Source organism: Euprymna scolopes, chromosome 1 (genome assembly GCF_053919585.1).
Source record: "Euprymna scolopes isolate OS-2025 chromosome 1, ASM5391958v1, whole genome shotgun sequence".
NCBI classification, from domain to species: Eukaryota; Metazoa; Mollusca; class Cephalopoda; order Sepiida; family Sepiolidae; genus Euprymna; species Euprymna scolopes.
The window spans coordinates 56,240,246-56,312,334 of NC_136482.1; the positions used below are offsets into that span (position 1 = coordinate 56,240,246).

Below are 72,089 nucleotides of genomic sequence, written 5' to 3' on the forward strand. Positions count from 1 at the left end.
ATATTTTGGTTAAATTTTTAACATGGCTGCTAGATCCAAATTGCCAAGAAACTATGAAAAGGGACTGAAATTTACTGTTTTTTCATTTCTGAAGGACAAAGAAATTACATTCCATATGGATGAATGCGATAAAAAGAAAAAAATTCACACCATCTTCATACAGCAAAGTGAGGTTAGGAAATGTTTGAGATTAAAAAATTAAAATATAAAAAAAATGTGCGTTATTTCAACTGTTTATCTCTTTCTTATTAGTGCATTTTTTTTTCAGAACATATTTAAAAAAAATGAAATTATGGATATAAAAAATGATTTTGCATGTTATTTATATTATGTGCTGAAATGATAAATTATTACTTTGAAACTTATTATTTAATATGGGGAGTTTGTTGAAAATATTTCACCTAACAATTTAATAAAAGTGATATCATAAAACTTGAATTTATTGATAAAATAATTCTAAAAATACTGATATTGTATATCATATCATATATCAGTAAAATCATGCAACTATTTTTCTGGCAACCTTGGCACTTTCAGGTCAAGAATAAAGGTCAGACTCAGAAGTGTTTTAAAAAAAAAGGTGACATCTTTTAGATGAGAAGCATGCCATCATTGATACTTTGAGGTTCAGACTTTTTCCCATCAACGACTACTTGGACTACTATCGGATAGAAAAGATTTGGTGGTTGAGAAGACATTTCCTGATATTTTATAACTGAAAATCTTGTAAAGTTGACATTTATGACCAAACCTCATCAAATCCCTTTGATATGTCAAGAGCTATAGCTCTTGGCATCTCACCCACGTCAATAGATTCACTGATCGAATTCCCTTATAAACAATTTTTGTCGCAAAGAGAATGGCAATATTAGTAAAAAGAAAAATATAAGAAGAAAACTTCAAACTTTTAATTAACTTCTACAACAGATTTTTGTAATGTTTTAATATTTAATGTTTGAAATATTAGTAACTTTGTTTATACTAACATTTTTGGTTTGAATTTAATTTTTATTAACTTATCGTTCGTTTTCCAGTTTTGATTTTAAAAAATATTGTTGTTTGCTTTGATTTAAGAAAATATTGTTGTCCGCTTTGATTTAAAAACATTTATTGTGTGCTTTGATTTGGTTCATTTTAATTAAAAAAAATATTTATTGTTCATTTTAATTTAAAAAATATTTATTGTTCGCTTTGATTTAAAAATATTTATTGTTCGTTTTAATTTAAAAAATATTTATTGTTCATTTGATTTTAAAAATATTTATTGTTCATTTTGATTTAAAACTATTTATTGTTCATTTTAATTTAAAAAAATATTTATTGTCCATTTTGGCTTAAAAATATTTATTGTTCATTTTAATTTAAAAATATTTATTGTTCATTTATATTTTAAAATATTTATTGTTCATTTTAATTTAAAAAATATACAAGGTTCATTTTGATTTAAAAAATATTTATTGTTCATTTATATTTAAAAAATATTTATTGTTCATTTTAATTAAAAAAATATTTAATGTTCATTTTGATTTGAAAAATATTTATTGTTTATTTTCATTTAAAAATATTTATTGTTCATTTTAATTTAAAAATATTTATTGTTCATTTTAATTTTAAAAATATTTATTGTTCATTTTGATTTAAAAATATTTATTGTTCATTTTGATTTAAAAAATATTTATTGTTCATTTATATTTAAAAAATATTTATTGTTCATTTATATTTAAAAATATTTATTGTTCATTTTAATTTAAAAATATTTATCGTTCGTTTTAATTTAAAAAAAATCTTTAAATTTTAATATTTATTTATTGTTTTAATTTATATTTCATGTTTTGTAACATTTGATTGTTTTCTGCTTCAAACATACATAATCTCACATGCATCATTTTTATTTATTTATATTGAATAAAATTCAGTTTCATTACAAATCAAATTGTGTCCCTTCCCTTTCTTTTTAAATATATTTTATAAGTAAATAAAGAACGTCATTTTCAGTTGATAGGCCATCTCTTACAATGTCGGTGGCGTAGTAGACTTTTTCTTCTTTCTAGATCCTATGTGATATTACAGTCAGTACATCAGCTGTAGATCTCGCCGGATGGAAAACATATGTATGTTACCGTCAAAGAGAAAGAGAAAGAAAGAGAGAGAGAGAGAGAGAGAGAGAGAGAGAAAGAAAGAGAGAGAGAATGAATAGGGGCAAAAGAATAAGTGAGGAAGGAAGATTTATGTAGACCTTTGAAAAGCTACTACATGGCAATGCATATTCACATGCTACATGCATGCATATTCACCAAATGACAATGCGGCAGCCTTAGTATTTTACACCTGTTAATAGGACAGTCTCCTTGGGAGTAACTCCAAGGTTTGGATCCCTGGCTATCAGGTGGATAACGTCAACCTAAGAAAATGTTTCAACATCCTTAGTAGTGACATGACAACAAGGACAGAATGGAAAGATAAAGTCATCTCTAGCTACTACTCGCATAAAATTGCCGACAAAGTATACATGGCTTTATTCTCTTCACCTCTTTCAATATTTCCACAGCATACTGAGTATACAGCATTTTCATCCGTCTTTGTCAAAGACATCACTCAGTTGAAGATGAGGACTGAGAAACAAAATAGTTAAAGCAAGAGTATTTAAACTGCCAAAAAGCATCCACAATGCATTTCTACTCAACTTTATATAAGTAAAATAATAAAAATCGACAACTAATTATGTACTTAATATAAGTTCACATTTATTTTAAAGAAAAGTTTGGAGATAGGTAACCCTTTCACGTTTTCATGTGGCCTTAAGGAAAAATAGTTTTGAGAGCTAAATTTGCTTAGTTTAAGGACTCAGAGCAAAGAAGTTCGTCTTCGTACCTTTAATAAAAACAGTTTTTAACGGTTGGCGCCATTTTGAGTGACGTCATAGATTATGTGGTAGCTCTCTCTCTCTTTATCTCAAGTATTGATAAGTTAAGTGAGAATTAGTTGAAAATAAAATGGCTGCGACGCCAAAGGATGTTCTGTTGAAGAAGTTAAAAATTAATAAGAATAAAATACTTGTAGTACTAGAAGCGATAGAATCATCTCGTGAAGTGGGAGAGGACAAATATTCTTTATGTAAAAATCAGGTTGAAGAATACTTGTCGAACGCGGCATTGTTGGAAGAACAGTTAGTCGATATTTATTTAAATGATAATGTCGAAGAAGACATTGTGGAAACTTTCTCCAAGGATTGTGCCTTGTTTAGATTACAAGCTCTAGAGAAATTGGCTGGATTGAGACCTGCCAAAGTTGAAGAATCGGAGACTTGTTTGAAGAAGAGTGATAAAGTCAAGGGTGTAAATATTACCCCTTCTATCGTCTCTCCTAAATTCAATGATAGGGACTTAGAGACAGATAAGCTAGCCTTTTTAAATTTTCACCGGGAGTTCCTGAACTGTGTATCCAGTTTGGATAGTGACTCGTTGAGATTGGTCGTGTTGAAAAACCATCTCATGGGTTACGCCTTTCAGATTGTTAAACACTTATCGGTATCAGACGAAAATTACGAGATTGCATTAGAGTTGCTTTCCAACGAGTTCCTAGATGAGAGTTGTGTTGTGGACTCAATTTTATCGTCCTTGTTGAATACTGATCGTTTGTATAGTAATTTGGACGTGAAAAATTCTTGACTGACGTGAAGACGCAGGCATACGAATTGAAGAATTCCTTCAGTATTGATTTTCTGGAATGCGGTACCCCGGGAAATCGATTGTTAGGTCATATCGTATTCGGTAAATTACCCGTTACCTTTAGAACAGAATTAGTGCACAAAGTGAACAATAATTACCCTTCTCTGGAGCAGATTTTGGATAACTGTACTGATATTATTAGAACTCTTGAGCTCTGTAAATATGATCCTGGGAGTCGTAGACCAGACTTCTCTGTAAAAAGGTCTAATAACAAGTTTAAGCCTTCCTTACCAGATAAAAGACCCTCCACGTTGGAGAATTTCCACGTCAAGACATCTAAAGTCAAATATAGATGTTGTTTTTGTAAAAGTAATGATCACAAGGCTCATATGTGTAAATCCTATCCAACGTTTAAGGACAAGTTGAGAAGGTGTAACGAGTTAGTGATTTGTTCTAGATGCATCAGCCATCTCCATGGGGAAAAAGACTGTCCTTGCAATGGAAGGGAGTCTGAGCTGTGTTGGTCTTGCAATAGACCTGGGCACCGTAGCGTTATGTGTCCCATGGCGGTCAAGCCTACTGTTTCTTCTAACGCTTGTTGGATGACCAGTGGCTCGTCCTTATTACCTGTAGTTAACATTTCGGTTAATGTGGGTGGCAAGGATGTGTCCTTTAACTGTTTGGTAGATACCGGCAGTGAGAGATCTTACCTCTGCAAAGGACTTATAAGAAAGATTTCCATGTCCTCACCCATGAAAAGTCGCAGATTTCTTATAAAGACCTTTTTGGGTAATAAAGTAAGAGAAGATCTCCGTGTGAAATTTCAGGATGAATCAAGGCAAGTTTCATTCTTGTTGGATGAACACTTAGACCTGTCCTTTAAAATTGAAGGATTAGGCGGTGTGATATCTGACTTGAGAAAGGACTTGAGAAAGGACTTGAGAAAGGACGAGGTGAAATTGGCTGCTGATTTCTCGTGTATGAAAAACGACATGCTGCCAGTCCATGGTCTGATTGGTATTGATGTAATCAAGTTTTTGGGCCCCTTGCAGCTAACCCAATTTAAAGACGGATTTGCATTTAGTTCGTCTCAGGGAATGATTTTGTTTCGGACTTCAAATCCTGTTGTTCTGTGCGGGAGCAGGCTGGCTTGAATTACAATCGAGTCGTAGGGAAATTTTCGTCGTGTAATGTTACTCATGTATACTTTGTTTTGGAGCCTAAATCGAATCATTTGGATCCTTGGAGTTGTTTTGATGAAGCGGCAGTGGATAGGTCCATAGAGAATATGTTCAATCTCGAAACATTGGGTGTTACAGATGAGGTATGCAGTAGCTACGATAAAATAAAAATAGCAGATTTTCGTTCGTCTATTGAATATCGTGACGGAAGCTACTATGTAAGTTTACCTTGGAACCTAGATAAGTTGAACGAAGTTCCATCTAGTTATAATGTGGCATTAGCTGTCTTAGACAAAGTAGTAAATAAATTGTCTGACAAAAATCTGTACTCTGATTATTGCAAAGTATTTCTTGATCAGGAGAACGAAGGCATAATTGAGAGAATTCATGTGCCTCCTTCAGAATTTGCCAAGTATACCTGGATACCCCATCGTCCTGTCTACAAAACTGAATCACAGTGCACAACAAAAATAAGGCCTGTGTTCAATTGTTCGCTGAGAACGGGTGGTAAGCCGTCCCTCAATGATTGCGCCTATACGGGTGTGAACCTGTACACTGATATGCTGGAGCTTTTGTTCAAATTCCGAACCGATACGTTGGTTCTGTTAGCGGACATTAGAAAAGTGTTTTTGATGGTCAAATTGAAGAGCGAATTTGACAAGAATCGTTTCTGCTTCTTTTTGAAGTTAGAGGACGAGCTGGTCTGTTTCAGGTACAGCACTTTGATCTTTGGATTTGTGTCCAGCCCGTTCATTTTGTGTTATATAGTGAAGTATCATGTAGAAAAACATGCCGCAGGACCCTGCCGTGACATGCTGTTGAATAACTTCTATGTCGATAATCTGGTTAAAACACACCAGTCGCAGTCTGAATTGCTGAAGTTATATGTGGAAGCAGTAACTACCATGGAAAAGGGTGGCTTCGAATTGAAAACTTGTAGCAGTAACAGCGAAATAGTTTCGCAACGTATACAGTTGGACAACAATGGTTCCTCTCACGGAATGGTGTGTGAGAAAGTCTTGGGCTATATGTATGATCCGATGTTGGATGAAATGAAATTAAGTAGCGGAGGTGTTGAGAGAGTAGTCTCAACTAAAAGAGACATGTTGTCTGTGAATTCTTCGATCTTTGACCCATTGGGTCTTGTGTTGCCTATTACTATAAAGGGAAAAATCATGTTGAGCCAAGTATGGAAGTTAGGTATAGGCTGGGACCAAGCAATTCCTAATGATATATTATCTCTTTGGAATAGTTTTCAAAAGAGTCTTAAGGACATTCAAAACATTGGTTTTAATAGATGTTCGGTTCAAACTGATTTGCCGGTAATCTTGATCATGTTCTGTGATGCTTCGAACCGTGCTTACGGAATTGTCGAATATATGTACCAACGAGGAAGGGCTAACTTATTTTTTGCAAAAGCTAAAGTGGCTCCCTCTGTCAAGAGAAGCCTTCCTACGTTGGAATTGTTGGCTGTATTTTTGGGCATTAAACATGTAATTATTTTGGTTAAGATGTTCCCGAATTTGTTCAAGGAAATCATAGTGGCTGTCGACGCACAAGTAGTGTTGTCGTGGTTATTGTCGGAAACCATCAACACCAAGTGTCAGTTTACGAGAAACCGATTGAAAGATATCAAGTCTATGGTTAACGAACTGACAGATAAGGGTTTGGAAGTTATTACTCCCAACGCGTTCCTACATTCATATCCTGGAAGTGCTGTGTTTCTGAATTTTGATGAAGAGATGTCTTCTATTGAACCTCCTAGTAGGTCAGATTTAATCGATAGTTTAAAATATCGAGAATCCATTTTGAATAAGTTCAGGTCTATGTGGTATGAACAGTACTTGATGAGTTTGAGAGAGTTATTTAGTGATTTGTACCAGTCTAGTTTTGATAACAAGATAAAGGTGAATGATGTAGTGTTGATAAAAGGTTTTAAGTCTAGACCTCACTGGAGTTTGGGCAGGGTGATGAAACTGACCCAAGGTTCCGACGGATTGGTGAGATCTGCCTTGATTAAAAGAGGTGATACGTTGCAAGAGCATTCAATAAAACATTTATTCCCGTTGGAACTTTCTATAACTCATTCTTTCCAAGCCCCTGCTGCAGATCAAGGTGATGATTTGCCTGAAGGTGAAAATGTTGTGGAATCAGTTCGTGAGGATCAGTCTAGACCTGTTAGACATCAGAGATCAGTTAAAGAGAGAAATCCTGATTATCTCTGGTATTAGTTGGAATATGTCCACCTTTTTTCTTTTCTCTTTTTCTTTTTTTGTTCGGGAGAGTGTCAGAAATTTAATTTCTTCCTTCTTTTCGTCGTTATCTTTTATCTTTCCTCCCTTCTTTCCTTCTTTAACTTTACGTCTTTTTAACGAGCTGCTGCTGCTGCTGAAAGAATCACGCCACAATTGAGATACTTTTCCCGCAAAAATTCAACAAGCGAAAGTCAGTTTTGGACAGAGATTCCACGAGGGTAACATGCAAGTTACGAACTCTGGTCCTACTCAGACATTCAAGTCTTAAAAATAGTAAAGTTATTTCATTGTTCATAGGAATGAATAATGAGTTTCAGAAAGAGTCAAATCAAGTTGGTTGACTCGAAAAGAAAAGAAAGAATCTATTCTAAGAAGAATTGATCTATAAACTTGACGCACGAGATGCGATTAAATGTCGGCGTGTGGAAACCGAAATGTCTAACCAGTGAGAATTTCATCTGACAAGAAGGACGAACGGAGGTTTTACCAAACAACGTTGAGTTTTCAAATTCAAGGATTATTTTCAAAAAAACCGAAATGTCTAACCAGTGAGAATTTCATCTGACAAGAAGGACGAACGGAGGTTTTACCAAACAACGTTGAGTTTTCAAATTCAAGGATTATTTTCAAAAGAACTTTAAAGGATTCTGTCACTGAAGTGAGGACAGATCGATTTGGAGTGGCGTGAAGAAAATATATATGTAAAAAAAAGGACTCACACACATATATATAAAGATAAAAAAAGAAAGGTTAAAAAAAAACGAAATCATTGTTTTACGCAGTAAGTTCTCTTATTCTAATTTTCTTTTATTTCTGTACTCTCTCTCTAGTGTTAATTAAGCCTTTAGTGCTTGCCATAAGGACATTTTTTGGCAGTCGAATTGGTGAACATATAAACTGTATTTTCTCAATAATTGAACTTTGCAGCTTTGCTGCCTTCTTTCCCCAACCCTTATGCTTTCTTTTTCCCTCAATAAAATGTCAATATTTTTTTATTCTTAAAAGTATTTCCTTGTCTTTATTTTTTCATGTCCTGATTTTTCTAGGCTTATTAACATGAACCACGTGGGATAACCTTCACGGGACTCAGTGAATAAATTTCCCACAAATCATAATAATAAATTCTTAAATCTTACTCATTTCACTACCTCAGAAAATAAAATCGTGACACAAACATCGATTGGTGTTGATTTGGGCAATATACTGTTAAGAGTTATTTCCCTTGCACTGCAGTTTTAAACTGGTTTCTAATATTTCAATGACATAAGGAACTTTTCGTTTTCGTACAATCAGTGTTGCCTATTTAGCAATTTTTCCAGTAGATCTGGAGATTTTGTTTACAATTTAACGGAAAAAATTTTGATCTAGCGGCTAGCGTTTTTTTTCCCTAGAAAATCTGGAGATATTTTATACCCACACATCAGCAATTTAATATATATATATATATATATATATATATATATATATATATATATATATATATATATATATATATATATATATATATATATATAATGCGCTTGAAAATATTTTAAAACATAAACTACACTCATACAGGTAGCTGGACATTTGGATTTTATTGATTTTGGTAACAATGTTTTGTTGATTATTATTATTTTTTTTTTTTTTTACCATTTCTACAGTTTAAGAATAATTAACTTAACCATTCTTTAAACTCCCTATGAAATCGATTTTTCCAATTACTTTTTAATGGGAATGAGCCGTTCCACCCTCTATAGTTTAAAATAAGCACCCCATTAATTTAAAAGTCTTGGTAAACGTTTAGAAAAGTTAACAGTAAAAAATTGTAACCCCCCAAACCAATAAACAAATAAATAAATAAAACAAAAAACTTGTATCAAACGCATTAAAATTTGATTATCTAACGACCCGTATACTTTTAACGTGGAAAAATTAATACTAATTTTTTTTTCTAATTTCGAAATATGTTGTTCAAATTGGTTTTTACATATGAATAAAAAGCAAAACAAATGACAACTTATCGCAAAACGGGTGTGGAGGCTTAATTCCTGAAAATTTGTATATCAGAAATTTAGTTAGTAGCAGAAATTAGTATGTACGGATAACTATGCCCAAGGTTGAAAGTTTAAAATTACAGTCCAAGGGAAATAACTCTTAACAGTATAAAGTAACACCGACCGATTTTGTGCTATTGTTTTATTTTCTGATGCAGCGAAATAAGTCAGATTTAAGAATTTTTTTATAATAATAATAATAATAATAATAATAATAATAATAATAATAATACTTTGAGCCATTAAAAACGGGCAAAAGTTATAGTCCGTTAACTTAGAATGCGTGTTTTATCCCAACTTGATGGTTGAATATGGTATAATTTGTGCTCACTTTTGCAATAAACACTAATTAGTATTAATCCCTAACTCTGCATCAAATAGATACCATAATACTTAATTCACTGCACCTTATAATAAAATTTCAGCCAGATTGGCTGTGTAGTTTCTGAGAAAAACATGAATCGGCAAACAGACAAGGAAAACATTAGTTAACGCTGACAATTAAATGTAATACTGAACGTTGAAAACATTAGTGAAAATATATAAAAACAGAAATGTTGACTGTTTGAGAAAACAAGTATGTAGGTACAACACAGTCATTCGTTAAAGAGCAGAATAGTTAACACTCGAGGAATTGTAAATAATAACAAAACTGAAGAAATACCTTATACGAAACGGTATAAAAGATACATAATTGAATTTTACTGTGTTTGGACTAAACGCAGTAAAATTCAATTATGTATCTTTTATACATGCTGCAACTGTGTTTAATTACTTTTTGTTTAATTTCTTTTAACTCTCTTTATAGCAAACAACTGATTGATTTGAACTTAATCATGGGGGATTTCATTCTTAAAATTAAAAAAAAATAAAAAAAAAAATACTATGATGACCACTAATTTAAACTTAGGGTTAATGGCAGAAAAAGTCATTTGTTTACAAATTTTCAGGAAATAAGGCTTCATAGCTATTAAGCAATAAGTTGTCATTCTATTTAATTTTTATTAAGTACGACGGTAAAACCACTTTAAACAACATTTTAAAATAAAAATAAAAACAAAACTTAGTGGTATCACATTAAAAGTATACAGATAATTCAATTCTGTTGCTTTTGAAATAAGTGTTTTTTTTTTTTTAAACAATTTTCAACTGTTAACTCTTCTAAACGATTACCAAGTGAATAATCACTTTAAAATTTATCGGAATGCTTAGATCATATCTTAAACTATAGAGGTAGGAACCCCACCAACACCATCACCATAAAAATGTACTTGTAAAAAACAATTTTATAGCGAGTTTTAAGAATGGTTAACTGAAAAAAAAAAAAAAAAAAATGTCGAAAAACAAAACAAACAAACCATATAGTCAACAAATAATTATTACCAAAGGCAATAAATGATACTTTTCTAGCTAATTGAAAGAGTATAGTTTATGTTTTAAAGTATTTTTAAGCGTATTTCTTTCTTTTTTTTCTTTTTTTTAAATCTTAAATTGCGGGTGTGTGGGTGTCAAATATCCAGATTTTCTAGAAAAAACCCGCTAAATCAAAATTTTACCGGCTAAATTGCAAACGAAATCTTCAGATCTAGCGGAATAATAGCTAAATTAGCTACACTGATTGTAAACGTATAATCGCTTAGAACAAAATTAGAACAAAAACGAAAAGGTCTTTATGTCATTAAAAAATAAGAAAAAGTAGAACTTACAGTCCAAGGGAAATAACTCTTCACAATCCTGTATAATCCAAGGGAGTAGCAACACCAACCGATGCTTGTGCCATTGTTTTATTTTCTGAGGGAGGGAAATGATGCGAAATGAGTTTATTATTTCAGCCAGATTGGCCTTGTAGTTTTTGAGAAAAATTGAAATGGACAAACAAACAAACAGAAATATAATACAAATTATTTTTATATTTTCTCTTTAAAAATATTCTGTATCTACTACCAAAAAATACTTTCTACATTTCTTTTTTTAGGTTTAATATGATTCTTAAATTTTCTTGACATTTTTAAGTTCATAAGTACCTTGTATCTTTCAATGCATGTTTAAAACGAATTGTATATTGTGGGGGATTTATATGACCGTGTGTATACGGCACCAGAAAGAATATGTTGTGTTGTCGGGGATTCCGTATGACATGTATCTACCTCGTGTAATGTTTAGTGGTATAAAAATTATGACAACAGATACATTTTAACAACAGACATGTAACAATTCTCTGGTATAAAAATTATGACAACAGATATATTTTAACAACAGACATGTAACAATTCTCTGGTATAAAAATTATGACAACAGATACATTTTAACAACAGACATGTAACAGTTCTCTGGTATAAAAATTATGACAACAGATACATTTTAACAACAGACATGTAACAATTCTCTGGTATAAAAATTATGACAACAGATACATTTTAACAACAGACATGTAACAGATCTCTGGTATAAAAATTATGACAACAGATACATTTTAACAACAGACATGTAACAGTTCTCTGGTATAAAAATTATGACAACAGATACATTTTAACAACAGACATGTAACAATTCTCTGGTATAAAAATTATGACAACAGATACATTTTAACAACAGACATGTAACAGTTCTCTGGTATAAAAATTATGACAACAGATACATTTTAACAACAGACATGTAACAGTTCTCTGGTATAAAAATTATGACAACGGATACATTTTAACAACAGACATGTAACAATTCTCTGGTATAAACATTATGACAACAGATACATTTTAACAACAGACATGTAACAGTTCTCTGGTATAAAAATTATGACAACAGATACATTTTAACAACAGACATGTAACAGTTCTCTGGAGTTGTAACATGAGGTCCATAATAAAAGTATTATATTATCAATTCTGTTGGAAACTATTAAAATGGTCGATTGTTATGATGAAATTATAATAGTCGATCATTTTAATAGTTTCCGGTGTTTTCCAGTAGACTAACAACATAACAGAATTGATAATATAATACTTTCATTATTGGCATTTAATTTGTTAAAAAAAAATAAAGCTAATAAACAAAGCAGTATCACGGCATGAGAAATTTTCAATTTGACTTTACTAGTCATCATTTTTTAAAAAGTTGTTTAATTATTTTATACAGAACGAATATTACATATTTGTTTTGGCGTCTCCATGCCATTCGGTCCCCTCTTGCAATGTAAATTATACGTTCGGTGGTGTGTTAAACCAGAGCTCTACACAAGGATGCATAAAGAATCTGGGAACACAACTGAAAAAAAAAAAAAAAAGGGGTCAAGAATTTAGTAAACTTTGAGAAGAGAAAAAAAATCTACGCACACAAACAAAATAAGGGTTCAAAAGAAATATATGTATTGAATAAAAAAAAAAAAACGAAAAAAGAACAGTATTTACATGTTAAACTTTAAGGTAAGAAAAGAAAAAAAAATGAAAACACATAGTTTGCATGTTTTCATTTTTATGTGTCACATACGCATACATAAAACAATACATTATATGTAAACTGTATAGAAGAAAATAGCATACAAACGCACTTGATGAGAAAATGTATTTCAGCAATTAAGAAAACAGGTGATATGTTGTAATTGGCCATGAAAAATAGGTTTGTGAAAAAATTGTTGATTGTGTCAATTTTATGTTGAGAAAAAAAACATGTCTGCGTCGATTTAAGTAGGAAATAAGAAGCATGAGAAAAAGAAAGAAAAGATCTACTATTAACACACAGACAATATGAAAAAAAGTAAGAATAAAAGAAAAACACAGCCACAACAATTGAAATTTTTGCCAAATTGTTTTAATATTTGTTTTGGTAACCAATCAAATTAGTTCTGCTGCCAAAAACAAAACTTGAATCCTCTTTTTGCTTAACTTAAACAAAAAATGTTCTGAATTTTTTATGAAATCGTATTTTCCTTGTTGAAGTTTTCAGCTTTCATGTTTTTGAGTAAAAGAAAGGACAATTAAAATGGAAATTCTTGGCTTTATTGAGAACAAAAACAAACAAAAAAAAAAAGAAGAGAAACAAGGGATGTATCTTGCTAACAGAACAGAGATTGGTCTCGGTTTTGGAATTGAGTTTTGTGAAATTTTGTTTTGTGTTTTGACTTTTCATTAATGGACTTCGAACTAAAATACTCCTTGAGTAAATGTATTTGAAAATTGTGAATGTGATTTTCTGATGTATTAATGTTTGTATTTGTTTTGGAAAGCTGCACACTCTGTTATGATTTAATTTGTTGTTAAGAGTTATCCCCCTTGGGATTGACATTCATAATAAAAGCGCCCTCTGTTTCATTTTCCCGCTCGATCCTTTCAAGAGCGTACGTGTATTTTACAGTTAATAAAACCTTTCTAAAAGGCAATTCTTTACTTACTGATACTACTCACTTCAATTTTATTAACTGTAAAAAAAAAAAAAAAATGGATCGAATCTTACGTCCCGACAGATTCGAGGTGGAACCTACATGCCCTAATTCCGAAAAATCCTATAGGCATTGGAAATTAACCCTCCAGAATTATATCCGCTCACATAATAACGGATTAATCGAAAACACTTCAGATAATTTCTTTGCCTTGATCAATTGTATTTCAGCCTCTGTTTTCGATTTAATAAGCGATAAAACCGACTACGATAGTGCATTAAGAACATTGGACGCCGCTTATTTAAAACCTGAAAATATTGTTTATAATAGATATCGATTGATGACGACAAAGCAACAAACAACACAAAATATAGATGCCTTCATACTACAATTGGAAATGCTTGCCAAAACATGTAACTTCGAAGCGGTTTCTGCTGAAGAAAACAAAAATCAATACATTCGGGAAGCTTTCATCGGTGGAATTTCTTCTTCGTCCATCCGACATGACTGTTAGAAAAACCCATCCTGACTTTACAAGACACATATGCCACGGCCAGATCTCTTGAACAAGCAGAAAAGCATTCGATAAGCTACACAAATAACTTTACTGTAGCAGCTACAAATAATCCTTCGGGCTACAATCGTATAGCTGTGGCTAAAGAAAATATGCATCCAAAAGGGGTTTGTTTTTTCTGTGGAAAATCACGTCATCCTCGATATTTATGTCCTGCACGAAACGCCGAATGTAAAAAATGCAAAAAAAATGGTCATTGGGCTAAAGTGTGTAAATCTTCTATTTCTAACACTCATACTGCTGTTCTTTATGACGACTCTGACTACCCCTCACCTTCTCTATCCTGACTAGGAACTAACTCCAAAGATGTCACATTCACTCAATGCCAAATTAACGGGCACTTCGTGAACGCTATGGTGGACTCCGGCAGTGTAAAAACATTCATTAATGAAAATACTGCTAAAAAACTTAAACTCTTCACAATACCTAAAAACAAAACTATAGCTCTGGCTGCTTCCGATCAACATGCTAAAATAACTGGCGAAGCTGTCGTGGATTTAATACTGAAAGATAAAACCCATTCTGGAATAACAATTGAAATCATTGAAAACCTTTTCATTGATTCAATAATCGGAAAAGATATTTTAAAAAAATATAAAAAAGTAACACTTAAATTCGACGGTCCTAGAGACAAACTTATAATTGGAGCTATAAACACGAATAATTTTTTTCCTACCATAAACGTTCCACCCCCTCCTCTCTTTTCTAATCTTTCTCCTCATACTACTCCTATTGCGACAAAATCCCGACGTTACACTTTTGCCGCCAACAAATTCATAAAAGAAGAGACTGCTAGAATGTTGAAAGAAGGCATAATTGAACCTTCGATATCTCCGTGGCGAGCGCAAGTTCTTGTAACTTCGAATGAGAATCATAAGAAAAGAATGGTAGTCGACTACAGCGATACCATTAATAGATTCACGGAACTAGACGCTTACCCAATGCCTAATATCAATAAGATGGTAGACGACATCGCTCAATATAACATCTTCTCTACTCTCGACCTAAAATCTGCTTATCACCAAATACCTATACATCATGCTGATCGTAAATTCACTGCGTTTGAAGTAAGTGGCAAACTTTTTCAATTTACTCGTCTTCCTTTTGGCATCACCAATGGAGTAAGTGCTTTACAGAGGAGCATAGACTATATTATAGAAAAAGAAAATCTAACCGATACCTTTGTGTATGTTGATAACGTAACTATATGTGGAAAAAATCAAGAAGAACACGATTACAATCTTCAAAAATTCTACAAAATTGCTAAACAATATAACATCACTTTAAATGAAAATAAAAGCATAATTTCTTCTAGTTCTATTACTCTACTCGGCTACACCATAGAAAATAATCAAATAGCTCCCGATTATCAAAGACTAAAACCATTACTCGAAATGCCACCTCCGCTGAATCTTAAATCTCAAAAAAGAATAGTTGGAATGTTTTCCTATTACTGCAAATTCATTAAAAAATTTTCTGATAAAATTTTATTACTAAATCAAAACAAAGAATTTCCACTACCTCCATCTGTATTAAAATCTTTTCAAACATTGAAAAATGATCTAAAAGACGCCACTTTAATAACGGTAGATCCAAATAAAGAATTTGAAGTAGAAACGGACGCTAGTAACTATTGCATTGCTGCAACACTAAATCAAGAAGGTCGTCCTATTGCATTTTTTTCAAGAACTCTCAATACTAACGAAATTAAGCACCATGCAGTAGAAAAAGAGGCAGCCGCTATTGTAGAAGCTCTCCGTAAGTGGCGACATTTTCTACTCGGCAGGCACTTTAAAGTCATCACAGATCAGAAGAGCATCAGCTTCATATTCGACAATAAAAGAAAATCAAAAATTAAGAATGACAAAATATGTCGTTGGCGTATAGAATTATCCCAATACAATTTCACTATAGTTTATCGACCTGGACCTGAAAATATTGCTGCTGACACATTCTCTCGCATCTCTGCTCTTACTTACAATCTACAAGATCTTCGTGATTTACATAAACAATTATGTCATCCTGGTGTTTCAAGACTAAGCCATTTTATAAGAACGAGGAACCTCCCTTTTACTTTGGATCAAATTAAGAATATTACTGACTCTTGCTCATCCTGTCAATTACTGAAACCCAAATTCGCCAATACCAATGGAGGGACTCTCATTCAAGCCATATTACCTTTTCAACGATTAAATCTTGATTTTAAAGGCCCTCTACCTACTTCTATACATGGCAACAAATATCTACTTACTCTAATTGATGAGTATTCCCGTTTTCCTTTCGCTTTTCCTTGCAGAGATATGACAAGCAAAACCATTATCCACTGTCTAAACAAACTCTTTTCAATTTTTGGTTTGCCTGACATGATACATACTGACCGTGCTTCTGATTTCTTAGCAAGAGAAATAAAGGATTTTTTACACAAAAAAGGAATTGCTACTTCTAAAACAAGTAGATATCATCCTGAAGGTAATGGACAGATTGAAAAACTCAACGGTACCTTATGGAAGGCCATTCAAACAACATTACATTCTAATCAAATGAAACTACCTTATTGGGAAGACATACTACCGGACGCACTTCATTCAATTAGATCATTACTTTGTACTGCCACTAATATGACTCCCCATGATAGACTATTTAAATATAGTCGTAAATCTGCTTCCGGAATTTCAATTCCTTCTTGGGTTAAACCAGGCCCAATATATATTAGAAACCACACTAAAACAAGTAAACATGACCCTCCTGTAACGCCTGCCACCCTAATAGATGTCAACCCCCACTACGCTTATGTTCAACTACCTTCTGGTACTGAAACCACTGTCAACGTTCGAGACTTAGCTCCAAACTCATCAAATGAAGAAAACTCTAATAATAATCCTACTACTTCAGAGACTTTATTTGAACCTTCTACTAATGAAAACATTGGTCATGAGGAAGACAAAAATCAATCGTCTGATCTTGAAGAAAATCAGATTTCACTAAAAAATAATACTGAAAATCAGCATTCCTGCCAATCTGTGCGGAGGTCGTCCCGAGTTCGACAATTCCCTAGTAAATATAAGGATTTTGTGACTAAATACTGAAAAAACTGCAGTTTGGGTTCATATGTTATTTGTAAATAAAATGATTCTTATGTGATTGTAAAAAAAAAAAAAAAAAAAAAAAAAAAAAAAAATTTGTCTATAATTAATTACCCCTTACTTGAATACTTTAGGACGGGGAAAATGTTATGATTTAATTTGTTGTTAAGAGTTATCCCCCTTGGGATTGACATTCATAATAAAAGCGCCCTCTGTTTCATTTTCCCGCTCGATCCTTTCAAGAGCGTACGTGTATTTTACAGTTAATAAAACCTTTCTAAAAGGCAATTCTTTACTTACTGATACTACTCACTTCACACTCTTTCCTAAATAAATTTTTTAAAATGTTATCCTAGTAAAATAAAACAGATAATGAGTAAAGATTAAGAATTTAAATGAAAAAAAAAAAAAAAATTGAAGATTGAATAGAAATTTTCTGAACGTATGGTCAGCAAATAAGATTAGAATTTTAGAGATGTGTAGACAATACTGAATTTATTTAGGTGGTTATTAATTTTATTATTTTTGAGGAGTGATTTGTGAAAAAAATTTATTTTTCGTTTTTTATTTTCTTTGATCTCGAGTAGGATCGACGTGAAGCAAAAATTTGGTGCTTCATGAAGGGAAATTTGGAGTTTTCTGTGAGTTATGGGCCTAAGGGACGATTGCAATTCCCAACTCTGAAAAAATTTTTTTTCCAGCATAGCATAAGAAGGCGGACGTTCCCGTCCACCATGAGCAAGGCTAGTTGCGACAATCAACTTTAGGCTACACAAATGAATACTTTCCTAACATGGCATAAGGAGTGGAAGGATATAATGGTGAACGGATATATTATATTGCGAATCACTCGAGGGAGAAGTGAAAAAGAGGTGAATGAAGTAAAAAGGCTTTCCAAATGTAACATATAAAATGTGGAATATGGTCCCAAGTGAAAATATAGAGAACAAGGTATCTAATTAGATGAGAGATTTGGATAGACAATAGAGTGTATCTTGTGAGCTTACCAGTAGATATTGTAAACTGAGGTTTTCTCTTTGGTCCCCAAACATAGGGCATAAATTGATAGGGAAGTTAGAGTAGAATCAATATAGAAAATGCAAGGGCCTAGTTTTTAGTAGTACCCATGAGCAAGAAAGAATTAGAGGAATCAAAGGATGTAAAGTTATCGAGGTTTGATGAGAGGCGAAAGGTGCCTCTGTTTGACTATGACAGAAGGGTGGCTAGAAATGAACAGCCGACATCGATCATAGGAAGAGTAACCTACATCCAAAAGGAAAATGCCATTGGACTAGACAGGAGATTCTGTCTAGATGAAATAAGGCAATTGTCATTAGGTAAAGACTAACTACGGAAAAATTAATATGAAAGATTTCGACCTTTTTCTTAGCTGGAGGGTGTGGAAAATCTAAGGATCATGGCCTACAGGAAATAGAAATAAAATGTATGTCATACATTTTTGACAAAATAAAAGGGAAGGAGTGTTAATCTACCGGGAAACACCAGAAACTATTAAAATGGTCGATTATTATGATGAAATTATAATACTCGATTATTATTATCATTGTAATATTTGTAAAACTAGAATGTTATCTTAACAAAATAAAGATTTATAGAGAAAATCGTTTCTGTTAAGATGTTTAATAAATTAAGGAATGTAGAATAAAAACAATTTAAAATAGATTGATCTATGGAGTCTGACGACTCTTTACGTAGAAGTCATTTTAAAGTGACGTGGACTTGAGTTAGAGTTTGGGAAAAAGATATGATGATTTGATGAGTCAGAAATTTGTATTGAGAAAGGGCAGACACAGAAGGATCTGGAGTGAGAGAGTAGATTGAGCCGGAGGGTGATAGCTCCCAGTAAAGAGGATCATGATGTGTTAGTCTAGGATCAACGTCAGCTTTCCAATGGGGAAATATCAGAAATAAAAGTTGCAAAAAAGACAATCATTGATTGGTTGATTCGTTGGGATTGAACCTTGGTTGCAGCTGTTCTGACGATCTGTCAAACAAAGGAATGAACAGGTATGTTTCTCCAATTGGCTTGATGTTACAACCCCACAGAACTGTTGTCCCTTTTGTTAAAATATATCTGTTGTCATAATTTTTATACCATTAAACATTACATGAGTTAGACACATGTGCATAATAAATGCACCCGTCCATGTTATACGGAACCCTCGACAATGCAATACATTCTTTATAATGCCGTATATATACACAGTCATATAGATCCCCTACAATATAACAATTCGTTTCAAATATGCATTTAAAGATATAAGGTCTTTATGAACTTAGAAATATCAAGAAAATTTAAGAAGCATATTTAACCTAAAAAAATGGCACAAAGTATTTTACTGTGATAGAAACAATATTTTTAAAACACTAACAAAAAAAATATAATCTATATAAATTTCTGTTTGTCTGTCTGTCCGTCCATTCCAACTTTTCTCAGAAATATTGAAGCCAATCTGGCTGAAATTTTATGTGGACCTTTGTTATAATAAGATGCAGTGAACTAAGTATCATGGTATCTATTTGATGCAGAATTAAGGATTAATAATGATTTAGTGTTTATTGCAAAAATAAGCACACATTAAACCATATTCAACCATCAATTTGACATAAAGCAGTGAAAGCACTCGTTCTATACGAGTAAAAGTATTATTATTATTATTATTATAATAATAATAACAATAATAATATTATTATTACTACTACTACTACTACTACAGCAACAACAACAACAACAACAACAACAACAACAACAATCTAAAATCTGACTTCTTTCCCTACCTCAGAAAATACAACAACGGCACAAACATCGATTGGTGTTTACACTCCTTTGGACAATGTACAATACGTTTAAGAGTTATTTCCCTTGGACCGTAACTTTACACCCTTTCTTATTTTGCAATGACATAAGGACTTGTTTTTCGTTGTTCTAAGCGATTAGTGCTGCCAATTTAGCGGTTTCGTTTTACATTTAACTAGTAAATTTTGATCTTTCCTAGAAAATCTGCTAGAAAATCTGGAGATATCACCTAATTTGAATATTCTAACCTTAATGATTTGGTAAAATTTTACTTTAAGTCTCGTCTCACGTTCTTAAAGAAATAAATATTTTTTTTTTAGATTTCAGTGTGCTGAAAAAGAATATGAAAACCGTTTCCGTCGGAAATTTACCGTTTGCATGGTATGAACCCCGGAATGTTGGAAGTACGCGCGGATGTGATGTTGGGGCGCGCCCCAACATCACATCCCACCCCCCTGCTCGCTCGCGCCCCCAATGTACACAGTAAAATCTTCGGAAAATGTTAAATGGTGTTCTAATTGGTAAATGTCGGTGCGTTACTTTTTGAAAATTTGAAAATTCTATGTTCCAGGTAAAAAAAAAAAAAAAAAAAAAAAAAAAAGATAAATTACCCCCCCCCCGCCCCTTACTCCAACTTGGAGTGCTTTCCTTTTCTTGTTTTATTTCTTTTTCAGCTAATTTTAAATTTTCCACCCAAAAAGTGCTATAATATATTTTTGAAAATGAGAAAATTCTATGTCCTGGACCCCCCCCCCAACGTAGTTTGCTTGGTGAAGCCGTCGTTTATGCTACAGCGTGCATGCGCGTAGCATAAACGGAAGCTGCAAAATGGTGAAAAGTAGTTCGTGGGTTCAGGGGTAAATACCATGCAAACGGTAAATTTGCCCCAAGTTTGACTATCAGATTTGTTGTCAGCGACCTCAATTACCTTTAAAAAAACAAATTAGAGTGGTCGGTGTTATTCGTTGTCAGCGACCTCAATTACCTATAAAAAAAAGAAAAAACAAATTAAAGTGGTCGGTGTTCTGTAGTAGCGTATCTGGATATTTACCAAGAATTGTTTTGAAAAAAAAAAAAAAAAATCTTTCCGAGATTATTAATGCTATTCCAACTTAACCCCTCCCCCCTCCAAAAAAAAAACTGATTTGTCCGCCACAAAAAAGGGTCTTTCCGACATCCCCCTCCCCCGCAAAGTTGTTTTATTTTTCTTGTTTTTCATCTACTTTGAAATTTTCCGCCAAACATTACTATTGCTCTGTGAAAAGGCTGTCAGGTACGCGAGTGCGCGCGTGATTCCGCCATTGAAAAGCTCGCTTATGTTTCCGCGCACTTGCGTGTACTTCCAATATTCCGGGGTTCATACCATGCAAACGGTAAATTTCCGACGGAAATATGGTTTCCGTTCTGCTAGATCTACAGCATATGTCCTTACAGTTATATCGCATAGGATTAGCAAATCTCTCGACGTTGGCAATCTTTCTAGGGCAATTGCTCTTGACATATCTAAAGCCTTTGATAGGGTATGGCATAAAGGTTTACTTCATAAGATCGCTAGCTATGGTATAGCTGGAAAAGTCTTCTCAATTATTAAATCATTTCTTTCTGATAGGTTCATAAGAGTAGTAGTTGAGGGGCAAAAATCAGAAGCTCCCAGTATTAATGCCGGTGTCCCTCAGGGATCCATCCTGGGCCCAACTCTTTTCCTGATCTACATTAATGATCTTCCAAATCATATCTTTACATCATTTGTAGACATTTATGCTGACGACACTACCATTTATGGTACCACATCTAAGACAGTAAACGAGCAAGTACTCTCCAATTCTCTCTCCTCTGATCTTGAGCATGTAGTACAATGGGGAAAGGAGTGGCTGGTTACTTTTAATGCATCTAAAACCAAGCTTCTCTCTTTACATCATCAACATTTTAATCCACATTTGTCATCAATTGAAATGAATGGCTCTCGTCTTCAGGAGGCCTCAAGTTTTGACAGGCTTCTGGGCTTGACCATTACTCCTGATCTTAAATGGAACACGTATATCAAATCTGTTGCCAAGGCCGCTGGAAAAATGGTGGGATCTTTCTGTCGATCCAGTAGATATCTCACTGCTGATGCTATTCTCTATCTATATAAGAGCCAGGTACGTCCAAGGATGGAATACTGTTGCCACATCTGGGCAGGAGCTGCTAGAAAGGACTTGTCCTGCCTTGATAGAGTTCAAAATAGACTTCGTAGCCTCGTAGGAGATGTCCTTTTCTCCTCCTTACAACCTCTATCTCACAGAAGAGATGTTGCGAGTTTGTCTCTGATGTATCGTTATTTTCATGGAAAGTGTTCAACTGAGCTTCAATCTATGGTCCCCCCTCGCCAAACTTTCACAAGAAACACTCGTCTAGCTGTAAACACTATCAATAATTTCCCCCACTCTTTATCTGTGCCTAAACCTAAACATAGATTCCATGAACAAAGCTTCTTTCTTAGAACTGCACGCCTGTGGAATTGTCTTCCGTTTTCCTGCTTTCCGGCTGACTACAATATGGTTGTGTTCAAGTCTAAGGTAAATAAGTTCTTGATGAGCCGTTCCATATAAGTTATTAAATTTACCAAATTTTCATTACTAATGATTACTATATTGACCAACTTCTACTGTACACTCTTTAACCCTTATCCTTGAGTGGCCTCTGGGCCTTGATAATGTGGTGATGCCTTTGTAAAAAAAACAAAAAAAAAACGGTTTTCATATTCTTTTTCAGCACACTGGAATCTACAAAAAAAAACATTTTCTTCTATACGAACGTGAGACGGGCCTTAAAGTAAAATAATACCAATGATTTCACAAGAACTCTTACCGATCGGACTTTGCTTGTTCATGTTGTTATTTTGTTGAAAAATAAATGCAGCACATTTTAAACGAGAAGGAGATGTCATTGTGTTTTATTTCTTTTTTATTATTATTTTGTTTGGGGCAGAGGAATTTAATTTCTCTTAAATTTCTTTTCCTCTACAAAGTTAAGTCGAAAATTGAAAAATAAAAGCGAGAACAGTAAAAAAAAAAACTTATAGCAAACGCAGTCGAATTTAATTATCTACCATGCTAAAACTAATTTTTCCCCCTAATTTCAAAATAATAATAATGTTGTTCAATGTGGTTTTTGCATATGAATAAAAAAAAATAAACAAATGATAGCTTATCGCTTAATGGATGTGGAGGCTATATTGTAGCCTTGCTGTTGCCCTGGCTACTGCGCGAGTCTTTTCTAGTCTCACACAAAAACATGCGTTCACATTCCAAACTATATTACTTGTCATATACATACACGCACACAAACATACACGCCCACGTCCACACACGTACATATATTCACGTTCGTGTACATACACTCACATTCACGTGTATATACACACACATGCTAACACGCACAGATGGACGACGTTACTTCCCCTTTCAAAGGAAATCCACACATGCGCAAAAGACACCGGAAACACCTATAAAAGGAAGAGACAAGCTGTTTCCAGCCCTTTTTAGGACCAGCTTTCGAGCTGGACGGTCTACGGACCGACAGCGTGCCCTTTTCAGCATGCGTACGCACGCGCATATCTCACACCACTTGCTACTATGTGGGACAAAAAGCTAACAAACCATACGTACACTTTATACGCTTTCTATCTCCATAACCTGGATTGACATTCTCACTCTTTCTCACTCTATCTCCTCTTCGGCCTTGGTCCATCAACAGAGACATGTGCATGACTCTCTACTGAGCTTGACCCTCTCTTTCTACAGGCCGGCTTGCCACTTTGCGTTTCTCTATTGCATTCCCCTTTCCTTCCACGCGCGTAATCATCAACGGCTGAATGAACACGTGTACACCCAAGACTTTCATTTCTCAACAGAAAATAAACGACATGTTTATTTTATTCCAGCATTTGAGTTCTTTGTTTCCTTCATTCAATTCGTTTCATTATTTTTTCTTGTAGTGAGTTTAGGGTATTTTATATCCTGGTCTTCTACACTACTCAACTAGAATAATGGCAGCGCACAACACATGTCTGCTCAACAACTGTAAAACCCAGTGGCGTGCGTACGGCTGTATAAAGAACGTTTTAGCTATGCACACATTTGCTTTCCTACACCCACGCAAATATTCTACAATAAATAGCAAAACTTGGTACTTGTAGCGGAACGCACAAAGACAATGTTGTGATTTGCCTATCTACACACCTGATAAAAAGACTACATTACGTCCCACATGTAGCGATACAGTAAATAGTTCAGAATCTTCCAGCACCTGGCTATATAAACTTTTGCGTGTGTAAATTAAACAGTCAAGCCCAGCCCAACATGTTGTAAATAACAATAATGATTCCGTCCTCATGACGTTAAACTCATGGGCACCTGTCATTTAATTCTCCACGTGGAAATGGATTTTTACCTTTATCTGATTTTTTTGCTGAAGTAAGCAATTGATTGTTTTAATTTCATTTTAAAAGAACTATACTTCACCAGCCAGGATAACTTTCTTGTTAAATTTTTTATGTTTTTTATCATTTTCTGAACTTTTCCTACTTCATTTCCTAAAGAACGTGTTGCGGAGCTGGCTTTCTGGGGACAATCGACCCAACAACTAACAAGGTAGACACGGGCAAAAAGTAAACAAGAATTACAGACGTAGGTTGTTTGGTTAAAGACGAGGGTTCACCTTTTATTTGCAAAGGAAGCGAAAAATCATGTGATCCTAATGCTGGTTGTCTGGAGGCTAAGGTCTGAAGGTCTGGAACAGGTACACTAGACGTAGCATCGTTTAAAGTCGCTCACTGGGTCTGAACGATTGGCTGGCCGTCAGGGCGATCTGGAATGGTCGGTGGACACTGAAAACGTGGGGTCAGCATTAAGGAACGGATGGTAGATAGGGAGCCAAGTACAGGAGAGGTTGACGACCGAAGGAGCAAAGTGCATGCGAGGTTGCAGGCTGGAGGAGCAAGGTGCATGCGAGGTCGTAGGCCGAAGGAGTAAGTGCAGGCGAGAATTGCAGACCGGAGTAGCAAGGTGCAGGTGAGGTTTGCAGACCAGAGAAGCAAGGTGCAGGTGAGGTTGTCGGAAAGCTGCAGGAGGTGCTGAAAGATGCTGGAGTGAGCTGGAGGAGTGAGCTGGGAGTCACTAGAGACTGGAAGTGAAGTTTGCTGCTGGTGGGTCTCAGGAGGCAAGCAGTAATTAATCGCATTAGTAGAAAAACTTATTAGCCCTGATAAGAGCTGTTTGAACTGCTGCTGAGAGGGCTGCTTCTGCTGGGAATCCTTCGAATGGTGGATTTGGTTGATGTGACTAGTAATGTCTCACACTTCGGGAGCCTCCTCCTACTACCTGACCGAACTCACCTGACTGGGCCGAAGCAGGCTGTATTCATTTAGAAAGAGTGATTTTAGTGATGTCGCTCCTCACAAGACAAACAAACGTTTCTAATTAATTCCTTAACGAAATTTTTGCAATCAAAAGTACCTTGGGAGTTTGTTGATTCCATTTAAATTAATTTTGTCTAAAAGTAAAAAGTCCATTGTTTGAATTATTGATGTTAAGCTTGATACATTTGAATTCCGATGTGAGTAAAGGAGTCAAGGACGGAAAGAAAAGGAAAGCTAACGTATTCACTCAACCTGGATGTTGTTCATATGTTTAGCTTGCGTTAGCCTATTGTGTCCTTCGTTTAAGGGAAGGGAAGACAAAGAGAAACAGCATGGGTGGAGAAAGAAAAACAAAAGAAAATGGAGACAGTGATTTTGAAACCGCGACACCATGATCGCAGGAAGAGACTCTTAATAAAGGGGAAACTTTCCGGGTTTTTTTTCCATGTATTTTTCAATTATAAAGAAATAAATTTTATATAAAATTAATTCTCCGCCTTTTTCATCTTGTTTTGGTTGTTCAACTCATTTTACATTAAAAATTTTTTTTTTTATTTTTTGAGTTTGCGAGGCGGCTAACACCGATACCCACAGTCCCACAGCAGCTTGATTCCTGAAAATTTTCTGGTTTAGGCACAAATTGAACCATATTCAACCATCAATTTGGAATAAAACACTCATTCTAAGTTAAATCTGACTCATTTCGCTATCTCAGAAAATAAAACAGGGACATAAAAATCGGACTATATTGTGGCTACCGAGAAAGACTAATACGCTACACATTTTGATGAAAAACATGGGGAAAGAAATGGACATAGAAGAACAGAAAACCAAAACTTTAAATATAATTTCTGTATTTAAAGTAATAGTTGTTTAAATATTTCAACATATAATCTTGTGGAGTAAATCCAGCTTCCCAATAAGGGGCACTGGATAGGAACAAAAATAATCTCAGTCATGAAAGATTTCTCCTCCACCGACTGAAGACAGAAAAGGTAAAGTGTAGCATCAAAACAGATACTACACTGTGATCTTGTTCCGAAGGCCAAAAAAATATTTGTTTAATGTTTCTTTAATTATTTGTTCTCTAAATTCATAATTCAGTTTTAAATAATTCAGTATTAAATTGTATATTGCTTTAAAATTACTTAATTTTACATAGATATTATTTATATTGAATAAAGTTCAGTTTAAGTATTAATCGAACTGTGTTCCTTTTTCTTTTTAAAAATGTTTTATTGCTCTTTTTCAAATGGCCCTCATATAGTACTGACAGTCTGACAAATCTTACCTACATTGCTTGCAGACATTTTTCAGTTCTTCTTACTCTCGGTGGCCGTGACTATATGCAATACTGTTAAGAGTTATTTCCCTTGGACTGTAATTTTCAACTTTTTCTTATTTTTCAATGACATAAGGACTTGTTTGTTTTTCGTTGTTCTAAGCGATCACACGTGTACACTCAGTGTTGCTAATTTAGCGTTTTTCCCACAAGATCTGGAGATTTTGCTTGCAATTTAGCGGGTAAAATTTTGATCTAACGGCTAGCATTTTTTTTCTAAAAAATCTGACACCCACACACTCGCAATTTAAGAAAAAAATAAAAATAAAATAAAAGCGCTTGAAAATACTTTAAAATAAACTATACTCATTCAAGTAGCTGGAAAAGTATAATTTTGGTAAACAATTATTGGTAAATGAGTAGTTTAGCGGCGTAAAGTTATTTGACAGACAAAAATTATAAAAACTTTTTAAAATATAAAACACATTATTAGACCCAAAGGCTGTAATAAAACCAGAAAAAAAACTTACATTTTTATTATTTTTTCATCATTTTTTATAAGACTAATTGTACATTCGTGGCCGCCGTATTGCTCTAAATTTTGGTCTTTCTAAGTTTGACAGATTGACCTTTTTAAGGCCAAATTGACATTTTTTTTTTTTACACTTTTTCATTACAAAAAAGAATATAGCGGCCAAAAACGTTTCATAAACGAGAGTAATAAAAGGGCAAATTTGGCCTAGAAAAGGCCACTCGTCAAACCTTAGAAAGGCCAAAATTTAAAAGCCTTAAATAATTAACGCTGGTGGCCTTAAATAATTAACGCTGGTGGCCTTAAATAATTAACGCCGCTAAATTACACATTTACCCAATTAATTGTTGACTATCTTTTTTTCCACCATTTTTTCGGTTAACCATTCGTAAAATTTGCTAAAAAATCGATTTTTCAAAGTACTTTTTAATAGGGGATGAGCCATTCCAGCGTCTATAGTTTAAAATATGATTTAAGCACTTCCATTAATTTAAAAGTATTTAATTACTTGGTAAATGTTTAGAAAAGTTAACAGTCGAAAATTGTAAAAAAAAAAAAAAAAAAAAAAAAAGCGACAACAGTAAAAAGAAAAACACAAAAAACATATCAAACGCAGTAAAATTTAATTATATAACAATACATTTAACGTGCAAAAACTAAGTTTGTTATTTTTTATAATTATAAAATATGTTGTTCAAAGTGGTTTTTACATACTGCATAAAAAAATAAACGAGTGACAACTTATCGCTTAATGGGTGTGAAGGCTGAAAAATCCAAACAATCAATCCTCAGTTAAAATTTACTGATAAATGATCTTATTATGAACATCATTTATTTTCATGCATTGATTGCAACCATACTTTTGGTAGGAACGTAGAAGCCTCAAAAGTAACATTATTATATTTATTAAGTGATGCTGTGTAGTAGAAATTTTGTTCTACTTGATGTTGTCTCGTAGCAAATAAATTACTATTATCAACATCACTTTCTTCATAGGATCATTTAAAAAGTACCTTTCACAGTTCTATAAACCCTCTTTATTAACATTCCCTTATGAGAAAACTCGTACATTGTTTCACATAACATGAAACGACAGAAAAGGATTTTAGATTTGTTTCAAGTTACTTCAGATAATTTATATTTTACATTGACATGATGGAATCCTTTTTAGTGTTTATTTTTTTTTTTTACATAGGAGTCACCACTTATCAAAGCCCAGAGGCCACTCGAGGATAAGGGTTAAAGAGTGTACAATATCATAGTAATCGTTAGAAGTGTAAATTTGGTAAATTGGATTACTTAAGGGGAACGGCCAATCAAGAACTTGTTTACATTGGACTTGAAGACAACCATATTGTAGTCAGCTGGAAAATATCAAATGGAAGACAGTTCCACAAGTGTACAGTTCTAAGAAAGAAGCTTTGTTCATGGAATCCACGTTTAGGCCTAAACACAGATAAAGAATGGGGAAAATTATTGATAGTGTTTTCAGCTAGATGAGTGTTTCTCACAAAAGTTTGGCAAGGGCGAAACATAGATTGGAGCTCAGTCGAAAATTGCCATGAAAATAACGATAAAGCAGAGACAGGCTCGCAATGTCTCTTCTGTGAGAAAGAGGTTGCAGGGAAGAGAATAGAGCAACCCTACGAGGCTACAAAGTCTATATTGAACTCAGTCAAGGCAGGATAAGTCTTTCTAGCAGCTCTTGCCCAGATGTGGCAACAATACTCCATCATTGGACCTAACTGGCTCTTATATAGGTAGAGAATTGCATCAGGGGTGAGATATCTACTGGATAGATAGAAGGATCCCACCATTTTTCCAACGAATTTGATGTACGTGTTCCATTTTAGATCAGGAGTAACAGTCAAAACATGGAGCCTCCCCAAGACGAGAGCCATTCATTTCAACTGATACCAGATGGGGATCAGAGCATTGATGATGTAAAGATAGAAGCTTGGTTTTAGATGCATTAAAAGTAAACAACCACTTCTTTCTCCATTGTACCATGTGTTCAAAATCAGAGGAGAGAGAATCAGAGAGAACTTGGTCATTTACAGCTGTTGATGTGTTGCCATAGATAGTAGTGTCATCAGCATACATGTCTACGAATGATGTAAGGATGTGATTTGGAAGGTAATTAATGTAGATCAGGAAGAGAGTCGGACCCAGGATGGACCCCAGAGGGACTCCAGCATTAATAATATGAGCTTCTGATTTCTGCCCATCAACCACTACTCTTATGAACCTATCAGAGAAAAATGATTTAATAATTGAGAAGACATTTCCAGCTGGATATCTTGTGTAATAGACCTTTGTGCCATATCCTATCAAAGGCCTTTGATATGTCAAGAGCAATTGCTCTAGAATGGAAACCTCTGTTGAGAGAGTTGCTAATCCTATTAAATATAACTATAAGCACATCTACTGTAGATCTAGCAGAACGGAAACCATATTGTGTGTCACTAAGAAGGTTATTTTTGCTGAGATGGTTGATTACTTCTCTATTTAACACAGATTCCAGTAACTTGTTCATGACGCACAGGAGACTTATTGGCCTGTACTGAGGGGGAGATGACTAATCACCTGAATTCTTAAATACAGGGCATACTGATGAGGTTTTCCATGGTGTTGGGAAACAATTCTTCCTAAGACAATGCTTAAACAACTTTGTAAGTATGGGAGCTAGTTCTGGTTGAAGCTTTTTCAGCACTATAATTGGAATGCCGTCAGAGCCAGCTGCTTTACTGGAATCAAGGTTTTTTAATTAGCTTGACAACATCACGCACAGATATTTGTATGTCACATAGCGTGTTTTTTGATACAGCAGAAAATATGAGGCGTTGGCAGCCTTAGTTGCATAGGGTAGAATTAGCTGCAAACTTCTTGGCAAAGAGTTTGGCTTTGTCTGATGCTGACTAGATTACCTCAGGTCCATTGATGATAGTTGGGATAGAGCATGCACTTTTGTTTAGGATTCTGTTTGCTATTTGTCAAAACTGATGGAAACCAAGCTGCTGCTCAGCCACTTTGGACTTGATGGACTGAGCATACAGCTCTCTTGTGTTCTTCATTACTCTTTTGCAGGTTTTGCTGGCAGTCGTGAAAGTCTCAGTACATCTATAATGTTGGAAACAAATGAAAAAGTAATTTATGTGCACAATGACAGTAGGACATTCCAGAGAGAACCACAGCTGTCTGTTAGGTTTTTGCTGGAATTTTTTGAGGGTATGAAACGTTCTATACCTGCAATTAACCATTCCATCAGGTCTAAAACGATATTTTTATAAAGCACAAAAATATTACTAATTACTTAACATACATGTCGATAACCCATAAAATTATTATTTTGGAGAGAAATATTATTACTTATGCAAAGAAAGTATGGTGGCATTTTTTATAGTATTTTTCGAATTTTATGATATCTTGGATTTCTTAATTGGTAGGTGAAAGTACAGATTTGCCACAAAACACCCCTCTTGTGTTAATAGGATCACTTACTAATAACGTTATCAGTTCAGCACGGTATCTTCTCTGCAAAAGTACAACAAAATTAATTAATTAAACGTTTTACATATATTAACATAATTAAATTTTTAAAGAAAACAAAGAAATAATTATTCTGTTGACGATGCATTCATTTGTTTTCACAAACTATCTTTTCAACATGTTGACATTCATAGTAATTAGCTTTTAACTTTTTTTTAACAATATATAATAATTTTTTTAACAATATATAATGATTTTTTTAACAATATATAATTTTTTTAACAATATATAATAATTTTATGAAAAAAAAAATGAAATAATGAATTAAGTATCACAAATATATAAAAAATAAATCAGTGGGTTAATGTAGCACAATGGGATCCCAAAATCCAGCCTAGTTCTGATTTTGAGGAGAAGTGGGTCACGTACTCTCACTGGTGTCAAGACAGAACCTAAGCCTTTGAGTGTCGAGTTGTTAACTTCAAAGCTGATACTGCTCGCTCATAAACAATGCGGATGAGCTGGTATGCTGGATTTAAATTTGGTCAAATAAACAAAAATATTGCTAAATACTCAGGTCATAAACAACAATGTGTCAACACTTCAAGCATTGTTTGCAACCACCTCAATGCAATACACAGAAATATTATTATGTATGAAGGAAAAGCTCACCCAAAATTGACACAGATAAAGAGATTTAGCTTCAATGAAGAAGCTACATTGAAAATTGAGGTGTATTTTAATGTCAAAGACCAATTGTTCTACAGAAAAAAAAGATATCAAATTATTAGAAATGCATTGGAATACGTGAATTACTTTAGAAAGAAGCTAAGTTGAAAATAAAAGTCAAATTCTGCCTAAAATTTGTTGTTAAACCTTTGACTGAATTGTTGAAATAAACTGTTCATTCGAGCTTTTGTTCAACCAAGAGGTAACACCTAAAACAACATTCACTGTTGCTGCTACATAGAAGAATATAACCGATACAGTGATAAATATATTAATATATTTCAATGTATTTTATGTACAATCTGTTAGTGTGGAATGTTTTCATATAATGAACTTTGAAAAGTATATTAGAGTATTATTTATTGTAATTGGATTTTTTAGCCAATATTTTTAAATAAATAATAAGCATTATGTTAAAATACTATTTTAAACGTAGATTTCAAAACTTTAGAGATCAGTAAGGGATTACTATTATGGACCATGCCTAGAAAGAATTAACAAAACGTATGTTTACATGACATTTAAACTTCTGCATATCAGTATAGACAGTGGCGCAGATAACAGAAAGGGAATTCCAAAGTCTAGCTGATCAAGGGAAGAAACTATTAGAGTAGAAAGCTTCCTAGCAATTAGGGACTTCAACAGTGAAGAGGTGAGATTTTGTTGCTAAGGGGAGTTGTCAGGGATATGTACATCGAGGGGCACAATTGCAACGAGTTTATCAGAGCACATTCCATTAAAATATTAGAAAAGGCACCGAGATGCAACATTGTGGCAGTGTGCAGGGGTTGAGCTTAGTTGATTGACAACTCTTTTTTGGACCCTATCCAAGAGGGTGAGGCTAATGGTAGATGCACCAGCCCAGATGTGGCAACAATACTTCATGCATGGGTGAATGGTGGCCTTGTAGAGGTACAGGATACTCTTATGTGTAAACAGTCTTCTAGCTCAATAGAGGGAACCCACCTTATTTGCAGCAGCCTTCGCAATGTCCTAAATATATTTGTTCCAGTTCATGAATGTAAGGCTGAGGAGTTTGAAGGAAGGATTCTCAGGTAGAGTCTTATCTGTCATGGATATACATAGTTGGAGAGGCATTTTGTAATTGTTAAAGGAAAGCAGCTTAGTCTTACTAACATTAAATGTTACCATCCATTTGTGACCCCATTTCAATATGGTCTAGAGGCCATTGTCTTAGATTTATATACATCTGCTCTTCCCTCATGCATATTGTAGAGCATTGTATTCTCAGCAAAAATACCCATCTCGGACACAATATTATCAGGGGGTCGTTTATGAATATCAAGAATAATAGTGGTCCAAAGATCAGCCCCTAAGGTGCTCCTGCATTTATGTTATGCTGCTTGGATGTAGGTCCATCAATGGCAACCTGGATGGTCCTATTGTCTAAAAAGGATCTAATTATATTTAGTATACATTATTTAATTTTTATGATTTAATTTTTATTAGCAGCCCTTCGTGCCAGGTTTAATTAAAGGCCTTGGATATATCAAGGCCACAACCTTGTCTTCACCCACTTTATCCTTATGCATGGTATATGCGTTCAGAGATGACTGTTAAAATATTTGCAGTGGAACAACATTGCCTAAATCCAGAGAGAAGATTTGCTTTTTTGAGGTGTTTTTTTTTTTTTTTTTTTTTTTTACATGGGGATCACCACTTATCAAGGCCCGTAAGCCACTCGGGGATAAGGTTTATTTTGTGTACAATAATCAATGGGATAATATTGTAGTAATAGTTGGTATTGGAGATTTGATAAAGCGTCTTACTTAAGGGGGCGATTAATCAGGAATTTGTTTATGTTGGACTTGAAGACGTCCAAGTTGTAGTCAGGTGGGAAACAGGCAAATGGAAGAGAATTCCACAGGCGTGCACTTCTCGGAAAAAAGCTATGTTCATGGAATCTACGTTTTGATTTAGGCACAGATAAAGAGTGGGGGAAATTTCTGACAGTGGTTTTAGCTAGACGGGTGTTTATTATGAAAGATTGGCGAGGGGGGACCAGAGATTGGAGCTCGGACGAGCACTTGCCATGGAAATAACGATAAAACAAAGGCAGGCTCGCAACATCTTTTCTGTGGGAGAGAGGTTGCAGGGAAGAGAAGAGAGCATCCCCCACTAAGCCACGAAGTCTATTTTGTACTTTTTCAAGGCAGGATAGGCTGTTTTTTGAAGCTCCAGCCCACCTGTGACAGCAGTACTCCATCTTTAGACGTACTTGGCTTTTATAGAGATAGAGAATTGCATCAGTAGTGAGATATCTTCTGAAGCGGTAGAAGGATCCTACCATTTTCTCAGCGGCCCGGGCAACAGACTTTATATACGTGTTCCATTTCAGATCAGGAGTAAAGGTCAAACCCAGGAGCTTGTCAAAACATGAAGCCTCCCCAAGACGAGAGCCATCCATTTCAATTGATGCTAGATGAGGGACAGAGCGTTGATGATGTAAAGAGCTTGGTTTTAGATGCATTAAAAGTAACCAGCCACCTCTTCCCCCACTGAACGACGCGCTCAAGATCAGAGGAGAGGGAATCAGAGAGAGCTTTGTCATTTACGGCCTTTGATGTGTTGCCGTAGATGGTCGTGTCATCAGCATAGATGTCAACGAATGAATTATGTGTTTTGGGAGATCATTGATGTAGATCAGGAAGAGAGCTGGGGCCAGGATGGACCCCTGGAGGACTCCAGCATTAATACTGTGGGCCTCTGATTTCTGGCCATCAACCACTACTCTTATGAACTATCAGAGAGAAATGATTTAATCTGTGACGCAGTTGATAGAAACGTTGAATCTCTACGGTTCCAGATGAGCATTGTCTGAAGATAGCGGTTTCAATCCTACCCAAAGCCGGCCAGAGGCTTACTTGGCCAAAATGTGGTGAGACGACAACAACTACGGATGGCAGTGATTGCTGAGAATGCAATTAGGAGATTCGAAGTTCCTATCCATCGCGGTTACCATCTGATGAAGGCCAGAGGAATAGTTGGCCGAAACGTCGTGAAAGCAACAACTAATAAAGATGAGGATAATAGAATAATAAGTTTTAATTAACTTATTAATAAAAAAAGTTGTTTTAATTGTCATGAAATGCACATGGTGTTTAGACACGGCCAAAACACCAATAAAAACCAATATTAGTTTGTTTTAACTAATTAATTAAATTCTATTAAAATTCAGTATTTCTGAACAAAATATGATTTTAAAATTGAACGATAAGTTGTAAACTATTTTTTTCAAGTAACAAATTTTTTTGGTTATATTTTATTATTTGAATTTGTTGTTTTTGCTTTCACATAGATGTAACTGATTGATGAATCACCATTTTTTTTTTAATGAAAAGATCAAGTTGTTTTGTTTTTGCAAATAAAAGTATTGAGAAAAATAAAGCAATATGCTTCTAAATCCCTTTCAGAGATCATATTTAATTATTAAATTTTTTTATTGTAAATTATTACAGATTCCGTGAACTGCATTACCTGAAGTTTCGTAAATCAGTCACAGTTACATAAAAGGAAATAGCGTTTCAGTCTCTCACTGCCATGCATGCGCACATGTAATCCTTCTTAAGAAATTAAAAAAACAATCTCTCCTCCTCACAAATTCCACTTATTTCAATCTCCAGGAATAGATGATTTTCTTTGTGAATTTTACATATTATAAATCCGAATGCCTACCTTTTTAGACAATACCAAAATTATTGTTATCTGATTTGGATTTTGAAAGTTTAAGCGAGACATACAAACACACATACATACATCCACACTAACAGGCAATTACCCTTTTATATTAGAAAAGAAGACAAGAAGGCCACAGAGGGAAATATTTGCTAATAGGATATACCTGCTGAAATTTCAATATGAAAATTTAAATTTTTATTTTAGAGAAAAATAGATTACAGTTTGAGACTACATGTTATGTTTCTGTTTAAGCAATCGTTAGTATCCATTTGCCTTAGGAGTTCTGCATCTCAGATTAATCTGTTGGCAGATTACAGCGTCTGCTGTAACTATGCAAGCCTATCCCAAATTGACAGAACAAATCTAAATAAATACATGCGAAAGTTTGTTTTTTATTTATCCCAACTATATCACCATTGAAACACCTCACTGTTGTTTTAAATCAGTTAAACATAATTATTTGAAATACTATGTGTGTGTGTGTGTGTGTGTGTGTGTGTGTGTGTGCTTGTATAACATAGAGCAAAGACCTAACCATATTTGTGTACTAATTTGCATAACTATTTTTTAAACAGTTTATAATAAATGTTTGGTATTGTTCGTTTTATTGTCCTATTTTTCTATATAAGATATGCCATGCAAGTTATACATTTAAAAAGAACATTTACAAATAGTTTTTTGCTTGTTCATTAATAATTGTTCACCTACTTTTAATTTAAATTCATAATTTTAATGTTAATTTTAATGAATAATTTTAATGAATGTTAATTAATTAATAATTGTTTACCTAATTTTATGAATGTGTTTTTTAATTAAAAAAAGAAATAGTTATTTAAATTCTCCATTACCGTTATACTATTATCTATGGCATGAGTTGAGTATCTTTATTTCAAAACAATAATATACAAAAAAAAGAAAATTGAGGTGTGTACATTCTGTGGTTTTCCTGTTTTGATTATTTAATTTGAATGGATTTTTTTTATTAATACATTTGAATCAAAAAGGAAATGCTTATTTAAATTCTTTAATTTTGTTTTTAAACAACTGTCATATTTTATAAACATGATTAATGAGAACAAAAAAGCCAAAAATAAATGTTTCCTCTTATATTATTTATGCAAATTTAATCTGGAGAGTAAAATTTTCCTTGATTGCATTCAATTTTAAAATTTATTATCTTTAAAAGTGCTTTTGTTGGATGTTCAAGAAATTAACAGACTACAAATGTGAAGGAATGTTGGCAACAACTGTAGGAAGGTCTCTTGAGCAATGTTACTAGCATTTGCAGGTCAGAAATACTCATGGAGGAAAGTAACTTGGTGGTGGAATGATGGGTTAACACTGCGATACAATGAAAGAGGAACTTTTACAAGGAAGAAAGGTAGTAATAGAGATGTGTACACGATTGAAAGATACCTTAAAAAAAATTGTGTATGACACCAAAAATGATGTTGCCTCAGGCAGTGACATTGACACCTAAAATAACTTCATCTACAAAGTGACAACACATCAAAGCAAATGCCAAACGAGAAACAGAGTGTTATAGCTATATAGGCATATGCACAAAATTATGATACCTGGATAACAAAGCCAAATATTGAGTTTGATAACAGCATTATGAAATGTTGCTTAATTTTGCATTTTCCTGGAAAAATTAAAGTAACCGGTGGAAGTCTCATCAGAAGGATGTTAAAATCAATGTGATACAATATAATCTGTGTCTATTGTGGATCTATAAAAGTGCAATAACTTGAAAAGTAAGTTAGTACTAAACCCCTACTTCAAGTATAGGAGATGTTCGAGACAGGTGCACCAGAAATGGCGAGACAGGTGCACCAGAAATGCTATCAAATGACAATATCCTGAACGTAGTCACGACTATTGTAATAGATGGTCTATTAACGCAATTTAGTCTACTGACGTCATGAACCATAGTCCTGTGAAATCTGGTCATGTGTCCCACGGCTTAACCGGAAGTATATATATATATATATATATATATATTTTGGTTAAATTTTTAACATGGCTGCTAGATCCAAATTGCCAAGAAACTATGAAAAGGGACTGAAATTTACTGTTTTTTCATTTCTGAAGGACAAAGAAATTACATTCCATATGGATGAATGCGATAAAAAGAAAAAAATTCACACCATCTTCATACAGCAAAGTGAGGTTAGGAAATGTTTGAGATTAAAAAATTAAAATATAAAAAAAATGTGCGTTATTTCAACTGTTTATCTCTTTCTTATTAGTGCATTTTTTTTTCAGAACATATTTAAAAAAAATGAAATTATGGATATAAAAAATGATTTTGCATGTTATTTATATTATGTGCTGAAATGATAAATTATTACTTTGAAACTTATTATTTAATATGGGGAGTTTGTTGAAAATATTTCACCTAACAATTTAATAAAAGTGATATCATAAAACTTGAATTTATTGATAAAATAATTCTAAAAATACTGATATTGTATATCATATCATATATCAGTAAAATCATGCAACTATTTTTCTGGCAACCTTGGCACTTTCAGGTCAAGAATAAAGGTCAGACTCAGAAGTGTTTTAAAAAAAAAGGTGACATCTTTTAGACGAGAAGCATGCCATCATTGATACTTTGAGGTTCAGACTTTTTCCCATCAACAACTACTTGGACTACTATCGGATAGAAAAGATTTGGTGGTTGAGAAGACATTTCCTGATATTTTATAACTGAAAATCTTGTAAAGTTGACATTTATGACCAAACCTCATCAAATCCCTTTGATATGTCAAGAGCTATAGCTCTTGGCATCTCACCCACGTCAATAGATTCACTGATCGAATTCCCTTATAAACAATTTTTGTCGCAAAGAGAATGGCAATATTAGTAAAAAGAAAAATATAAGAAGAAAACTTCAAACTTTTAATTAACTTCTACAACAGATTTTTGTAATGTTTTAATATTTAATGTTTGAAATATTAGTAACTTTGTTTATACTAACATTTTTGGTTTGAATTTAATTTTTATTAACTTATCGTTCGTTTTCCAGTTTTGATTTTAAAAAATATTGTTGTTTGCTTTGATTTAAGAAAATATTGTTGTCCGCTTTGATTTAAAAACATTTATTGTGTGCTTTGATTTGGTTCATTTTAATTAAAAAAAATATTTATTGTTCATTTTAATTTAAAAAATATTTATTGTTCGCTTTGATTTAAAAATATTTATTGTTCGTTTTAATTAAAAAAATATTTATTGTTCATTTGATTTTAAAAATATTTATTGTTCATTTTGATTTAAAACTATTTATTGTTCATTTTAATTTAAAAAAATATTTATTGTCCATTTTGGCTTAAAAATATTTATTGTTCATTTTAATTTAAAAATATTTATTGTTCATTTATATTTAAAAATATTTATTGTTCATTTTAATTTAAAAAATATACAAGGTTCATTTTGATTTAAAAAATATTTATTGTTCATTTATATTTAAAAAATATTTATTGTTCATTTTAATTAAAAAATATTTAATGTTCATTTTGATTTGAAAAATATTTATTGTTTATTTTCATTTAAAAATATTTATTGTTCATTTTAATTTAAAAATATTTATTGTTCATTTTAATTTTTAAAATATTTATTGTTCATTTTGATTTAAAAATATTTATTGTTCATTTTGATTTAAAAAATATTTATTGTTCATTTTAATTTAAAAAATATTTATTGTTCATTTATATTTAAAAAATATTTATTGTTCATTTATATTTAAAAATATTTATTGTTCATTTTAATTTAAAAATATTTATCGTTCGTTTTAATTTAAAAAAAATCTTTAAATTTTAATATTTATTTATTGTTTTAATTTATATTTCATGTTTTGTAACATTTGATTGTTTTCTGCTTCAAACATACATAATCTCACATGCATCATTTTTATTTATTTATATTGAATAAAATTCAGTTTCATTACAAATCAAATTGTGTCCCTTCCCTTTCTTTTTAAATATATTTTATAAGTAAATAAAGAACGTCATTTTCAGTTGATAGGCCATCTCTTACAATGTCGGTGGCGTAGTAGACTTTTTCTTCTTTCTAGATCCTATGTGATATTACAGTCAGTACATCAGCTGTAGATCTCGCCGGATGGAAAACATATTGTATGTTACCGTCAAAGAGAAAGAGAAAGAAAGAGAGAGAGAGAGAGAGAGAGAGAGAGAGAAAGAGAGAGAGAATGAATAGGGGCAAAAGAATAAGTGAGGAAGGAAGATTTATGTAGACCTTTGAAAAGCTACTACATGGCAATGCATATTCACATGCTACATGCATGCATATTCACCAAATGACAATGCGGCAGCCTTAGTATTTTACACCTGTTAATAGGACAGTCTCCTTGGGAGTAACTCCAAGGTTTGGATCCCTGGCTATCAGGTGGATAACGTCAACCTAAGAAAATGTTTCAACATCCTTAGTAGTGACATGACAACAAGGACAGAATGGAAAGATAAAGTCATCTCTAGCTACTACTCGCATAAAATTGCCGACAAAGTATACATGGCTTTATTCTCTTCACCTCTTTCAATATTTCCACAGCATACTGAGTATACAGCATTTTCATCCGTCTTTGTCAAAGACATCACTCAGTTGAAGATGAGGACTGAGAAACAAAATAGTTAAAGCAAGAGTATTTAAACTGCCAAAAAGCATCCACAATGCATTTCTACTCAACTTTATATAAGTAAAATAATAAAAATCGACAACTAATTATGTACTTAATATAAGTTCACATTTATTTTAAAGAAAAGTTTGGAGATAGGTAACCCTTTCACGTTTTCACGTGGCCTTAAGGAAAAATAGTTTTGAGAGCTAAATTTGCTTAGTTTAAGGACTCAGAGCAAAGAAGTTCGTCTTCGTACCTTTAATAAAAACAGTTTTTAACGGTTGGCGCCATTTTGAGTGACGTCATAGATTATGTGGTAGCTCTCTCTCTCTTTATCTCAAGTATTGATAAGTTAAGTAAGAATTAGTTGAAAATAAAATGGCTGCGACGCCAAAGGATGTTCTGTTGAAGAAGTTAAAAATTAATAAGAATAAAATACTTGTAGTACTAGAAGCGATAGAATCATCTCGTGAAGTGGGAGAGGACAAATATTCTTTATGTAAAAATCAGGTTGAAGAATACTTGTCGAACGCGGCATTGTTGGAAGAACAGTTAGTCGATATTTATTTAAATGATAATGTCGAAGAAGACATTGTGGAAACTTTCTCCAAGGATTGTGCCTTGTTTAGATTACAAGCTCTAGAGAAATTGGCTGGATTGAGACCTGCCAAAGTTGAAGAATCGGAGACTTGTTTGAAGAAGAGTGATAAAGTCAAGGGTGTAAATATTACCCCTTCTATCGTCTCTCCTAAATTCAATGATAGGGACTTAGAGACAGATAAGCTAGCCTTTTTAAATTTTCACCGGGAGTTCCTGAACTGTGTATCCAGTTTGGATAGTGACTCGTTGAGATTGGTCGTGTTGAAAAACCATCTCATGGGTTACGCCTTTCAGATTGTTAAACACTTATCGGTATCAGACGAAAATTACGAGATTGCATTAGAGTTGCTTTCCAACGAGTTCCTAGATGAGAGTTGTGTTGTGGACTCAATTTTATCGTCCTTGTTGAATACTGATCGTTTGTATAGTAATTTGGACGTGAAAAATTCTTGACTGACGTGAAGACGCAGGCATACGAATTGAAGAATTCCTTCAGTATTGATTTTCTGGAATGCGGTACCCCGGGAAATCGATTGTTAGGTCATATCGTATTCGGTAAATTACCCGTTACCTTTAGAACAGAATTAGTGCACAAAGTGAACAATAATTACCCTTCTCTGGAGCAGATTTTGGATAACTGTACTGATATTATTAGAACTCTTGAGCTCTGTAAATATGATCCTGGGAGTCGTAGACCAGACTTCTCTGTAAAAAGGTCTAATAACAAGTTTAAACCTTCCTTACCAGATAAAAGACCCTCCACGTTGGAGAATTTCCACGTCAAGACATCTAAAGTCAAATATAGATGTTGTTTTTGTAAAAGTAATGATCACAAGGCTCATATGTGTAAATCCTATCCAACGTTTAAGGACAAGTTGAGAAGGTGTAACGAGTTAGTGATTTGTTCTAGATGCATCAGCCATCTCCATGGGGAAAAAGACTGTCCTTGCAATGGAAGGGAGTCTGAGCTGTGTTGGTCTTGCAATAGACCTGGGCACCGTAGCGTTATGTGTCCCATGGCGGTCAAGCCTACTGTTTCTTCTAACGCTTGTTGGATGACCAGTGGCTCGTCCTTATTACCTGTAGTTAACATTTCGGTTAATGTGGGTGGCAAGGATGTGTCCTTTAACTGTTTGGTAGATACCGGCAGTGAGAGATCTTACCTCTGCAAAGGACTTATAAGAAAGATTTCCATGTCCTCACCCATGAAAAGTCGCAGATTTCTTATAAAGACCTTTTTGGGTAATAAAGTAAGAGAAGATCTCCGTGTGAAATTTCAGGATGAATCAAGGCAAGTTTCATTCTTGTTGGATGAACACTTAGACCTGTCCTTTAAAATTGAAGGATTAGGCGGTGTGATATCTGACTTGAGAAAGGACTTGAGAAAGGACGAGGTGAAATTGGCTGCTGATTTCTCGTGTATGAAAAACGACATGCTGCCAGTCCATGGTCTGATTGGTATTGATGTAATCAAGTTTTTGGGCCCCTTGCAGCTAACCCAATTTAAAGACGGATTTGCATTTAGTTCGTCTCAGGGAATGATTTTGTTTCGGACTTCAAATCCTGTTGTTCTGTGCGGGAGCAGGCTGGCTTGAATTACAATCGAGTCGTAGGGAAATTTTCGTCGTGTAATGTTACTCATGTATACTTTGTTTTGGAGCCTAAATCGAATCATTTGGATCCTTGGAGTTGTTTTGATGAAGCGGCAGTGGATAGGTCCATAGAGAATATGTTCAATCTCGAAACATTGGGTGTTACAGATGAGGTATGCAGTAGCTACGATAAAATAAAAATAGCAGATTTTCGTTCGTCTATTGAATATCGTGACGGAAGCTACTATGTAAGTTTACCTTGGAACCTAGATAAGTTGAACGAAGTTCCGTCTAGTTATAATGTGGCATTAGCTGTCTTAGACAAAGTAGTAAATAAATTGTCTGACAAAAATCTGTACTCTGATTATTGCAAAGTATTTCTTGATCAGGAGAACGAAGGCATAATTGAGAGAATTCATGTGCCTCCTTCAGAATTTGCCAAGTATACCTGGATACCCCATCGTCCTGTCTACAAAACTGAATCACAGTGCACAACAAAAATAAGGCCTGTGTTCAATTGTTCGCTGAGAACGGGTGGTAAGCCGTCCCTCAATGATTGCGCCTATACGGGTGTGAACCTGTACACTGATATGCTGGAGCTTTTGTTCAAATTCCGAACCGATACGTTGGTTCTGTTAGCGGACATTAGAAAAGCGTTTTTGATGGTCAAATTGAAGAGCGAATTTGACAAGAATCGTTTCTGCTTCTTTTTGAAGTTAGAGGACGAGCTGGTCTGTTTCAGGTACAGCACTTTGATCTTTGGATTTGTGTCCAGCCCGTTCATTTTGTGTTATATAGTGAAGTATCATGTAGAAAAACATGCCGCAGGACCCTGCCGTGACATGCTGTTGAATAACTTCTATGTCGATAATCTGGTTAAAACACACCAGTCGCAGTCTGAATTGCTGAAGTTATATGTGGAAGCAGTAACTACCATGGAAAAGGGTGGCTTCGAATTGAAAACTTGTAGCAGTAACAGCGAAATAGTTTCGCAACGTATACAGTTGGACAACAATGGTTCCTCTCACGGAATGGTGTGTGAGAAAGTCTTGGGCTATACGTATGATCCGATGTTGGATGAAATGAAATTAAGTAGCGGAGGTGTTGAGAGAGTAGTCTCAACTAAAAGAGACATGTTGTCTGTGAATTCTTCGATCTTTGACCCGTTGGGTCTTGTGTTGCCTATTACTATAAAGGGAAAATCATGTTGAGCCAAGTATGGAAGTTAGGTATAGGCTGGGACCAAGCAATTCCTAATGATATATTATCTCTTTGGAATAGTTTTCAAAAGAGTCTTAAGGACATTCAAAACATTGGTTTTAATAGATGTTTGGTTCAAACTGATTTGCCGGTAATCTTGATCATGTTCTGTGATGCTTCGAACCGTGCTTACGGAATTGTCGAATATATGTACCAACGAGGAAGGGCTAACTTATTTTTTGCAAAAGCTAAAGTGGCTCCCTCTGTCAAGAGAAGCCTTCCTACGTTGGAATTGTTGGCTGTATTTTGGGGCATTAAACATGTAATTATTTTGGTTAAGATGTTCCCGAATTTGTTCAAGGAAATCATAGTGGCTGTCGACGCACAAGTAGTGTTGTCGTGGTTATTGTCGGAAACCATCAACACCAAGTGTCAGTTTACGAGAAACCGATTGAAAGATATCAAGTCTATGGTTAACGAACTGACAGATAAGGGTTTGGAAGTTATTACTCCCAACGCGTTCCTACGTTCATATCCTGGAAGTGCTGTGTTTCTGAATTTTGATGAAGAGATGTCTTCTATTGAACCTCCTAGTAGGTCAGATTTAATCGATAGTTTAAAATATCGAGAATCCATTTTGAATAAGTTCAGGTCTATGTGGTATGAACAGTACTTGATGAGTTTGAGAGAGTTATCTAGTGATTTGTACCAGTCTAGTTTTGATAACAAGATAAAGGTGAATGATGTAGTGTTGATAAAAGGTTTTAAGTCTAGACCTCACTGGAGTTTGGGCAGGGTGATGAAACTGACCCAAGGTTCCGACGGATTGGTGAGATCTGCCTTGATTAAAAGAGGTGATACGTTGTAAGAGCATTCAATAAAACATTTATTCCCGTTGGAACTTTCTATAACTCATTCTTTCCAAGCCCCTGCTGCAGATCAAGGTGATGATTTGCCTGAAGGTGAAAATGTTGTGGAATCAGTTCGTGAGGATCAGTCTAGACCTGTTAGACATCAGAGATCAGTTAAAGAGAGAAATCCTGATTATCTCTGGTATTAGTTGGAATATGTCCACCTTTTTTCTTTTCTCTTTTTCTTTTTTTGTTCGGGAGAGTGTCAGAAATTTAATTTCTTCCTTCTTTTCGTCGTTATCTTTTATCTTTCCTCCCTTCTTTCCTTCTTTAACTTTACGTCTTTTTAACGAGCTGCTGCTGCTGCTGCTGAAAGAATCACGCCACAATTGAGATACTTTTCCCGCGAAAATTCAACAAGCGAAAGTCAGTTTTGGACAGAGATTCCACGAGGGTAACACGCAAGTTACGAACTCTGGTCCTACTCAGACATTCAAGTCTTAAAAATAGTAAAGTTATTTCATTGTTCATAGGAATGAATAATGAGTTTCAGAAAGAGTCAAATCAAGTTGGTTGACTCGAAAAGAAAAGAAAGAATCAATTCTAAGAAGAATTGATCTATAAACTTGACGCACGAGATGCGATTAAATGTCGGCGTGTGGAAACCGAAATGTCTAACCAGTGAGAATTTCATCTGACAAGAAGGACGAACGGAGGTTTTACCAAACAACGTTGAGTTTTCAAATTCAAGGATTATTTTCAAAAGAACTTTAAAGGATTCTGTCACTGAAGTGAGGACAGATCGATTTGGAGTGGCGTGAAGAAAATATATATGTAAAAAAAAGGACTCACACACATATATATAAAGATAAAAAAAGAAAGGTTAAAAAAAAACGAAATCATTGTTTTACGCAGTAAGTTCTCTTATTCTAATTTTCTTTTATTTCTGTACTCTCTCTCTAGTGTTAATTAAGCCTTTAGTGCTTGCCATAAGGACATTTTTTGGCAGTCGAATTGGTGAACATATAAACTGTATTTTCTCAATAATTGAACTTTGCAGCTTTGCTGCCTTCTTTCCCCAACCCTTATGCTTTCTTTTTCCCTCAATAAAATGTCAATATTTTTTTATTCTTAAAAGTATTTCCTTGTCTTTATTTTTTCATGTCCTGATTTTTCTAGGCTTATTAACATGAACCACGTGGGATAACCTTCACGGGACTCAGTGAATAAATTTCCCGCAAATCATAATAATAAATTCTTAAATCTTACTCATTTCCCTACCTCAGAAAATAAAATCGTGACACAAACATCGATTGGTGTTGATTTGGGCAATATACTGTTAAGAGTTATTTCCCTTGCACTGCAGTTTTAAACTGGTTTCTAATATTTCAATGACATAAGGAACTTTTCGTTTTCGTACAATCAGTGTTGCCTATTTAGCAATTTTTCCAGTAGATCTGGAGATTTTGTTTACAATTTAACGGAAAAAATTTTGATCTAGCGGCTAGCGTTTTTTTTTCCCTAGAAAATCTGGAGATATTTGATACCCACACATCAGCAATTTAATATATATATATATATATATATATATATATATATATATATATATATATATATATATATATATATATATATATATATATAATGCGCTTGAAAATATTTTAAAACATAAACTACACTCATACAGGTAGCTGGACATTTGGATTTTATTGATTTTGGTAACAATGTTTTGTTGATTATTTTTTTTTTTTTTTTTTACCATTTCTACAGTTAAAGAATAATTAACTTAACCATTCTTTAAACTCCCTATGAAATCGATTTTTCCAATTACTTTTTAATGGGAATGAGCCGTTCCACCCTCTATAGTTTAAAATAAGCACCCCATTAATTTAAAAGTCTTGGTAAACGTTTAGAAAAGTTAACAGTAAAAAATTGTAACCCCCCAAACCAATAAATAAATAAATAAATAAAACAAAAAACTTGTATCAAACGCATTAAAATTTGATTATCTAACGACCCGTATACTTTTAACGTGGAAAAATTAATACGAATTTTTTTTTCTAATTTCGAAATATGTTGTTCAAATTGGTTTTTACATATGAATAAAAAGCAAAACAAATGACAACTTATCGCAAAACGGGTGTGGAGGCTTAATTCCTGAAAATTTGTATATCAGAAATTTAGTTAGTAGCAGAAATTAGTATGTACGGATAACTATGCCCAACGTTGAAAGTTTAAAATTACAGTCCAAGGGAAATAACTCTTAACAGTATAAAGTAACACCGACCGATTTTGTGCTATTGTTTTATTTTCTGATGCAGCGAAATAAGTCAGATTTAAGAATTTTTTTATTATAATAATAATAATAATAATAATAATAATAATAATAATAATAATAATAATAATACTTTGAGCCATTAAAAACGGGCAAAAGTTATAGTCCGTTAACTTAGAATGCGTGTTTTATCCCAACTTGATGGTTGAATATGGTATAATTTGTGCTCACTTTTGCAATAAACACTAATTAGTATTAATCCCTAACTCTGCATCAAATAGATACCATAATACTTAATTCACTGCACCTTATAATAAAATTTCAGCCAGATTGGCTGTGTAGTTTCTGAGAAAAACATGAATCGGCAAACAGACAAGGAAAACATTAGTTAACGCTGACAATTAAATGTAATACTGAACGTTGAAAAAATTAGTGAAAATATATAAAAACAAAAATGTTGACTGTTTGAGAAAACAAGTATGTAGGTACAACACAGTCATTCGTTAAAGAGCAGAATAGTTAACACTCGAGGAATTGTAAATAATAACAAAACTGAAGAAATACCTTATACGAAACGGTATAAAAGATACATAATTGAATTTTACTGTGTTTGGACTAAACACAGTAAAATTCAATTATGTATCTTTTATACATGCTGCAACTGTGTTTAATTACTTTTTGTTTAATTTCTTTTAACTCTCTTTATAGCAAACAACTGATTGATTTGAACTTAATCATGGGGGATTTCATTCTTAAAATTTAAAAAAAAAAAATACTATGATGACCACTAATTTAAACTTAGGGTTAATGGCAGAAAAGGTCATTTGCTTACAAATTTTCAGGAAATAAGGCTTCACAACCATTAAGCAATAAGTTGTCATTCTATTTAATTTTTATTAAGTACGACGGTAAAACCACTTTAAACAACATTTTAAAATAAAAATAAAAACAAAACTTAGTGGTATCACATTAAAAGTATACAGATAATTCAATTCTGTTGCTTTTGAAATAAGTGTTTTTCTTTTTTTTTTAAACAATTTTCGACTGTTAACTCTTCTAAACGATTACCAAGTGAATAATCACTTTAAAATTTATCGGAGTGCTTAGATCATATCTTAAACTATAGAGGTAGGAACCCCACCAACACCATCACCATAAAAATGTACTTGTAAAAAACAATTTTTATAGCGAGTTTTAAGAATGGTTAACTGAAAAAAAAAAAAAAAAAAAAAAAAAAATGGCGAAAAACAAAACAAGCAAGCCATATAGTCAACAAATAATTATTACCAAAGGCAATAAATGATACTTTTCTAGCTAATTGAAAGAGTATAGTTTATGTTTTAAAGTATTTTTAAGCGTATTTCTTTCTTTTTTTCTTTTTTTTAAAATCTTAACTTGCAGGTGTGTGGGTGTCAAATATCCAGATTTTCTAGAAAAAACCCGCTAAATCAAAATTTTACCGGCTAAATTGCAAACGAAATCTTCAGCTCTAGCGGGATAATAGCTAAATTAGCTACACTGATTGTAAACGTATAATCGCTTAGAACAAAATTAGAACAAAAACGAAAAGGTCTTTATGTCATTAAAAAATAAGAAAAAGTAGAAACTTACAGTCCAAGGGAAATAACTCTTCACAATCCTGTATAATCCAAGGGAGTAGCAACACCAACCGATGCTTGTGCCATTGTTTTATTTTCTGAGGGAGGGAAATGATGCGAAATGAGTTTATTATTTCAGCCAGATTGGCCTTGTAGTTTCTGAGAAAAATTTAAATGGACAAACAAACAAACAGAAATATAATACAAATTATTTTTATATTTTCTCTTTAAAAATATTCTGTATCTACTACCAAAAACTACTTTCTACATTTCTTTTTTTAGGTTTAATATGATTCTTAAATTTTCTTGACATTTTTAAGTTCATAAGTACCTTGTATCTTTCAATGCATGTTTAAAACGAATTGTATATTGTGGGGGATTTATATGACCGTGTGTATACGGAACCAGAAAGAATATGTTGTGTTGTCGGGGATTCCGTATGACATGTATCTACCTCGTGTAATGTTTAGTGGTATAAAAATTATGACAACAGATACATTTTAACAACAGACATGTAACAATTCTCTGGTATAAAAATTATGACAACAGATACATTTTAACAACAGACATGTAACAATTCTCTGGTATAAAAATTATGACAACAGATACATTTTAACAACAGACATGTAACAGTTCTCTGGTATAAAAATTATGACAACAGATACATTTTAACAACAGACATGTAACAATTCTCTGGTATAAAAATTATGACAACAGATACATTTTAACAACAGACATGTAACAGATCTCTGGTATAAAAATTATGACAACAGATACATTTTAACAACAGACATGTAACAGTTCTCTGGTATAAAAATTATGACAACAGATACATTTTAACAACAGACATGTAACAATTCTCTGGTATAAAAATTATGACAACAGATACATTTTAACAACAGACATGTAACAGTTCTCTGGTATAAAAATTATGACAACAGATACATTTTAACAACAGACATGTAACAATTCTCTGGTATAAAAATTATGACAACAGATACATTTTAACAACAGACATGTAACAGTTCTCTGGTATAAAAATTATGACAACAGATACATTTTAACAACAGACATGTAACAGTTCTCTGTTATAAAAATTATGACAACAGATACATTTTAACAACAGACATGTAACAATTCTCTAGTATAAAAATTATGACAACAGATACATTTTAACAACAGACATGTAACAATTCTCTGGTATAAAAATTATGACAACAGATACATTTTAACAACAGACATGTAACAGTTCTCTGGTATAAAAATTATGACAACAGATACATTTTAACAACAGACATGTAACAGTTCTCTGGTATAAAAATTATGACAACAGATACATTTTAACAACAGACATGTAACAATTCTCTGGTATAAAAATTATGACAACAGATACATTTTAACAACAGACATGTAACAGTTCTCTGGTATAAAAATTATGACAACAGATACATTTTAACAACAGACATGTAACAGTTCTCTGGTATAAAAATTATGACAACAGATACATTTTAACAACAGACATGTAACAATTCTCTGGTATAAAAATTATGACAACAGATACATTTTAACAACAGACATGTAACAGTTCTCTGGTATAAAAATTATGACAACAGATACATTTTAACAACAGACATGTAACAGTTCTCTGGTATAAAAATTATGACAACAGATACATTTTAACAACAGACATGTAACAATTCTCTGGTATAAAAATTATGACAACAGATACATTTTAACAACAGACATGTAACAGTTCTCTGGTATAAAAATTATGACAACAGATACATTTTAACAACAGACATGTAACAGTTCTCTGGTATAAAAATTATGACAACAGATACATTTTAACAACAGACATGTAACAATTCTCTGGTATAAAAATTATGACAACAGATACATTTTAACAACAGACATGTAACAATTCTCTGGTATAAAAATTATGACAACAGATACATTTTAACAACAGACATGTAACAGTTCTCTGGAGTTGTAACATGAGGTCCATAATAAAAGTATTATATTATCAATTCTGTTGGAAACTATTAAAATGGTCGATTGTTATGATGAAATTATAATAGTCGATCATTTTAATAGTTTCCGGTGTTTTCCAGTAGACTAACAACATAACAGAATTAATAATATAATACTTTCATTATTGGCATTTAATTTGTTAAAAAAAATAAAGCTAATAAACAAAGCAGTATCACGGCATGAAAAATTTTCAATTTGAATTTACTAGTCATCATTTTTTAAAAAGTTGTTTAATTATTTTATACAGAACGAATATTACATATTTGTTTTGGCGTCTCCATGCCATTCGGTCCCCTCTTGCAATGTAAATTATACGTTCGGTGGTGTGTTAAACCAGAGCTCTACACAAGGATGCATAAAGAATCTGGGAACACAACTGAAAAAAAAAAAAAAAGGGGTCAAGAATTTAGTAAACTTTGAGAAGAGAAAAAAATCTACGCACACAAACAAAATAAGGGTTCAAAAGAAATATATGTATTGAATAAAAAAAAAAAAACGAAAAAAGAACAGTATTTACATGTTAAACTTTAAGGTAAGAAAAGAAAAAAAAATGAAAACACATAGTTTGCATGTTTTCATTTTTATGTGTCACATACGCATACATAAAACAATACTTTATATGTAAACTGTATAGAAGAAAATAGCATACAAACGCACTTGATGAGAAAATGTATTTCAGCAATTAAGAAAACGGGTGATATGTTGTAATTGGCCATGAAAAATAGGTTTGTGAAAAAATTGTTGATTGTGTCAATTTTATGTTGAGAAAAAAAACATGTCTGCGTCGATTTAAGTAGGAAATAAGAAGCATGAGAAAAAGAAAGAAAAGATCTACTATTAACACACAGACAATATGAAAAAAAGTAAGAATAAAAGAAAAACACAGCCACAACAATTGAAATTTTTGCCAAATTGTTTTAATATTTGTTTTGGTAACCAATCAAATTAGTTCTGCTGCCAAAAACAAAACTTGAATCCTCTTTTTGCTTAACTTAAACAAAAAATGTTCTGAATTTTTTATGAAATCGTATTTTCCTTGTTGAAGTTTTCAGCTTTCATGTTTTTGAGTAAAAGAAAGGACAATTAAAATGGAAATTCTTGGCTTTATTGAGAACAAAAACAAACAAAAAAAAAAGAAGAGAAACAAGGGATGTATCTTGCTAACAGAACAGAGATTGGTCTCGGTTTTGGAATTGAGTTTTGTGAAATTTTGTTTTGTGTTTTGACTTTTCATTAATGGACTTCGAACTAAAATACTCCTTGAGTAAATGTATTTGAAAATTGTGAATGTGATTTTCTGATGTATTAATGTTTGTATTTGCTTTGGAAAGCTGCACACTCTTTCCTAAATAAATTTTTTAAAATGTTATCCTAGTAAAATAAAACAGATAATGAGTAAAGATTAAGAATTTAAATGAAAAAAAAAAAAAAAAAATTGAAGATTGAATAGAAATTTTCTGAACGTATGGTCAGCAAATAAGATTAGAATTTTAGAGATGTGTAGACAATACTGAATTTATTTAGGTGGTTATTAATTTTATTATTTTTGAGGAGTGATTTGTGAAAAAAATTTATTTTTCGTTTTTTATTTTCTTTGATCTCGAGTAGGAACAACGTGAAGCAAAAATTGGGTGCTTCATGAAGGGAAATTTGGAGTTTTCTGTGAGTTATGGGCCTAAGGGACGATTGCAATTCCCAACTCTGAAAATTTTTTTTTTCCAGCATAGCATAAGAAGGCGGACATTCCCGTCCACCATGAGCAAGGCTAGTTGCGACAATCAACTTTAGGCTACACAAATGAATACTTTCCTAACATGGCATAAGGAGTGGAAGGATATAATGGTGAACGGATATATTATATTGCGAATCACTCGAGGGAGAAGTGAAAAAGAGGTGAATGAAGTAAAAAGGCTTTCCAAATGTAACATATAAAATGTGGAATATGGTCCCAAGTGAAAATATAGAGAACAAGGTATCTAATTAGATGAGAGATTTGGATAGACAATAGAGTGTATCTTGTGAGCTTACCAGTAGATATTGTAAATTGAGGTTTTCTCTTTGGTCCCCAAACATAGGGCATAAATTGATAGGGAAGTTAGAGTAGAATCAATATAGAAAATGCAAGGGCCTAGTTTTTAGTAGTACCCATGAGCAAGAAAGAATTAGAGGAATCAAAGGATGTAAAGTTATCGAGGTTTGATGAGAGGCGAAAGGTGCCTCTGTTTGACTATGACAGAAGGGTGGCTAGAAATGAACAGCCGACATCGATCATAGGAAGAGTAACCTACATCCAAAAGGAAAATGTCATTGGACTAGACAGGAGATTCTGTCTAGATGAAATAAGGCAATTGTCATTAGGTAAAGACTAACTACGGAAAAATTAATATGAAAGATTTCGACCTTTTTCTTAGCTGTAGGGTGTGGAAAATCTAAGGATCATGGCCTACAGGAAATAGAAATAAAATGTATGTCATACATTTTTGACAAAATAAAAGGGAAGGAGTGTTAATCTACCGGGAAACACCAGAAACTATTAAAATGGTCGATTATTATGATGAAATTATAATAGTCGATTATTATTATCATTGTAATATTTGTAAAACTAGAATGTTATCTTAGCAAAATAAAGATCTATAGAGAAAATCGTTTCTGTTAAGATGTTTAATAAATTAAGGAATGTAGAATAAAAACAATTTAAAATAGATTGATCTATGGAGTCTGACGACTCTTTACGTAGAAGTCATTTTAAAGTGACGTGGACTTGAGTTAGAGTTTGGGAAAAAGATATGATGATTTGATGAGTCAGAAATTTGTATTGAGAAAGGGCAGACACAGAAGGATCTGGAGTGAGAGAGTAGATTGAGCCGGAGGGTGATAGCTCCCAGTAAAGAGGATCATGATGTGTTAGTCTAGGATCAACGTCAGCTTTCCAATGGGGAAATATCAGAAATAAAAGTTGCAAAAAAGACAATCATTGATTGGTTGATTCGTTGGGATTGAACCTTGGTTGCAGCTGTTCTGACGATCTGTCAAACAAAGGAATGAACAGGTATGTTTCTCCAATTGGCTTGATGTTACAACCCCACAGAACTGTTGTCCCTTTTGTTAAAATATATCTGTTGTCATAATTTTTATACCATTAAACATTACATGAGTTAGACACATGTGCATAATAAATGCACCCGTCCATGTTATACGGAACCCTCGACAATGCAATACATTCTTTATAATGCCGTATATATACACAGTCATATAGATCCCCTACAATATAACAATTCGTTTCAAATATGCATTTAAAGATATAAGGTCTTTATGAACTTAGAAATATCAAGAAAATTTAAGAAGCATATTTAACCTAAAAAAATGGCACAAACTATTTTACTGTGATAGAAACAATATTTTTAAAACACTAACAAAAAAAATATAATCTATATAAATTTCTGTTTGTCTGTCTGTCCGTCCATTCCAACTTTTCTCAGAAATATTGAAGCCAATATGGCTGAAATTTTATGTGGACCTTTGTTATAATAAGATGCAGTGAACTAAGTATCATGGTATCTATTTGATGCAGAATTAAGGATTAATAATGATTTAGTGTTTATTGCAAAAATAAGCACACATTAAACCATATTCAACCATCAATTTGACAAAGCAGTGAAAGCACTCGTTCTAAGTCAACGGACTATAACTTTTGCCCGTTTTTAACGAGTAAAAGTATTATTATTATTATTACTACTACTACTACTACTACTACTACTACTACAGCAACAACAACAACAACAATCTAAAATCTGACTTCTTTCCCTACCTCAGAAAATACAACAACGGCACAAACATCGATTGGTGTTTACACTCCTTTGGACAATGTACAATACGTTTAAGAGTTATTTCCCTTGGACCGTAACTTTACACCCTTTCTTATTTTGCAATGACATAAGGACTTGTTTTTCGTTGTTCTAAGCGATTAGTGCTGCCAATTTAGCTGTTTCGTTTTACATTTAACGAGTAAATTTTGATCTTTCCTAGAAAATCTGGAGATATCACCTAATTTGAATATTCTAACCTTAATGATTTGGTAAAATTTTACTTTAAGTCTCGTCTCACGTTCTTAAAGAAATAAATATTTTTTTTTTAGATTTCAGTGTGCTGAAAAAGAATATGAAAACCGTTTCCGTCGGAAATTTACCGTTTGCATGGTATGAACCCCGGAATGTTGGAAGTACGCGCGGATGTGATGTTGGGGCGCGCGCCAACATCACATCCCCCCCCCTGCTCGCTCGCGCCCCCAATGTACACAGTAAAATCTTCGGAAAATGTTAAATGGTGTTCTAATTGGTAAATGTCGGTGCGTTACTTTTTGAAAATTTGAAAATTCTATGTTCCAGTTAAAAAAAAAAAAAAAAAAAAAAAAAGATAAATTACCCCCCCCCCCCGCCCCTTACTCCAACTTGGAGTGCTTTCCTTTTCTTGTTTTATTTCTTTTTCAGCTAATTTTAAATTTTCCACCCAAAAAGTGCTATAATATATTTTTGAAAATGAGAAAATTCTATGTCCTGGAATCCCCCCCCCCCAACGTAGTTTGCTTGGTGAAGCCGTCGTTTATGCTACAGCGTGCATGCGCGTAGCATAAACGGAAGCTGCAAAATTGGTGAAAAGTAGTTCGTGGGTTCAGGGGTAAATACCATGCAAACGGTAAATTTGCCCCAAGTTTGACTATCAGATTTGTTGTCAGCGACCTCAATTACCTTTAAAAAAACAAATTAGAGTGGCCGGTGTTATTCGTTGTCAGCGACCTCAATTACCTATAAAAAAAAAGAAAAAACAAATTAAAGTGGTCGGTGTTCTGTAGTAGCGTATCTGGATATTTACCAAGAATTGTTTTGAAAAAAAAAAAAAAAAATCTTTCCGAGATTATTAATGCTATTCCAACTTAACCCCTCCCCCCCCCTCCAAAAAAAAAACTGATTTGTCCGCCACAAAAAAAGGGTCTTTCCGACATCCCCCTCCCCCGCAAAGTTGTTTTATTTTTCTTGTTTTTCATCTACTTTGAAATTTTCCGCCAAACATTACTATTGCTCTGTGAAAAGGCCGTCAGGTACGCGAGTGCGCGCGTGATTCCGCCATTGAAAAAGCTCGCTTATGTTTCCGCGCACTTGCGTGTACTTCCAATATTCCGGGGTTCATACCATGCAAACGGTAAATTTCCGACGGAAACGGTTTTCATATTCTTTTTCAGCACACTGGAATCTACAAAAAAAAACATTTTCTTCTATACGAACGTGAGACGGGCCTTAAAGTAAAATAATACCAATGATTTTACAAGAACTCTTACCGATCGGACTTTGCTTGTTCATGTTGTTATTTTGTTGAAAAATAAATGCAGCACATTTTAAACGAGAAGGAGATGTCATTGTGTTTTATTTCTTTTTTATTATTATTTTGTTTGGGGCAGAGGAATTTAATTTCTCTTAAATTTCTTTTCCTCTACAAAGTTAAGTCGAAAATTGAAAAATAAAAGCGAGAACAGTAAAAAAAAAAAAACTTATAGCAAACGCAGTCGAATTTAATTATCTACCATGCTAAAACTAATTTTTCCCCCTAATTTCAAAATAATAATAATGTTGTTCAATGTGGTTTTTGCATATGAATAAAAAAAAATAAACAAATGATAGCTTATCGCTTAATGGGTGTGGAGGCTATATTGTAGCCTTGCTGTTGCCCTGGCTACTGCGCGACTCTTTTCTAGTCTCACACAAAAACATGCGTTCACATTTCAAACTATATTACTTGTCATATACATACACGCACACAAACATACACGCCCACGTCCACACACGTACATATATTCACGTTCGTGTACATACACTCACATTCACGTGTATATACACACACATGCTAACACGCACAGATGGACGACGTTACTTCCCCTTTCAAAGGAAATCCACACATGCGCAAAAGACACCGGAAACACCTATAAAAGGAAGAGACAAGCTGTTTCCAGCCCTTTTTAGGACAGCGTGCCCTTTTCAGCATGCGTACGCACGCGCATATCTCACACCACTTGCTATTATGTGGGACAAAAAGCTAACAAACCATACGTACACTTTATACGCTTTCTATCTCCATAACCTGGATTGACATTCTCACTCTTTCTCACTCTAGCTCCTCTTCGGCCTTGGTCCATCAACAGAGACATGTGCACGACTCTCTACTGAGCTTGACCCTCTCTTTCTACAGGCCGGCTTGCCACTTTGCGTTTCTCTATTGCATTCCCCTTTCCTTCCACGCGCGTAATCATCAACGGCTGAATGAACACGTGTACACCCAAGACTTTCATTTCTCAACAGAAAATAAACGACATGTTTATTTTATTCCAGTATTTGAGTTCTTTGTTTCCTTCATTCAATTCATTTCATTATTTTTTCTTGTAGTGAGTTTAGGGTATTTTATATCCTGGTCTTCTACACTACTCAACTAGAATAATGGCAGCGCACAACACATGTCTGGTCACCAACTGTAAAACCCAGTTGCGTGCGTACGGCTGTATAAAGAACGTTTCAGCTATGCACACATTTGCTTTCCTACACCCACGCAAATATTCTACCATAAATAGCAAAACTTGGTACTTGTAGCGGAACGCACAAAGACAATGTTGTGATTTGCCTATCTACACACCTGATAAAAAGACTACATTACGTCCCACATGTAGCGATACACTAAATAGTTCAGAATCTTCCAGCACCTGGCTATATAAACTTTTGCGTGTGTAAATTAAACAGTCAAGCCCAGCCCAACATGTTGTAAATAATAATAATGATTCCGTCCTCATGACGTTAAACTCATGGGCACCTGTCATTTAATTCTCCACGTGGAAATGGATTTTTACCTTTATCTGATTTTTTTGCTGAAGTAAGCAATTGATTGTTTTAATTTCATTTTAAAAGAACTATACTTCACCAGCCAGGATAACTTTCTTGTTAAATTTTTTATGTTTTTTATCATTTTCTGAACTTTTCCTACTTCATTTCCTAAAGAACGTGTTGCGGAGCTGGCTTTCTGGGGACAATCGACCCAACAACTAACAAGGTAGACACGGGCAAAAAGTAAACAAGAATTACAGACGTAGGTTGTTTGGTTAAAGACGAGGGTTCGCCTTTTATTTGCAAAGGAAGCGAAAAATCATGTGATCCTAATGCTGGTTGTCTGGAGGCTAAGGTCTGAAGGTCTGGAACAGGTACACTAGACGTAGCATCGTTTAAAGTCGCTCACTGGGTCTGAACGATTGGCTGGCCGTCAGGGCGATCTGGAATGGTCGGTGGACACTGAAAACGTGGGGTCAGCATTAAGGAACGGATGGTAGATAGGGAGCCAAGTACAGGAGAGGTTGACGACCGAAGGAGCAAAGTGCATGCGAGGTTGCAGGCTGGAGGAGCAAGGTGCATGCGAGGTCGTAGGCCGAAGGAGTAAGTGCAGGCGAGAATTGCAGACCGGAGTAGCAAGGTGCAGGTGAGGTTTGCAGACCAGAGAAGCAAGGTGCAGGTGAGGTTGTCGGAAAGCTGCAGGAGGTGCTGAAAGATGCTGGAGTGAGCTGGAGGAGTGAGCTGGGAGTCACTAGAGACTGGAAGTGAAGTTTGCTGCTGGTGGGTCTCAGGAGGCAAGCAGTAATTAATCGCATTAGTAGAAAAACTTATTAGCCCTGATAAGAGCTGTTTGAACTGCTGCTGAGAGGGCTGCTTCTGCTGGGAATCCTTCGAATGGTGGATTTGGTTGATGTGACTAGTAATGTCTCACACTTCGGGAGCCTCCTCCTACTACCTGACCGAACTCACCTGACTGGGCCGAAGCAGGCTGTATTCATTTAGAAAGAGTGATTTTAGTGATGTCGCTCCTCACAAGACAAACAAACGTTTCTAATTAATTCCTTAATGAAATTTTTGCAATCAAAAGTACCTTGGGAGTTTGTTGATTCCATTTAAATTAATTTTGTCTAAAAGTAAAAAGTCCATTGTTTGAATTATTGATGTTAAGCTTGATACATTTGAATTCCGATGTGAGTAAAGGAGTCAAGGATGGAAAGAAAAGGAAAGCTAACGTATTCACTGAACCTGGATGTTGTTCATATGTTTAGCTTGCGTTAGCCTATTGTGTCCTTCGTTTAAGGGAAGGGAAGACAAAGAGAAACAGCATGGGTGGAGAAAGAAAAACAAAAGAAAATGGAGACAGTGATTTTGAAACCGCGACACCATGATCGCAGGAAGAGACTCTTAATAAAGGGGAAACTTTCCAGGGTTTTTTTCCATGTATTTTTCAATTATAAAGAAATAAATTTTATATAAAATTAATTCTCCGCCTTTTTCATCTTGTTTTGGTTGTTCAACTCATTTTACATTAAATTTTTTTTTTTTTTTTTTTGAGTTTGCGAGGCGGCTAACACCGATACCCACAGTCCCACAGCAGCTTGATTCCTGAAAATTTTCTGGTGTAGGCACAAATTAAACCATATTCAACCATCAATTTGGAATAAAACACTCATTCTAAGTTAACGGACTATAACTTTTGCTCGTTGCTAACGAGTAAAAGTTTAATAATAATAAATTTTTAAATCTGACTCATTTCGCTATCTCAGAAAATAAAACAGGGACATAAAAATCGGACTATATCGTGGCTACCGAGAAAGACTAATACGCTACACATTTTGATGAAAAACATGGGGAAAGAAATGGACATAGAAGAACAGAAAACCAAAACTTTAAATATAATTTCTGTATTTAAAGTAATAGTTGTTTAAATATTTCAACATATAATCTTGTGGAGTAAATCCAGCTTCCCAATAAGGGGCACTGGATAGGAACAAAAATAATCTCAGTCATGAAAGATTTCTCCTCCACCGACTGAAGACAGAAAAGGTAAAGTGTAGCATCAAAACAGATACTACACTGTGATCTTGTTCCGAAGGCCAAAAAAATATTTGTTTAATGTTTCTTTAATTATTTGTTCTCTAAATTCATAATTCAGTTTTAAATAATTCAGTATTAAATTGTATATTGCTTTAAAATTACTTAATTTTACATAGATATTATTTATATTGAATAAATTCAGTTTAAGTATTAATCGAACTGTGTTCCTTTTTCTTTTTAAAAATGTTTTATTGCTCTTTTTCAAATGGCCCTCATATAGTACTGACAGTCTGACAAATCTCACCTACATTGCCTGCAGACATTTTTCAGTTAACAAGCCCTTCTTCTTACTCTCGGTGGCCGTGACTATATGCAATACTGTTAAGAGTTATTTCCCTTGGACTGTAATTTTCAACTTTTTCTTATTGTTCAATGACATAAGGACTTGTTTGTTTTTCGTTGTTCTAAGCGATCACACGTGTACACTCAGTGTTGCTAATTTAGCGTTTTTCCCACAAGATCTGGAGATTTTGCTTGCAATTTAGCGGGTAAAATTTTGATCTAACGGCTAGCATTTTTTTTCTAAAAAATCTGACACCCACACACTCGCAATTTAAGAAAAAAAAAAAAAATAAATAAAAGCGCTTGAAAATACTTTAAAATAAACTATACTCATTCAAGTAGCTGGAAAAGTATAATTTTGGTAAACAATTATTGGTAAATGAGTAGTTTAGCGGCGTAAAATTATTTGACAGACAAAAATTATAAAAACTTTTTAAAATATAAAACACATTATTAGACCCAAAGGCTGTAATAAAACCAGAAAAAAAACTTACATTTTTATTATTTTTTCATCATTTTTTATAAGACTAATTGTACATTCGTGGCCGCCGTATTGCTCTAAATTTTGGTCTTTCTAAGTTTGACAGATTGACCTTTTTAAGGCCAAATTGACATTTTTTTTTTTTTACACTTTTTCATTACAAAAAAGAATATAGCGGCCAAAAACGTTTCATAAACGAGAGTAATAAAAGGGCAAATTTGGCCTAGAAAAGGCCACTCGTCAAACCTTAGAAAGGCCAAAATTTAAAAGCCTTAAATAATTAACGCTGGTGGCCTTAAATAATTAACGCTGGTGGCCTTAAATAATTAACGCTGGTGGCCTTAAATAATTAACGCCGCTAAATTACACATTTACCCAATTAATTGTTGACTATCTTTTTTTCCACCATTTTTTCGGTTAACCATTCGTAAAATTTGCTAAAAAATCGATTTTTCAAAGTACTTTTTAATAGGTGATGAGCCATTCCAGCGTCTATAGTTTAAAATATGATTTATGCACTTCCATTAATTTAAAAGTATTTAATTACTTGGTAAATGTTTAGAAAAGTTAACAGTCGAAAATTGTAAAAAAAAAAAAAAAAAAAAAAAAAAAAAGCGACAACAGTAAAAAGAAAAACACAAAAAACATATCAAACGCAGTAAAATTTAATTATATAACAATACATTTAACGTGCAAAAACTAAGTTTGTTATTTTTTATAATTATAAAATATGTTGTTCAAAGTGGTTTTTACATACTGCATAAAAAAATAAACGAGTGACAACTTATCGCTTAATGGGTGTGAAGGCTGAAAAATCCAAACAATCAATCCTCAGTTAAAATTTACTGATAAATGATCTTATTATAAACATCATTTATTTTCATGCATTGATTGCAACCATACTTTTGGTAGGAACGTAGAAGCCTCAAAAGTAACATTATTATATTTATTAAGTGATGCTATGTAGTAGAAATTTTGTTCTACTTGATGTTGTCTCGTAGCAAATAAATTACTATTATCAATATCACTTTCTTCATAGGATCATTTAAAAAGTACCTTTCACAGTTCTATAAACCCTCTTTATTAACATTCCCTTATGAGAAAACTCGTACATTGTTTCACATAACATGAAACGACAGAAAAGGATTTTAGATTTGTTTCAAGTTACTTCAGATAATTTATATTTTACATTGACATGATGGAATCCTTTTTAGTGTTTATTTTTTTTTTTTTACATCGGAGTCACCACTTATCAAAGCCCAGAGCCACTCGAGGATAAGGGTTAAAGAGTGTACAATATCATAGTAATCGTTAGAAGTGTAAATTTGGTAAATTGGATTACTTAAGGGGAACGGCCAATCAAGAACTTGTTTACATTGGACTTGAAGACAACCATATTGTAGTCAGCTGGAAAATATCAAATGGAAGACAGTTCCACAAGTGTACAGTTCTAAGAAAGAAGCTTTGTTCATGGAATCCACGTTTAGGCCTAAACACAGATAAAGAATGGGGAAAATTATTGATAGTGTTTTCAGCTAGATGAGTGTTTCTCACAAAAGTTTGGCAAGGGCGAAACATAGATTGGAGCTCAGTCGAAAATTGCCATGAAAATAACGATAAAGCAGAGACAGGCTCGCAATGTCTCTTCTGTGAGAAAGAGGTTGCAGGGAAGAGAATAGAGCAACCCTACGAGGCTACAAAGTCTATATTGAACTCAGTCAAGGCAGGATAAGTCTTTCTAGCAGCTCTTGCCCAGATGTGGCAACAATACTCCATCATTGGACCTAACTGGCTCTTATATAGGTAGAGAATTGCATCAGGGGTGAGATATCTACTGGATAGATAGAAGGATCCCACCATTTTTCCAACGAATTTGATGTACGTGTTCCATTTTAGATCAGGAGTAACAGTCAAAACATGGAGCCTCCCCAAGACAAGAGCCATTCATTTCAACTGATACCAGATGGGGATCAGAGCATTGATGATGTAAAGATAGAAGCTTGGTTTTAGATGCATTAAAAGTAAACAACCACTTCTTTCTCCATTGTACCATGTGTTCAAAATCAGAGGAGAGAGAATCAGAGAGAACTTGGTCATTTACAGCTGTTGATGTGTTGCCATAGATAGTAGTGTCATCAGCATACATGTCTACGAATGATGTAAGGATGTGATTTGGAAGGTAATTAATGTAGATCAGGAAGAGAGTCGGACCCAGGATGGACCCCAGAGGGACTCCAGCATTAATAATATGAGCTTCTGATTTCTGCCCATCAACCACTACTCTTATGAACCTATCAGAGAAAAATGATTTAATAATTGAGAAGACATTTCCAGCTGGATATCTTGTGTAATAGACCTTTGTGCCATATCCTATCAAAGGCCTTTGATATGTCAAGAGCAATTGCTCTAGAATGGAAACCTCTGTTGAGAGAGTTGCTAATCCTATTAAATATAACTATAAGCACATCTACTGTAGATCTAGCAGAACGGAAACCATATTGTGTGTCACTAAGAAGGTTATTTTTGCTGAGATGGTTGATTACTTCTCTATTTAACACAGATTCCAGTAACTTGTTCATGACGCACAGGAGACTTATTGGCCTGTACTGAGGGGGAGATGACAGATCACCTGAATTCTTAAATACAGGGCATACTGATGAGGTTTTCCATGGTGTTGGGAAACAATTCTTCCTAAGACAATGCTTAAACAACTTTGTAAGTATGGGAGCTAGTTCTGGTTGAAGCTTTTTTAGCACTATAATTGGAATGCCGTCAGAGCCAGCTGCTTTACTGGAATCAAGGTTTTTTAATTAGCTTGACAACATCACGCACAGATATTTGTATGTCACATAGCGTGTTTTTTGATACAGCAGAAAATATGAGGCGTTGGCAGCCTTAGTCGCATAGGGTAGAATTAGCTGCAAACTTCTTGGCAAAGAGTTTGGCTTTGTCTGATGCTGACTAGATTACCTCAGGTCCATTGATGATAGTTGGGATAGAGCATGCACATTTGTTTAGGATTCTGTTTGCTATTTGTCAAAACTGATGGAAACCAAGCTGCTGCTCATCCACTTTGGACTTGATGGACTGAGCATACAGCTCTCTTGTGTTCTTCATTACTCTTTTGCAGGTTTTGCTGGCAGTCGTGAAAGTCTCAGTACATCTATAATGTTGGAAACAAATGAAAAAGTAATTTATGTGCACAATGACAGTAGGACATTCCAGAGAGAACCACAGCTGTCTGTTAGGTTTTTGCTGGAATTTTTTGAGGGTATGAAACGTTCTATACCTGCAATTAACCATTCCATCAGGTCTAAAACGATATTTTTATAAAGCACAAAAATATTACTAATTACTTGACATATATGTCGATAACCCATAAAATTATTATTTTGGAGAGAAATATTATTACTTATGCAAAGAAAGTATGGTGGCATTTTTTATAGTATTTTTCGAATTTTATGATATCTTTGATTTCTTAATTGGTAGGTGAAAGTACAGATTTGCCACAAAACACCCCTCTTGTGTTAATAGGATCACTTACTAATAACGTTATCAGTTCAGCACGGTATCTTCTCTGCAAAAGTACAACAAAATTAATTAATTATACATTTTACATATATTAACATAATTAAATTTTTAAAGAAAACAAAGAAATAATTATTCTGTTGACGATGCATTCATTTGTTTTCACAAACTATCTTTTCAACATGTTGACATTCATAGTAATTAGCTTTTAACTTTTTTTTAAAAATATATAATAATTTTTTTAACAATATATAATGATTTTTTTAACAATATATAATTTTTTTAACAATATATAATAATTTTATGAAAAAAAAAATGAAATAATGAATTAAGTATCACAAATATATAAAAAATAAATCAGTGGGTTAATGTAGCACAATGGGATCCCAAAATCCAGCCTAGTTCTGATTTTGAGGAGAAGTGGGTCACGTACTCTCACTGGTGTCAAGACAGAACCTAAGCCTTTGAGTGTCGAGTTGTTAACTTCAAAGCTGATACTGCTCGCTCATAAACAATGCGGATGAGCTGGTATGCTGGATTTAAATTTGGTCAAATAAACAAAAATATTGCTAAATACTCAGGTCATAAACAACAATGTGTCAACACTTCAAGCATTGTTTGCAACCACCTCAATGCAATACACAGAAATATTATTATGTATGAAGGAAAAGCTCACCCAAAATTGACACAGATAAAGAGATTTAGCTTCAATGAAGAAGCTACATTGAAAATTGAGGTGTATTTTAATGTCAAAGACCAATTGTTCTACAGAAAAAAAGATATCAAATTATTAGAAATGCATTGGAATACGTGAATTACTTTAGAAAGAAGCTAAGTTGAAAATAAAAGTCAAATTCTGCCTAAAATTTGTTGTTAAACCTTTGACTGAATTGTTGAAATAAACTGTTCATTCGAGCTTTTGTTCAACCAAGAGGTAACACCTAAAACAACATTCACTGTTGCTGCTACATAGAAGAATATAACCGATACAGTGATAAATATATTCATATATTTCAATGTATTTTATGTACAATCTGTTAGTGTGGAATGTTTTCATATAATGAACTTTGAAAAGTATATTAGAGTATTATTTATTGTAATTAGATTTTTTAGCCAATATTTTTAAATAAATAATAAGCATTATGTTAAAATACTATTTTAAATGTTGATTTCAAAACTTTAGAGATCAGTAAGGGATTACTATTATGGACCATGCCTAGAAAGAATTAACAAAACGTGTGTTTACATGACATTTAAACTTCTGCATATCAGTATAGACAGTGGCGCAGATAACAGAAAGGGAATTCCAAAGTCTAGCTGATCGAGGGAAGAAACTATTAGAGTAGAAAGCTTCCTAGCAATTAGGGACTTCAACAGTGAAGAGGTGAGATTTTGTTGCTAAGGGGAGTTGTCAGGGATATGTACATCGAGGGGCACAAGTGCAACGAGTTTATCAGAGCACATTCCATTAAAATATTAGAAAAGGCACAGAGATGCAACATTGTGGCAGTGTGCAGGGGTTGAGCTTAGTTGATTGACAACTCTTTTTTGGACCCTATCCAAGAGGGTGAGGCTAATGGTAGATGCACCAGCCCAGATGTGGCAACAATACTTCATGCATGGGTGAATGGTGGCCTTGTAGAGGTACAGGATACTCTTATGTGTGAACAGTCTTCTAGCTCAATAGAGGGAACCCACCTTATTTGCAGCAGCCTTCGCAATGTCCTAAATATATTTGTTCCAGTTCATGAATGTAAGGCTGAGGAGTTTGAAGGAAGGATTCTCAGGTAGAGTCTTATCTGTCATGGATATACATAGTTGGAGAGGCATTTTGTAATTGTTAAAGGAAAGCAGCTTAGTCTTACTAACATTAAATGTTACCATCCATTTGTGACCCCATTTCAATATGGTCTAGAGGCCATTGTCTTAGATTTATATACATCTGCTCTTCCCTCATGCATATTGTAGAGCATTGTATTCTAAGCAAAAATACCCATCTCGGACACAATATTATCAGAGGGTCGTTTATGAATATCAAGAATAATAGTGGTCCAAAGATCAGCCCCTAAGGTGCTCCTGCATTTATGTTATGCTGCTTGGATGTAGGTCCATCAATGGCAACCTGGATGGTCCTATTGTCTAAAAAGGATCTAATTATATTTAGTATACATTATTTAATTTTTATGATTTAATTTTTATTAGCAGCCCTTCGTGCCAGATTTAATTAAAGGCCTTGGATATATCAAGGCCACAACCTTGTCTTCACCCACTTTATCCTTATGCATGGTATATGCGTTCAGAGATGACTGTTAAAATATTTGCAGTGGAACAACATTGTCTAAATCCAGAGAGAAGATTTGCTTTTTTGAGGTGTTTTTTTTTTTTTTTTTTTTTTTTTTTTTACATGGGGATCACCACTTATCAAGGCCCGTAAGCCACTCGGGGATAAGGTTTATTTTGTGTACAATAATCAATAGGATAATATTGTAGTAATAGTTGGTATTGGAGATTTGATAAAGCGTCTTACTTAAGGGGGCGATTAATCAGGAATTTGTTTATGTTGGACTTGAAGACGTCCAAGTTGTAGTCAGGTGGGAAACAGGCAAATGGAAGAGAATTCCACAGGCGTGCACTTCTCGGAAAAAAGCTATGTTCATGGAATCTACGTTTTGATTTAGGCACAGATAAAGAGTGGGGGAAATTTCTGACAGTGGTTTTAGCTAGACGGGTGTTTATCATGAAAGATTGGCGAGGGGGGACCAGAGATTGGAGCTCGGACGAGCACTTGCCATGGAAATAACGATAAAACAAAGGCAGGCTCGCAACATCTTTTCTGTGGGAGAGAGGTTGCAGGGAAGAGAAGAGAGCATCCCCCACTAAGCCACGAAGTCTATTTTGTACTTTTTCAAGGCAGGATAGGCTGTTTTTTGAAGCTCCAGCCCACCTGTGACAGCAGTACTCCATCTTTAGACGTATTTGGCTTTTATAGAGATAGAGAATTGCATCAGTAGTGAGATATCTTCTGGAGCGGTAGAAGGATCCTACCATTTTCTCAGCGGCCCGGGCAACAGACTTTATATACGTGTTCCATTTCAGATCAGGAGTAAAGGTCAAACCCAGGAGCTTGTCAAAACAAGAAGCCTCCCCAAGACGAGAGCCATCCATTTCAATTGATGCTAGATGAGGGACAGAGCGTTGATGATGTAAAGAGCTTGGTTTTAGATGCATTAAAAGTAACCAGCCACCTCTTCCCCCACTGAACGACGCGCTCAAGATCAGAGGAGAGGGAATCAGAGAGAGCTTTGTCATTTACGGCCTTTGATGTGTTGCCGTAGATGGTCGTGTCATCAGCATAGATGTCAACGAATGAATTATGTGTTTTGGGAGATCATTGATGTAGATCAGGAAGAGAGCTGGGGCCAGGATGGACCCCTGGAGGACTCCAGCATTAATACTGTGGGCCTCTGATTTCTGGCCATCAACCACTACTCTTATGAACTATCAGAGAGAAATGATTTAATCTGTGACGCAGTTGATAGAAACGTTGAATCTCTACGGTTCCAGATGAGCATTGTCTGAAGATAGCGGTTTCAATCCTACCCAAAGCCGGCCAGAGGCTTACTTGGCCAAAATGTGGTGAGACGACAACAACTACGGATGGCAGTGATTGCTGAGAATGCAATTAGGAGATTCGAAGTTCCTATCCATCGTGGTTACCACCTGATGAAGGCCAGAGGAATAGTTGGCCGAAACGTCGTGAAAGCAACAACTAATAAAGATGAGGATAATAGTCTGCAATAAATAAGTTAATTAAAAAAAAGTTGTTTTAATTGTCATTAAATGCACATGGTGTTTAGACACGGCCAAAACACCAATAAAAACCAATATTAGTTTGTTTTAACTAATTAATTAAATTCTATTAAAATTCAGTATTTCTGAACAAAATATGATTTTAAAATTGAACGATAAGTTGTAAACTATTTTTTTCAAGTAACAAATTTTTTTGGTTATATTTTATTATTTGAATTTGTTGTTTTTGCTTTCACATAGATGTAACTGATTGATGAATCACCATTTTTTTTTTAATGAAAAGATCAAGTTGTTTTGTTTTTTGCAAATAAAAGTATTGAGAAAAATAAAGCAATATGCTTCTAAATCCCTTTCAGAGATCATATTTAATTATTAATTTTTTTTATTGTAAATTATTACAGATTCCGTGAACTGCATTACCTGAAGTTTCGTAAATCAGTCACAGTTACATAAAAGGAAATAGCGTTTCAGTCTCTCACTGCCATGCATGCGCACATGATATCCTTCTTAAGAAATTAAAAAAAACAATCTCTCCTCCTCACAAATTCCACTTATTTCAATCTCCAGGAATAGATGATTTTCTTTGTGAATTTTACATATTATAAATCCGAATGCCTACCTTTTTAGACAATACCAAAATTATTGTTATCTGATTTGGATTTTGAAAGTTTAAGCGAGACATACAAACACACATACATACATCCACACTAACAGGTAATTACCCTTTTATATTAGAAAAGAAGACAAGAAGGCCACAGAGGGAAATATTTGCTAATAGGATATACCTGCTGAAATTTCAATATGAAAATTTAAATTTTTATTTTAGAGAAAAATAGATTACAGTTTGAGACTCCATGTTATGTTTCTGTTTAAGCAATCGTTAGTATCCATTTGCCTTAGGAGTTCTGCATCTCAGATTAATCTGTTGGCAGATTACAGCGTCTGCTGTAACTATGCAAGCCTATCCCAAATTGACAGAACAAATCTAAATAAATACATGCGAAAGTTTGTTTTTTATTTATCCCAACTATATCACCATTGAAACACCTCACTGTTGTTTTAAATCAGTTAAACATAATTATTTGAAATACTATGTGTGTGTGTGTGTGTGTGTGTGTGTGTGTGTGTGTGTGTGTGCTTGTATAACATAGAGCAAAGACCGAACCATATTTGTGTACTAATTTGCATAACTATTTTTAAACAGTTTATAATAAATGTTTGATATTGTTCGTTTTATCGTCCTATTTTTCTATATAAGATATGCCATGCAAGTTATACATTTAAAAAGAACATTTACAAATAGTTTTTTGCTTGTTCATTAATAATTGTTCACCTACTTTTAATTTAAATTCATAATTTTAATGTTAATTTTAATGAATGATTTTAATGAATGTTAATTAATTAATAATTGTTTACCTAATTTTATGAATGTGTTTTTTAATTAAAAAAGAAATAGTTATTTAAATTCTCCATTACCGTTATACTATTATCTATGGCATGAGTTGAGTATCTTTATTTCAAAACAATAATATACAAAAAAAAGAAAATTGAGGTGTGTACATTCTGTGGTTTTCCTGTTTTGATTATTTAATTTAAATGAATTTTTTTATTAATACATTTGAATCAAAAAGGAAATGCTTATTTAAATTCTTTAATTTTGTTTTTAAACAACTGTCATATTTTATAAACATGATTAATGAGAACAAAAAAGCCAAAAATAAATGTTTCCTCTTATATTATTTATGCAAATTTAATCTGGAGAGTAAAATTTTCCTTGATTGCATTCAATTTTAAAATTTATTATATTTAAAAGTGCTTTTGTTGGATGTTCAAGAAATTAACAGACTACAAATGTGAAGGAATGTTGGCAACAACTGTAGGAAGGTCTCTTGAGCAATGTTACTAGCATTTGCAGGTCAGAAATACTCATGGAGGAAAGTAACTTGGTGGTGGAATGATGGAGTTAACACTGCGACAATGAAAGAGGAACTTTTATAAGGAAGAAAGGTAGTAATAGAGATGTGTACACGATTGAAAGATACCTTAAAAAAATTGTGTATGACACCAAAAATGATGTTGCCTCAGGCACCTAAAATAACTTCATCTACAAAGTGACAACACATCAAAGCAAATGCCAAACGAGAAACAGAGTGTTATAGCTATATAGGGATATGCACAAAATTATGATACCTGGATAACAAAGCCAAATATTGAGTTTGATAACAGCATTATGAAATGTTGCTTAATTTTGCATTTTCCTGGAAAAATTAAAGTAACCGGTGGAAGTCTCATCAGAAGGATGTTAAAATCAATGTGATACAATATAATCTGTGTCTATTGTGTATCTATAAAAGTGCAATAACTTGAAAAGTAAGATAGTACTAAACCCCTACTTCAAGTATAGGAGATGTTCGAGACAGGTGCACCAGAGATGGTATCAAATGACAATATCCTGAACGTAGTCACGACTATTGTAATAGATGGTCTATTAAATAACGCAATTTAGTCTAGTGACGTCATGAACCAGAAGTAGATATATATATATATTTTGGTTAAATTTTTAACATGGCTGCGAGATCCAAATTGGCAAGAAACTATGAAAAGGGACTGAAATTTACTGTTTTTTCATTTCTGAAAGACAAAGAAATTACATTCCATATGGATGAATGCGACAAAAAGAAAAAAATTCACACCATCTTCAAACAGCAAAGTGAGGTTAGGAAATGTTTGAGATTAAAAAATTAAAATATAAAAAAAATGTGCGTTATTTCAACTGTTTATCTCTTTCTTATTAGTGCATTTTTTTTCAGAACATATTTAAAAAAATGAAATTATGGATATAAAAAATGATCTTGCATGTTACTTATATTATGTGCTGAAATGATAAATTATTACTTTGAAACTTATTATTTAATATGGGGAGTTTGTTGAAAATATTCTGTACTTTCACCTAACAATTTAATAAAAGCGATATCGTAAAACTTGAATTTATTGATCAAATAATTCTAAAAATACTGATATTGTATATCATATCATATATCAGTAAAATCATGCAACCATTTTTCTGGCAACCTTGTCACATTCAGGTCAAGAATAAAGGTCAGACTCAGAAGTTTTTTTTTAAAAAAAGGTGACATCTTTTAAACGAGAAGCATGCTATCATTGATACTTTTTTCAGACTTTTTCCCATCAACGACTACTTGGACTACTATAGGACTTTTTCCCATCAACGACTACTTGGACTACTATAGGACTTTTTCCCATCAACGACTACTTAGACTACTATAGGAGAGAAAAGATTTGGTGGTTGAGAAGACATTTCCAGATATTTTATAACTGGAAATCTTGTAAAGTTGACATTTATGACCAAACCTCATCAAATTCCTTTGATATGTCAAGAGCTATAGCTCTTGGCATATCACCCACGTCAATAGATTCACTGATCGAATTCCCTTATAAACAATTTTTGTCGCAAAGAGAATGGCAATATTAGTAAAAAGAAAAATATAGGAAGACGAAAACTTCAAACTTTTAATTAACTTCTACAACAGATTTTTGTAAAGTTTTAATATTTAATGTTTGAAATAGTTCTGCATTAGTAACTTTGTGTATACTAACATTTTTTGTTTGAATTTAATTTTTATTAACTTATCGTTTGTTTTCCAGTTTTGATTTTTAAAAATATTGTTGTTTGCTTTGATTTAAGAAAATATTGTTGTCCGCTTTGATTTAAAAAAAATTATTGTGTGCTTTGATTTGGTTCATTTTAATTAAAAAATATTCATTGTTCATTTTAATTTAAAAAATATTTATTGGTAGATTTGATTTAAAAATATTTATTGTTCGTTTTAATTAAAAAAATATTTATTGTTCATTTTGATTAAAAAATATTTATTGTTCATTTTGGCTTAAATAATATTTATTGTTCATTTTAATTTAAAAAATATTTATTGTCCATTTTAATTTAAAAACTAATTATTGTTCATTTTGATTTAAAAATATTTATTGTTCATTTATATTTAAAAAATATTTATTGTTCATTTTAATTTAAAAAATATTTATTGTACATTTTAATTTAAAATATTTATTGTTCGTTTTGATTTCAAAAATATTTATCGTTCATTTTAATTTAAACATATTCATTGTTCGCTTTGATTTAAAAATATTTATTGTTCATTTTAATTATAAAAATATTTATTGTTCATTTTGATATAAAATATTTATTGTTCATTTTATTTAAAAATATTTATAGTTTATTTTTATTTTAAAATATTTATTGTTCATTTTGATTTAAAAATATTTATTGTTCATTTTATTTAAAAAATATTTAAGGTTCATTTTGATTTAAAAATATTTATTGTTCATTTTGATTTAAAAATATTTATTGTTCATTTTGATTTAAAAATATTTATTGTTTATTTTGATTTAAAAATATTTATGGTTCATTTTGATTTAAAAATATTTATTGTTCATTTTGGCTTGAAAAATATTTATTGTTCATTTTAATTTAAAAACTATTTATTATCCATTTTAATTTAAAAACTATTTATTGTTATTTTTGATTTAAAATATTTATTGTTCATTTTAATTTAAAAAATATTTATTGTTCGCTTTGATTTAAAAAATATTTATTGTTCATTTTAATTATAAAAAATATTTATTGTTCATTTTGATTTAAAAAATATTTATTCTTCATTTTAATTATAATTATATATATATAAAAAATTGTTCATTTTGATTTAAAAAATATTTATTGTTCATTTTAATTATAATTATATATATAAAATATTTATTGTTCATTTTGATTTAAAAAATATTTATTGTTCATTTTGATTTAAAAATATTTATTGTTCGCTTTGATTTAAAAAATATTTATTGTTCATTTTATTTAAAAATATTTATTGTTCAATTTTAAAATATTTATTGTTCATTTTAATTTAAACAATATTTATTGTTCATTTTAATTTAAAAAATATTTAAGGTTCATTTTTATTTTCAAAATATTTATTGTTCATTTATATTTAAAAATATGTATTGTTCATTTTTATTTAAAAAATATTTATTGTTCATTTTAATTTAAAAAATATTTGTTGTTCATTTTGATTTAAAAATATGTTATTGTTCAT

General features: G+C 33.2%; 1 protein-coding gene and 1 long non-coding RNA gene across 4 annotated transcripts; one reads left to right on the plus strand and one right to left on the minus strand.

Annotated features, from left to right (window-relative positions):
* Nucleotides 1-4,956: 4,956 nt before the first annotated feature.
* Nucleotides 4,957-7,080, plus strand: LOC145280288 (uncharacterized). Its single transcript, XM_080132064.1, has one exon. It carries the CDS (start codon nucleotides 4,957-4,959, stop codon nucleotides 7,078-7,080), a length of 2,124 nt encoding a protein of 707 aa, XP_079988190.1.
* Nucleotides 7,081-10,841: 3,761 nt separating this feature from the next.
* LOC145299021 (uncharacterized) lies at nucleotides 10,842-54,022 on the minus strand. 3 transcript variants are annotated; one of them, XR_013871388.1, is made up of 5 exons: nucleotides 53,714-54,020; nucleotides 50,165-50,281; nucleotides 47,888-47,972; nucleotides 12,285-12,401; nucleotides 10,842-10,931 (listed from the first exon to the last, which is right to left on the minus strand). It is a non-coding gene; the product is annotated as an uncharacterized LOC145299021 (long non-coding RNA). The 3 variants fall into 3 exon arrangements; XR_013871439.1 differs by lacking the exon at nucleotides 47,888-47,972 and having other exon boundaries at nucleotides 53,714-54,012; XR_013871337.1 differs by lacking the exons at nucleotides 10,842-10,931; nucleotides 12,285-12,401; nucleotides 47,888-47,972 and having other exon boundaries at nucleotides 50,089-50,281; nucleotides 53,714-54,022.
* Between the last annotated feature and the right edge of the window lie 18,067 nt (nucleotides 54,023-72,089).

Coding starts and splice junctions, on each gene's coding strand:
- LOC145280288 (XM_080132064.1), top strand. CDS start 4,957: ATGTTCAATCTCGAAACATTGGGTGTTACAGATGAGGTATGCAGTAGC.